General features: G+C 36.4%; 1 long non-coding RNA gene across 32 annotated transcripts; it reads left to right on the top strand.

The window, feature by feature from the left end:
- The first annotated feature begins 47,758 nt into the window (after positions 1-47,758).
- LOC110878031 lies at positions 47,759-56,899 on the top strand. Of its 32 annotated transcripts, none has more exons than XR_004860165.1 (15): positions 47,759-48,214; positions 48,643-48,798; positions 48,902-49,024; positions 49,877-50,004; positions 50,097-50,219; positions 50,309-50,396; positions 51,465-51,666; positions 52,098-52,264; positions 52,354-52,476; positions 53,335-53,456; positions 53,549-53,671; positions 53,761-53,848; positions 54,815-54,895; positions 55,002-55,168; positions 55,583-56,899. It is a non-coding gene; the product is annotated as an uncharacterized LOC110878031 (long non-coding RNA). The 32 variants fall into 32 exon arrangements; XR_004860149.1 differs by having other exon boundaries at positions 47,761-48,214; positions 48,646-48,798; positions 54,752-54,895; XR_004860147.1 differs by having other exon boundaries at positions 47,761-48,214; positions 48,646-48,798; positions 53,329-53,456; positions 54,752-54,895.
- Positions 56,900-72,089: the final 15,190 nt, after the last annotated feature.

Here is a 72,089-nt window from a genome sequence, read left to right as displayed (position 1 = left end):
TTAAAAAAAAAACTCAGAACTGTTAATACAAAGGTCAAACGAGTTGAAAACTCTGTACAGTTGAAACCTCGGAACACAGTTTAAAAACCTCGGACAGAAATCTTTAACAAAGCTCGGACAGAAACCTCATAAACGCTGAACTGAACTGATATGAAACTCTGAATAAATTAACACAGAGGTTAAACCTCATACTATTGAATAAAACTCGGAATAGATAAAAACTCGGAATAGTGATGAAACTTTGTAACTTTGAACGGTCAAACTTTCGACCAATTAAAACTCGGAAACCGATGAAACTCGGATCTTCTTTGATGGAGAAAAACTCGGACAACATACTTTAATAGAGAACAACATCTCTATGTTTAAAAGTCGGAACATCAAAACTCGGAATGGATTTTAAAACTCTGATGATGAGTTTTAAAACTCAGAAACTTTAAAAGAATAAAAAACTCAGACTTTTGGAGGTTCCAAAACTTGACCTTTTGGAGTTTCCAAAACTCTGACCATTTGAAGTTTCTAAAACTCTGACCATCTAAACGTTCTAAAACTCGGACAAAGCTCAGAAACAAGTCTCCGGACTATCTCCCCAGTGTGACTTCACACTGGTTCACCAAAAACCCCGGAAACACATACAAAGAGTTTTAAATTCAGACAATCCTTTTTTGGATCAAAACCCTAGATCTCCAAAAACCCAGCAGTTTTCTCCAACACAGCTCGAATATCTTCATATCTGTACCAAAATCTTCACGTCTTCAAGATGTTTGGCGGAAACAAACATCAAATCAAGAGCAATGGTGATTCGGAAGGTGGTTAGACCATTCCGAATCGGTAACCATGCTCTGATACCACTGTGAAAGCACTGGATCGATGACGAACATCAAACATTGCACTTGATTTCAAGACATGACACAACAAGAACAGGGTAGATGAAGAAGAAGATGCAAGACAAACTCATTCATTTCAATACAATCATCACAGATTACATACCAAATGAGTATACATCATCTTCTACAAGCTGGTTTAGATCACAAAGATCTAAACCTAGCTTTCTCTCACTAACACATAGTCTCCCTCTCTCTCTAGAATACACACAGTGATGGAGAATGGATGGGATCTTGTGAGAGGTGCACAAAGCTTCAAGAGTTGCCCTAATCTACACAATACACACATATATATATAAGCTAGGGACTAAACCCGGACAAAACACATTGTCCGGGATACAAAACAATACAATAATCTGACTCACTAGAAAGTCGTCTGAAATGCCTTCAGCAATTGACAATCTTCATTATCATTGACTTTAACTTGGACTTCTGCTTTGGTTGACACAGAACTGATAAGCGACGGTTACCCGGCAGGAACTGCACTTACATTACAATTATACCATTTGTTCTTTTTCTTCTCAACTAAATTCTCTTCTCAAATGAACTTCCCATATATATATATATATATATATATATATATATATATAGGGGGAGTTGGCTACAAAGTTCGTTTTTCCTACAAAGTGTAAAAAGTCATAAAACACCATCATGTCAACCATTTTTATATGCAAAAGCTCTGAAAAAAATTGTTGAATGTTTTTTAGCATTTTAAGTTGAATTTCTAATGCATTGTTCCCCGATTCCCCACTCTTTTAATGTTCTCCATTGAACTTCAAAACATATATATATATATATATATAGTGGAGAGTTCAAATGAGAAGAAATTTGTTGTAAGAAGAAAAAAGAAGAAGTTTCAACCAATAAGAATGCTTTATTTTACTTCATTTAATATTTGCATTTAATTTTAATATAAGCGTATATTTGTAAACTTATATAGATAGCTAATTTGTAGTTTTCCTCTTTAATAGCTAACTACATTAAATTTATAACTTATTTTCAAAATATATATTTTTTGAAAAAATAAAAAAATAATAATTTAGAGTGTAGGACAAATTAATAGGTGTGTAGGATAAATTACGAGTTGTGTATGATAAATTTAAATATATCTATGATAAATATCCAAATGTGTAGGATAAGTTTTTATGTGTGTAGGAAAAAAAATTAGTGTAGAGAATGATAGTCTTTATGAGTAATTAATTACTTAAAGATAAGATGAAATAAAACTACTTAATATTTTACAATTATACCATTTGTTCTTTTTCTTCTCAACTAAATTCTCTTCTCAAATGAACTTCCCCAATATATATATATAGGGGGAGTTGGCTACAAAGTTCGTTTTTCCTACAGAGTGTAAAAAGTCATAAAACACCGTCATGTCAACCATAAAACACACTCAAAATCCACAAATAAGAAAGTGAAGATTACTAAAACGTCATATTTGTGGGTTTTGTGTTGTCGTTTGGATGATAAGGCTTCGATTAGCGAATGACTAACAGTAGTGTGTTTTATGTTGATTATGATGTTGTGTTTTATATTCATAGTTCTACGATGGTGTGTTTGAAGTTTTTATGGACTTTTAGGGTTTGGATAGTGTGTTTTAGTGATCTTCACTCTGTTATTTGTGGAATTGTGGGTTTTGAGTGTTTTATGGCTGAAATTGTGGTGTTTTATGACTTTGTACACTTTGTAGGAAAAATAGACTTTGTAGCCGAACCCCACCCTATATATATATATATATAGAGAGAGAGAGAGAGAGAGAGAGAGAGAATGGGGGAGCCCGGTTACCGTACAGAGCCCGGTTACCGTACAATACCTTTTATCATGCGGTGCGTACATGCTAACCACAACCACACGATCTGATACAATCTTTTCTTAATTAAACGCGGTGGCATGATCGTAATAAGCAAAAACATCTAATAGAAATTTTGGAGAAAATGACATAATTGTCAATTTACTCCTTCATTTATCATAAGAGATTCGGAAATTGAATACCAAATTGGAGCCAAATTCTAGCCCTAAAATCTCTCATTTATTGATTTCGATTCAACGCACATTCTTCTCGCTTCCAATTCTACACACAATTAAGCTATAAACCTACCATTTCCACATAACCTCATAGGCTACTGCAACATTGTATGTAGACGTTTTAATCATGCATGTTATAATTATGTAATGAAACATGTTAGATAAATCTAGCAATAACGTGTTTTGCTAATCACACATGTTATAGAAAAAATAATCATGCATGTTGTATAAGTCTAGTAAAAATGTGTTTTGCTAATCACGCATATTGTAATTATGTAATGAAGCATATTATATAAATGTAGTAATAATGTGTTGTTAATCACGCATGCTATACTCATGTAATGAAACATATTATAATTATGTAATGAAGTAAGTTATATAATTATGTAATGAATCATGTTATAACTATGTAATAAAGCATGTTCTAATTTTGTAGTGAAGCATGTTATATAAATCCTGACCATTGATTTACACACGTGTATGGCTAGGATTTACACACGTGTATGGCTAGGATTTCATCATCAAATCGTAAAATACACTAGTATATTTCATCATCAAATCCTGGCCATTGATTTACACATGTGTATGGCAAGGATTAGTTTGCTCAGTTCGCAAATACACTAGTGTTCACTCTTGACCCTAATCCTATATATATATATATATATATATATATGGTGGGGTTTTAGAGTGAACACTAGTGTATTTATGAACTGGGTGAACAAATCCTGACCATTGATTTACATCATCAAATCGTAAAATACACTATTGTAATTTCATCATCAAATCATGACCATTGGTTTACACTTGTGTATTGATAATCCAGGGCTAGGAATAGTTCACTAGTGTTCACAATCAAGGGGGTAGTTCACTAATGAACCTAACCCTATATATATATATATATATATATATATATATATATATATATATATATATATATATATATATATATATATATATATATATATGGAGGGTTCATTGAGGAACACTAAAAAAGTGGGGAACCATGTATTTAACACATTAAAAATCAACTTAAATTTTATTTTTTGAAACTTTTGCATATAAATAAATATAGAAGCCTTTTAAAAAAATCAAAAATAATAAAAAATTCATAAAAAGATAATTTTTTATTGGAATAGCTTCTATACGTCTTAATATTCAAAAGTTTTGTAAAAAAAGTTAAAAAATAATTTTTAGCATTTTAAATTGAATTTTTAACATATATATAACATGTTAAATACACTGTAACTCAGTTCCCCACTTCTTTAATATATATACATACATATATATTAAATGAAACTATTCTTTAATATATTTTTCTTTTGTAATTTCTTTAATTCATTTTCATGTTAAAAGCTTCACTAATCAAAAACAAATTATGACAAATACTTTTATATTAATCTAATATCAAGTTTTGAGAAAAACAAAATGTGGATATAACTTTATGAAGTGCATCCCTCTTTATAATGTTTTATTCTTTATCTGCATTTACTATGGGTATTATGCAAATTAATAAATATTTAATAAGTAAATAGTCTCCATCTAGTATTTTACATTACTTAATTTTTATATACCAACTCTACTTTAAAAAAATATATATGATACTTTTTTTTGTTGTCAAGATACTACCGACCAAAATACAATAAATTAATTCAATGTTCTTAATCGTACTCTACTAGGTTAAAATCCGATGTATTATACTGATTGAATATATATATATATATATATATATATATATATATAATGAGGTTCTACAGTGAACAATAGTGTATTTGTGAACCGATTGAACAAATTCTGACAATTGATTACATCATCAAATCGTAAAATACACTAGTGTATTTTCATTATCAAATCCTGGCCATTGATTTACATTTGTATATCTTCTTGTGTATTGATAATTAAGGACTAGAATTAGTTCACTAGTATTCACTATCAAGGGGGTTGTTCACTAATGAACCTAATCCTATATATATATATATATATATATATATATATATATATATAATGTTATATACTTACGTAATAAAAAAACTATGAGTTTTAAGTACTAGTGTATTGTACGAGTTAAATAAAATATAATACAATATGTAATATAAGATTATCAACATCTTTAGAGTTGTGAATTTTGATGTGACATTTATAAATTTTGTTAAGTTAAAATTTTAAAGTTTGAAATTTGAATATAATTGATTTCAAAGTCTGAATTTTGAAAATATTTCAAACAAATGGTATGTTAGAAATCTTTTTAATTTATGATTTGATCTATAAAGCTTTGAATTGTGTATGTTGATAATAAAATGTAATTAGATTTTTATTTATTGATTAAAATTGAATACATATTTAAATAAGAGATTTGGAAAATTTGAATTTCGAAATTCTGAGGAAAAATGGAAAACTTGACATGATTGAACTTTCAATATTATTTATATAAAACAAATTATTTTTTGAACAGCTAATTTCTTTAATCCCCTGTCGTCGTCTGTGGGACTTGAACCCAAGACCTCTCGTCCCAATCTTGGTGTTTAAAATTTGAAAGTTTGGTTTGGGGACTAGCGTCTTGCTAGTGTTATTTAATAAAATTTTATGTCGGACGTTCAAAAAAAATTGAAAGTTTGACATGATTATATATATTAAATAAATTAATTCTTAAAAGACCGAGATGGTTGCATTAAATTGTTAGAATATATTATTTTTATTGAATTATGTGTATAAATTAATTTTTAAAAGACTGAGATGGTTGCATTAAATTGTTGGTAGATATGTTTCTATTCAATTATGTGTTAAATTAAATAACATTAATGATTTGCATTTATTACATTCAAGATACTAAAGAGATAATGAAATTAAATTTAAGGAAGAGAGAGAATTAATTAATTAATGACTAATTTTAAAGATAAATATTAAATTATAATAGAAAGTAATTAGGGTGCACGGTATGGCTTCGGTGAATGGTTCGGGGATGCTATTCACCGATCGGTGAACCATACCCCTAAATCAGTGACCCCCATTTGGTGAATATGGATTGTTTTTTTCGATGAATAGTCACCGAATTGATTGATGAGAAAGGTGAGCCGTTTTTCGACCGTTGCATATATGAGAAAGTGATTGACTCAAACACCCTATAATGATTAACCATACATAGTGATTGAGTGCAAAGTTTTCTAAACTACGATGCTTGCGGGTGTCACCACAACTTCACCGTGAAATCGAAAGGTACTACCCATTGTTCCATCATGTCATCGAGTACCAATTCCCAACACACCACCTTTGTCTGGTTGTGCTTTGTGGCGAACATGAAAGGTGTTTTCAGTTTCCTAGTTTTCCCCGAAATTAGCCACCGACAGTTTAACTTTATAATTATCAACAAATGAGAATATTTATGGGTGTTTTATGTATTATGGTCGAACTTATATTATTTATGGGTGTTTTATGTATTATGGTCGAACTTATATTATTTATGGGTGTTTTATGTATTATGGTCGAACTTATATTATATATGGGTATTTTATTTTAATGTTGGTTTGCATGATGTAGTTTTCTTACGTTGTCTTGGTTTTGCTATATGATCAAAAGGTAAACTAAGTTTAACGTTGCACGTCTTTTATGAACCGTCTACTAACCAAACAGCTGTGCAATAAATCGCCTCTTTCAGTGTCTCCATTAGGAATTTGTTGTTACTGCTATCCATCAACCCTAGCCGTTGATAAACCATTATTCTTTTGGTTTTGGTTTAACTTAAAAGAATCTAATCCATATTAAGAATAAACGATTTTCAATTAATTTTATAATAACTTTTTCTTTATTATGGCAAGTTGCATTCAACCATCAATTTTATAGTATTTTGGTTTTATTATGACAAGTTAATAAGCTAAAGGGTATATTAAAAGTCTAATATAATAAAAACTAGCGAGATTCGCCAACGCTTAGCGACGGGAATTCGATTGGTATTTGTTTGGTTCGTTACGATACCAACACTCGCTATGGTTTACATCGATCGAAACAATAAAACGAATATCAATACTGGTATGTTGTTCAATTGATATCGGTTTAGTTGGTTTGCGTTCTATGTTTATTTTTTCAGCATTGCCATATAAATTTTATTGAAAACAGATATTGTGCCGTATCGTACTAAATTGAATTGAAACTGGTTTCACAACATATGTGTCGGTACCGGTATTTATTTTTATTGTTTTTTCATCATATCGCTACTATTTTGTAATGAACCGAACAATATCGGTACCGGTATGTATTCATTTTTATGGCTACTTGTTTGATAACGGATCTTGTGTTGCTAGCGTTGCGAACCGAAACAAACCAAAATAAACAACATCAATTGTGATACCGTATTTATTTTTATTGTTTTTTCTTTCGATAAACCGAAAACGTATTGCTATCGTATCGTACCGATCAACATGGGTACCGGTACTCATATTCATTTTTAGGGTTTCCGGTTTCGAAAGTTTTTCATTTATACAACTTTGTCTGCGACAATAAATGGATATCAGTACAAGTACGGTGACAATCTGAACCGACCGGTATTTTTCGAACAACATCGGTGTCGGTACCGGTGTCCATTTTGTCGATGTAAAACATGTGCTGATTTCTATAGAGTGCATGTATTGTATGAGTATTGTAACAAACCAAATGTCTATGGTAACATACATTCACAACACACCAGCAAATAACTTGGAATGTTAATATAAGAAATAAACATAGATGCGACTTTAGATTTTTTTTTAGTAATGTTAACGAACACAATTCATTACTAAAAAATCAAATTGTCGATCCAATGTTTGCGGTAACGTATCGTCACAACGCACTCGCAAATAACTTGAAATGCTAAAATAATAAATAAATATAATTATGAATTTTGATTTTTCTATAAAGTTAATGATCCCAAATTATTACTCAAAAACAAATTGAATAACAACAAAATATTGTTAATAACAAAAAGAAAAAAAAACAAATACTTAAAAAACCATCAGTTACCTATTTATTACTAAAAACACTTACAAAAAAGATTAATAATTAATATATAACTAAAAAAAACAAAAATCTAAAAATTATCATTCACTGTTCATCTCACTTTAAATTCATATAGATAAACTAGTAGATGCCCTGCCCGCATTGCGGGGCAATGGCCGAGTAATTCTCAATCAATTAAAAATAGACTACTATAATTTTGCAATGAAAAAAAACGATGATAAAACCGTAATTTTGGGCTCAGGGCAAAACTGTAATTTTTCAGGACTAATGGACTAATGAGCCAGTGTTAGGCAGCTAGAGTTATGCGCCGCCCGCGTTGCGGGGCGCTAAACCGAGTATTTCTTAGGTTAATAACATGTACGCTTTTATGTTGGTTAGTTATACATGCTACCTATAACACGATATCAAAAAAGATACATCAAGTAAACCAATTAAAGAAAAACAGTACCATAGTTATGATAAAAAAAAGTAACTAAAATGATGACAAGCGTGTAATTTAAAGTTGGGGGCAAAACAGTAATTTGTAAGGACCAATTAGCGAGTGCTAGGCAGCTGTTTGACATAAATAAAAACAAAATTAAGTCAAGAAAGTAAAATAAAACACTACCATGGTTTTGCCAAAGAAAAAAAACGATGACAAGATTGCAATTTTTAGCGGAGGTAAAATCGTAATTTTAAAATGGCGGTAAAATAATATTTTGAACTGAGGGCAAAAGCAGTTTTTTAGCTGGGGGCAAAATCATAATTTTAAACTGGGAACCAAATCGTAATTTGGCAGGACTCTAGCTGAGGCAAAACCATATTTTTATTTTGAACTGAGAGCAAAAGTGTATTTTTTAACTGAGGGCAAAATCATAAATTTAAGCAAGGGACAAAAGCAAAATTTTATTTTGAATCGAGGGTGAAATCGTAATTTTACACCTGGAATAAAATTGTAATTTGGCATCACCAATAAATAACTATTATATGAAAAAAGAAAAAAGAAAAACAAAAGTCAAAGTGATCGCCAAAAATAGCCAACCACTTAACAAAACTATTCCCCGATGACGTTATATGAACTTGTAAATGTATATGTTGAAAATATATATTTAAATTATCAAAAATTGTTTGTTTTCACACAGATGGCATCCCCATCTATATGAGGTTTTATTCTTTCTCAACATTAATATTGGAATTTTTGCAATTGAATAAATATTTAATAAATAAATAATCTCCATTTAATATTCTCACCAATTTATTATCTTATTAATACATACCAACTCTACTTTAAATTTTAGAAGCCTTAAAAGTTAAAATCTTTTAAAAAATATCAGAATATTTTTTTATTGTGCAAATACATACCAATAAATTAATTCGTCATTCTCAAATCAGACTCTATCATATATTACACATATTGAATATTGATATTTTATATACTTAGTAATAAAAATAGTTATGTCTTTAAATAAATAACTTGTATATTGCACGAGCTAAATAAAATATAAAACAATAACATATACAATCCTCAAGATCTTTTTAATTATGAATTTTGAGGTGACAATCTAAACTTTGTTAGGTTAAAATTTGAAAGTTTGAATTCCAAAAATGTTTGCTTTCAAAATTTGAATTTCTAAAATATTTCGAACATTTGGTATGTTATTAGGTTAAAATTTGAAAGTTTGAATTCCAAAAATGTTTGCTTTCAAAATTTGAATTTCTAAAATATTTCTAACATTTGGTATGTTAGATATGTTTTAATATGAATTTGAAACTTTTGAATAGTGTATGTTGATATCAAGTGTAATTAAATTAAATTCTTATTTACTGATTAAAATTTAATGCGGATTTAAATATAAAATTTGGAAATTTTGAATTTCGAAATCCTTAATAAAAATAGAAAACTTACATAACTGAAATTTCATTATTATTTAAAGAAAACTAGTTTTGATTTTTTTTAATGATTTTGGGAGTTTGACATGATTATATTTATATTACATAAATTATTTTATATGACAAAATTGGTTGTGGATACCTTAGAAAAGGGGATATATACTTGTTAGGTTAACAAATTGTTGTTTAAGTAAATAGAGGTTAATAGATTGTTAAAATATTTTTTCATTGAATTATTTGTTGCATGAAATAGCATTAATAATCGCTTTTATTACATTCAAGAGAATAGAGAATAAAATTAAATTTAAAGAGGAGAGAGAATAAAGTAATTAATCAATTATGTGTTGAATTAAATATCATTAATGATTTGCATTTATTACATTCAAGATATAAAGAGACAATGAAATTAAATTTAAGAAAGAGAGAATAAATTAGCTAATGACAAATTTTAAAGATAAATATTAACTTATAATAGATGGTAATTAAAACTATAAATAATAGGGAGGGTACCATAAGAAAAACTCATACTAAACTGGTTTAAATCATCCAATTTCCTTCTATTAAAAACACTAACTGGGCATCATGCCAAATAACAAGGTTTTTTTTACTAGGTTCGTTCTTTGATTTCTTAGGTCCGATTCTTGTTGTTTAATTTCTTTCCCAATAGCATTATCATTGGTCATAAATAACAATACTAATATGTTTTTTTTTTTCAAATTTTCAGTGATTTGCCCTAAATCTCCTTTGTTAGTTTGTTCTCAAAGACAATGAGCGATTCAATTATCTCGAGCTCAATCCAATTGTTAAAGAGTTTTCTCTTTTATTCTGGGTAGTTGTGGTTTTTCTAATACTCATGTTAAGGTTGTTGTGCATCTACACCTTAAAGACACGTTTAGTAATATGTCTTTGCAACATCCCAGAATCTTCTTTTTGTGTTTCTTCGAGATCTTCTAGCTGACTCTTTAAGCAAATTGACGAATCTTTTTCTTTTTGATTCTCTGAAAAATTTGATTGGACTCGCCTTTTCTTATTTTGGTTTGCAAGTAGTGGTTAAAAGCTTGCATTGGTAGCCAAGTACCTGTGTGGTGTTGGTGGGTAGTATGTGATGAAATTGGTGACAATTATCGTAAATTTGTAATCTGTGATATATCTTGTATTTCTAGATGTATGTGGAGATTTTATCCCGTCATTCATATCCATTCCAAGTGACCAAATTTTTCTAAACTACGATGCTTGCGGGTGTCCACACAACTTACCCGTGAAACCGAAAGCTACTATCCATTGTTCCATCATGTCATCGAGTACCAATTCCCAACACACCAGCTTTGTACTTGATGACATGATTGAATGGTGGGTAGTAGTGTTCAATTTCACGGCAGAAGCTGTGGGGACAGCCGCAAGCATTTGGAGTGGATGTGAGTGACGACATAAACTCTCCACATCCATCATCCATCTAGAATGAAAAGATATCACTGATTGCCAATATTACCATTGACTTCACTAGTTTCATCCTCATACCACCCTACAACATTACACATGTACTTCGCCGCCAACCCAAACTTTCAACCACAGCTTGCAAACCATAATTTCGAAAAATAAAACTAGCCAAATCAAAAGTTTATGAGGATAAAAAAGAAACAATTCAGAAATTTGCTTAAAGAATCAGATGGAAGATCTTGAAGAAATACAAAGAGACGATTCTTGAATTTTGCAAAGATTTGAGGGTTGATAAACGTGTGTTTAAGGTGTGGATCCACAACCACAAAAAACACGAGTCAAATAAAACCACCAAGAAAAGGGAGGATACTCTTGTACCTCTTAATTAAGCCTGATGATCTTGATTATGGGTGGTAAAGTTTGTTCGTGTTGTCATCCAATTTGAAGCAACCATCAATGTGAGCAAATCTTGTTCTAGTGTTATTTCTCTACTTCTGTTCCTTTCCTCAAGTGGGTAATATTTAGATTTTATAACATCTTTGTTTACTGTTCTTGTTATCACAGATTTAGCTTCTTGATATAGCAGAAGTTTGATCCAAAGTTTGAGGAATTGGATTCGGTAATATGGGATGTATGCAAAACCCTACTGAGTAACTCAGTGTGGCTCCGGAGAAGAGTCGGTCGAACCCCTTTTTTTCACCACATGCATTGTTGCCTCAGAATGTTAGCTCGTGGTGTTGTGTTCCGAACATAGTTCCGTTCTCCTTTAGAGATCTCTTGGATCTCCACAACTCAAGCGGCTTGAAGGAATAGGAAAAAGAAGCTTTCCACGGTATCATTATCATCGGTTGTTGGAGTTTCTGGAAAGAGGAATGGGCTAAACTTTTCGAACAAGCAGGTGAATATTGAAGACATTATTAGTGAAGTCAAATCGGTTGGGTTTTTTTGGTTTAAAAGTAGGTCCAAATACAAGTCTATTTATTGGGCGCATTGATGTAAATTTATAATTATGTTGTCGGTTCGTTTTGTTTGTTTGTTGCCCCTGTTTTGCGGGGTGGGGCTTGGGTGGTGTTTCGCGGGGTGGTGCTTGGGTGGTAAATTCATAAAAAAAATATCTTTAGTTTCCTTCTAAAATGTGAAGTCGACTCAGGGTGAAGTATATATGTGAGAATTCTGGTTGAACTTTCTAATTTTTATTTGTCACTGAACTTTAGGTAGGATAATGCATCTATTTGTGGTTTATATTCAATTAAAGTTAATGTTTTTACCGTTTTAGGAATAAAGTTTTAAAACCTTAATGTGGAGTCGTATTCTGATAGCAATGGACAACCGTTTACTTGTTTTAGACTAAACTTGATTTGCTTTTGTTTAAAAATTCAGTTGAATCTGTAACTTTTGTCAATCTTATCATCTGAGGGTATTAACAGAATTGCTCAAGATCACAAAAATATTGTTTTTAAAGTTAACACTTGGCACCAACCCTTGAATGATTTCAGAATTCTGCATACTCGAAAAGTGTGATCAGGGTTTTTTAGAAACACCTTAGGGGATATTCTAAGGTTCGTGTCGGGGCACTCTGCGGAGGTTTTGGGATTTCAGGTTGGCCCTTGAAACAACAAAGGACCGGAATGGTATTGAGCAAATCGTCCTTCAGAATACACAAAGAGTTTCAGCTAGGGTTAGTTTGTTAAATACAAGAATTACTGTTTAGTTTATTGAATGTTCTATTTCAATTAGTCTTCATCTGGTTAGCTTGCATGGTGATCAAGTAGTTTCATGGAGAAATGAAAGAGGCGAAGAACTTCTGTTTATGAGTAGTGTTGGTGCACTTGTGTCTGTACTTTGTCTGTATTCGGTCTGTATATAAACGATGTCCTAAGTTAGTCTGTAAGTTGACCAAGTCAACTATCCTCCTAGTTTGACTTGGCCAATATGTTGTAATGTAAAGTGTCTGAGTCGAAGGATAAGGGATCGAAGGATGATGTGGATCCTTCGATCCCCACGAAAGATATGCTTCGAATGCTTAGACCTCGAAAGGTGATCTTTCGAGGTCCCTGCTGATCTTTCGAATGACTTGTCTTCGATAGATGATCCTTCGGACCATCTATCGGATCCTTCGACCAGACATCATAGGCTGGGTATATATATATACCCATGCAGTGTAGTGTGAGACAGAGATGCACACAGACAGACAGAAAGAGAGTTGAGAGCATTCTGTCCGAAACACACACACACACACTTTGAGAGTTTGCAAACTGATTGTAAACATTGTGCTTGTAACCGGAAACTTTCTACGCATTAATACAAGTGGTGTTAATCGTTGAGTCTTGTGTGTTCTTGTGTTTGTTCTTGCATCATCCCGGTTTGCTCGCTAGCTTGGATTCCGCACTCGCTAGTGAGTTTGTATAACAAGGTTTAGGTTTGTTCTCGATCCTCCGAGAAAAGGGACCTCCAAGTGGTATCAGAGCTTTGGCTCTTTACCTTGTTTAAAACCGAGTTTTTGTTCAAGTTTTTGGTGTGTTTGGACACTAGGTTTAGCACCCGTTTTAGTGGTTTTTCTCACATCTTAAAACTGAAAAACGAGCTCTAAACCATCGGGAGTGTTCAAGATTGGGTTGGGTAACTTGAAAACTTGTTTTTAAGTGACTTTGATTTTTTTCCGGTCATATTCCGATTATCATTCCGGTGAACTGGTTGAGGATAAGGTTGCCTATTTTTAGTAAACTTTTTGAAAGTCAAAAAGTTTGGTGAAAAGTTGTTGGCAGACCATATCCTTTCTGCCGAAAGTTGGTACACCAACCTGTCGTACTTTTTGTCAGTGTGTCAGACCTCAAAAGATACCTTTCGAGCTCGATAGATCATCCTTCGATCAAGGAGATTCGAAAGATAACCATCCTTCGAACATCTTTCGAAGTCAGTGTGTTATCCTTCGAGTCAAGGAATCTTTTCGATAGATACATCCTTCGAGTTACTGTTCATTACGAAAGATAAGGATCCTTCGTGTTGGGTGAATCTTTCAAGGTTATCTTTCGAGGTTATTGTTCGAGCCATCAACAGTGATCCTTCGAACATTGTTGATTCTTCGAACAAGTGTCATCTTTCGAGACCTGTGATCGAAACATAAGGGGAATCTTTCGAAATCATCTTTCGAAAGATAAGGATCCTTCGTATAGTCAGTCTTTCGAAGTCAATCCTTCGAAGTCTTTATTCGAAACTCAACAAGGATCTTTCGAACCTTGTTGATCATTCGAACAAGTATTGATCTTTCGAACAGGTTGCATCTTTCGATTCATATCTGTTTTTGCTCTTAACAGTTTGTGGTGTGTAGGTTTGGTACTTATATTAGATCAAAATGAGCTGTACAAGTCCATGGGATTGGAGTTTGGACTCACGAACCAATCAAGAGTTAGTCACTGCTGCAGATTGGGCAAAGAGTATGATTCCACAGCCATCAATAAGTGCAAGTCAATGGGCTTTGGTGTCAAAGCAAAATCAAGACATGCAGAATTTTGTGGTGGAAAGAGGAGAAGGATATGCAGCTACTACTAAGATACGCCAGGATCTGTTGAAGAAGAAATTCGAATCATTTCGTTTCTTAGAGAATGAAACACTAAATGATATAACGAATCGTTATTATCATTTAATGTGTGAAATGCGTGCTTTTGGTGTTCCTACATCTCAACAGGAAATGGTGGCACGGTTTGCTGATGCTCTACCTCCAAAGTGGAGTTCATTCATTGAGCAGCTGAAGCATACGGGTACTCTGAATACAGTCAACATCTATGAATTCATTGAGAAGCTGGAACACAAGAATGACCAAGAAATCCGGAAAGCTCAGCGAGCTCTTGTTCCTCAAAACACATAAATGTATTTGCCTGGTTTTGGTCCTTCAGCTGGTTCTAGTTCTGTTCAGCAACCGAAGCTTCAAACTGCTTTTGTGTCCAATACGAGTTCCTTTCCATTTCCTCAGTCAATAGCTGCTCCACAACCTCAATTCGATCCGAGGTCGTACATTCCTGTCCCAACACAGCCACAACCACAACCTCAAGTTTCCACAACAAAACCTCAATTTAATCAAAGCGTCGATTGTGGTACGGCCATACAGTTGGGAAACGGTGATCAAACAAGAACTGCATTTTACGTTGAGATTGTCAAGAATGTCAATGATGGTCAATCTTCGGAAAATGATGACAGTTCAGATGACAGTTCAGGATATAGTGGCAGTTCAGATGAAGAATCTAATCTGAATGAAAGAATTGATTCTGAAGCTGATAATTTGTTGAATGAGGCTGACAAGAAATCTGGCTTGATCGAGAAAGCTGATGCTACATCGAAAGAAATGGAGAAGATTCTCACTGAAGATGGATCTTTCTCTTCTCAAACTGTCTCTATGACTAATGTCACAGCTTCTTCAAGTCAGGTAAAGGTTGAAACTCCTAGCATATGTAGTGAATGTGCTAAAATGAAGCATGAATGTGTTGAATTGAGACGTGAATCTGAAACGGTTCATAGTCACAATCAAAGTTTGGTAATTGAACTGGCCAAGTGCAAAGAGGCAAACATGGCGTTAACTCAAAACGAAAAGGAGTTTAAAACTGTGATTGAAACTCTAAAGAAAAGTGTTTCCGAATTGAACAAAGTTGTGTATCATAAACAAGTTAGTATTAACGACTATATCAACCTTGTTGAGGAAACCAAAAAGCAATTAGCCATTGCCCAATGCGATCATGATGCGATCAAACAAAAATTGGATAGTTATTCTAACTCCCAATTTGTGCTTGATCACATCATCGAGGTTCAACAACCGAAAGGAAATCAGAAGGGGATAGGATATAAGAAATGTCCGCCCCCTTTGATGAACAACTATACCAAAATGCCCGATGAAGAGGAAATGCCTCGGTATGAACCTAGTGTACCTCTTGATGTTGAGGAATTTGCCACTGGGCTAGGATTCAAACCGGACAATTCATCGGAGGGCTCATCTGATAACAAAGGAAAGTCATCATGTGCTTCAAATCAAAGTCCTCCAACCATAGAGGACTATGATTCTTCAGATGATGAATCAGATGTGAGTGACCAGGATGAATCACTTGATGAGACGAAAGGAGTAGAAATTCCAACTGAGAATCATATTCTTTGTGATCCTCCTACTCCTGTCGTGCAACCCGCTGTCAAGCAAGTGATAGATCCTGTCAAAGATGTCAAGAATGACAAAGAAAGTGTGTTTGCTGTTAAAAGCAATGACTTGTTGTATACTTTAATCGGTGATAGTAAAATTTATTCAGACAAAGATTTTCCAATCAAAAACGTCAATCAATCCTTGATTGACAAAGTGTTTGAAGATACTACAAACCAGTTTTTGGGAAAGAAAATTCCGAGAGTTACTGTAACTCAATGTAATTCAATTCCAAAAGCTGAAATCAGAAAACAATTTGGAAAACAGAAATCACCGACAAAGCAACAACCAATTGCTTTTAAGGGTAAACAACAACAACAACGAGCTCCAAAGCCAAAGGCTAAGGTTGAAACAAAAGGAGCTCGTTATCAAAAGAAGAGCAAAGATGTTAAGTTTGTAGCATCAAAGGGTACGGATAAAATTGAGACTTTTGAAAACAAATCAAACATCGATTTTGTACAAAAAGTCAAGATTTTGAAGCGTAACAGCGATAACAATTACACCCAACACACAAACGGGTGTGATGAACGAGCAAGTACCTCAGGTTCTACAGGTTCAGCATCTGCCAGCCGAACAAATTCTCCTAAGTTTGGTGAAAGGAGAACTTGTTTCAAATGTGGGAAGTTTGGGCACATCATTAAAGACTGCACAAATGCGCCCAAACCAAATTTTGTTGAAAGAACCCCCTCTGAACAAGGTCACTCACAACGTCGTCCTGTTTCTCCAAAACGTGATAAACGCACAATTAAAGAACAAGAAACAAAACAACGACGTAAAAATGTAAAGGTGATCGAAAAGGCTTTAAAACCGGAAACGGCGGTTAAACGGAAACCGAGTTTGTCACAACCATTAAAACCAGAAACTGTACATAATACACACTCTGGTAAACGAAAACAAACTTGGAAACCTAAAACAGGTGAAGGTACAAGAGGAGGTGTTGTGCTCGAAAATTATCAAGAGGTTGAAATTACATTTCTTGATTCTCAGGGGCAACCCAAGTCTATGAAGGCTTGGGTCCCCCTCTCCAACTAACCTCTGAGTGAGTGTGCAGGAAGTTCCTGGAGGAACTATCGATAGTCATAGGATTATCGATAGTGGAACGTTCTTGCACAAGATAGGCGACAGAAGAAATTGTTGCCTTTGGTGGAGAGAGGGAAGAAGAAAAGAACACAAAAAGTCTGATGAAAGAATGTGTTTGAATGATGGTGCAAAAATTCGACCAAATGGAGAACGTGACAAAATTTTGGTCATTATGGTTTTTGATCGGGTCCTCAGGAACGAATGAAGTGAAATGTGTGCCGATGCCTTGGCTTGGTTTGGACATCCGCACACCATTTCTGAAAGAGAAAGTCAAAGACCTTCGCTGGTGCAATGTGGAAGACCAGCCGGACCCGGAGGTTTATGATCTTGTTGCTGTCAAGAGATTATTCAGTAGCTACAAAATCGACCTTGAAGTCCACACCGGGTGGATATCCAGTTTGGGAGAATGCTCAGATTCCTTGCAATGCACGAAATAGTTGCAGGATACGGTTTTTAAAATTTCTAATCTCTCCTATACTTGTTGATTTTTAAGCTGCCTTATGAATTATTATCATCTCATACAGCACTCTTTGGCCTGTCACGTTGATCTCAAATATCACCTCACACGTGATTGTTTCTTTGTGAAACTCGTCAATGTTGTCATGGTCCGCACCACTTACCGACATGCCAACTCACTTTTCCAAAACTTGTTAAATCTTTTCTGATAAAACTTATTTTTGGTAAACGGCATTAAGGTCAAGCAAGAGTAAACCAATATCGGAAAATCATTTTTGTAAATATCTTTGTGTGTTTTTAAATTTATCTTAGTTTATTGATTTTAGGGGGAGTAAATCCAAAAATCTGAAAATCCAAAAACATAGAAAAATTTCAAAAACACAAAAACAATAGAAAAACAAAAATGAGTTTCCTGGAGAGCAAAAGAGAAAATGATAGTACATCAGTGGTCTATCTGTTGGTGCACTTGTGTCTGTACTTTGTCTGTATTCGGTCTGATATAAACGATGTCCTGATTTGTATTGTAAGTTGACCAAGTCAACCATCCTCCGGTGTGACTTGGACAACAGTTGAAAGATGTTCTGATCGAAGGATAGCCTCGAAGGATACACCTGATCCTTCGAGGTGATCGAAAGATATGGTTCGACCATGGTTCGACCATTAGACCTCGAAGGATGATCCTTCGAGGTCCATGCTGATCTTTCGTGTAACATGTGGTCGACAGATGATCCTTCGGACCATCTGTCGAATCCTTCGAGCAGACATGCTGAGCTGGGTATATATACCCATGCATGTGTTGAGTGTGAGTTAGTTCTGAAGTTCTGCCATTTTCACACACCCGAGAGATAGAAGCTTAGAGAGCATTCTGCCCAGAACTCACTCACACACTTAGAGAGTTTATAGAACACTTCTGTAAACATTGAGCTTGTAACCGAAACCCTCATTGCATTAATACGACTAGTGTTAATCGGTGAATCTTTGTGTGTTTGTTTCTCTACTTGCTACTAACTCGGTTTGCTTGCTAGCTTGGATTCCGCACTCGCTAGTAGGTTTGTATAACAAGGTTTAGGTTCGTAATCCTCCGCGAAACAGGGACCTACAAGTGGTATCAGAGCTAAGGCTCTTAACCTTGTTTAAAACCGGGTTTTTACAAGTTTTGGTGTGTTGAAACACTTGGTTTTGCACCTGTTTTTACTAAGTTTCTTGCTTTTTCTTTGAGTAAAAACGTGTCTAAACTAACCGGGAGTGTTCAAGTTTGGGTTGGGTAACATAAAATTGGTTTTTAGAAAACTTTGTGTTTTCCGGTGGTATTCCGGTGTGTTTCCGGTGACTGGCTTAAGGATAAGGTTATCCTTTTTGGGCAATCTTTCAAAAGTTGGTGGGAAAGTTGATCTGACATCCCCTTTTGCCGAAAGTTTGACCTTACCAACCTGTCACCTTTTCACCAACCTTTCACATCAAAGTCAGTTGTGTCAGAGCCTCTCGAAAGATATCTTTCGACATCGAAAGATCATCCTTCGATATCTTTCGATCAAGGAGGGCTCGAAAGATTTATATCCTTCGACCCATCCTTCGAAGTCTGAAACATATCCTTCGACAGAGGAATCTTTTCGAAAGACTAGTGTCCGAAAGATTAGGATCCTTCGTATTGGTGAATCTTTCGAGATCTGTTGTTCGAAAGATAAGGATTTGGCTCGAAAGATAAGGATCTTTCAAAGGGAATCTTTCGAGTTCTTGAATCTTTCGAAATCATTGTTCGAGAGTCAACAGTAATCTTTCGAGTACTGTTGATCCTTCGAACAAGGTTATATCTTTCGATTGAGGTTTGTTTATTGTTAACAAGTTTCTGTGATTTCAGATCTTTCGACCAGGATCTTTCGGTTGTGTTATCTTTCGGATCATTCTTACTTAGCATTTATTTTGCTTATCTATCATGAATCCGAGTTGGTGGGGAAGTCCGGCTCCAGACAGTGGAAAATACATGAATACTAGTCAATCTCCATCATGGGCCGAATCTCCGGTATCTACATCCTCACAAACAAATGCCACTCCAGCTGGTCAATGGGCGTTTGTTTCAAATCAAACTCCGAGTATTCAAAGTCTTCTTCTAAGCGAAAGTGAAACCGGAAGTTTGAACAGGCCTCCAAAGTTGATGCATCTTCATGAATATCCAGGATGGGTTGATCGTTTCCATACATACATTCTTGGTCAAAATACAGAGTTGTGGTTGCGGTTCACTACGGAATTCGATCAAACTATCGAGGTTGCTGCTTCTTCGACAGCTACATTTGCCGATCTTCCTGAGGATCAAAAGAAGACGTATGACTTAGAAAAGAAAGCATACGCTATTCTTACTCAAGCACTGAGCAAGGATATTTATCATCAGTTCGTCAGTTTCAAGACTACGAAGAAGCTGTGGGATGCCTTGAAGACAAGAGGAGTAGGTAATGAAGCCACACGTCAACTACGACGAGATCTACTGAAGAAAGAATTCGATGGCTTCACATGTATGGATAAGGAGTCCTTGGGAGATATGACAAGCCGTTTCTATCACCTGCTTACTGAGCTGACAAACTTTGAAGTCACAACGACTCCAACAGAGGTGGTAAAGAAGTTTGCCGATGCATTGCCTCCTCAATGGAATAACTTCCTGGAAATCTTGAAGTACAACGGAACGTTGAGAACTACAAATATCAACGATTTCGTGCAGCTTCTGGAGAACAAGGATCAGGAAGAAACGTTAAAGGCAAAGAGAGTTGCAGTGCCACAGAATCCAGAGATGTATTATGGCACCTCCACTTCTTCATCAGCAAAAGCCGGTTCACATGCTCCACTTCAAACGGCGTTTGTCACAAGCACGGATATGTACGGCAATCCAGTGCAAGTTCCTGTAAAGCCGCCTCCAACCACAGATTTGTATGGAAATCCAATACAACCACCTCCTCCTCCTCCTGTTCAACAACCACAATATGCCTGTTATGGAGGAACATCATCTTCTGCAGGTCAACAATCAAAGCCAAATACAGTACAGCTTGACACTTCAAGTTTCTCTAAAATCAGTGTAGAAGTAGCTAAGGAACACATGGAGCTGCTTAACACTGTAGTGAGCGCGTACTGTGGGTTGATAGAAGGTCAGATTGGAAATATTAATCTGACACAAGAAGATTACAGGCAGATTGATAAGGAAGAGATGGACTTGATGGATATCAAGTGGGCCTTTGCGAGTGCTGTGAGAAGAGCAAAGGATTGGATGGAAAGTACTGGAAGAACCAGCTTGGAAAGTAAGCGAGACACCAAGTATGGGTTCGATAAGCAAGCTGTTAAGTGCTTCAACTGTGGTGAACGGGGCCACTTTAAACGGGAATGTACAAAGCCAGCCCAGCACGGGAATCAAAACCCCTTCAGGAACCAAGGCAACCAGCAGAACAGAAACAATGATCGTACATTGGTGCCTGTCAACAACCAAACCAACCGAGCACTTGTAGTTCAGATGGATGAAGGTTGCGACTGGTCAATCCAGTTTGGTGGTGATGGTCCTAATGGTACAGCTTGCTTTGCTCAAGTTGTGAAGGATGTAGTTAACACCAGTGGTGGAGAATCTTCCGCCAGTGGTGGTGAATCGTCTGAAGATGAAGACTCTTCTGGGTACAGCAGAAGTGTTGATGAAGATTCATCTGGGTCAGGCGATGAGAATATGGGTGAGACATCTGGTGTCTCAGTTGATGCTGATATTGATGAACTTTTGGAGGAAGCTGCAGCAGAAACTCAAAGAAGATCTGTTCTGATGGATCAAGCTGCTTGTACTTCGTCTTCTCTCCATTCAGCCTTTATGGCTAATGTCGACAGTTCTTCAAATCAGGTATGTGTCGATGAACCCATTGCTGTAAACTGTGATAACTGTGATAGCTTGCAGGCTAAATGTGCTGAGTTTGAGGCAAACATGTCTGAGTTGCAAGCCAAACATGATGCTTTACAAGCTAGTTTGTTTGACTTGCAAGACAAACATGATTCCTTGAATGCTGAGTGGTGTGCATTGCAAAGCAAACACGAGGCTTTGCAAGAAAAATATGATGTGACATTCATCCACAATCAGAAGTTGACTGTGGATCTTTCAAAATGCACAGAAGCCAATATGTTTTATGAAAACCATGAAAAGGAATTTAAGTCAATGATTGAGACATTAAAGAAAGACAAAACTGAATTGACTAAAATGGTTTCCAGAAAACAAACGGACATTAATTTGTACATCTCACGTCTTGAGGCAATGCAAAAAGAAATGGTCTGTGTAAAAACGGAAAGTGAGGCAATCCAACTCAAGCTAGACAGCTATTTGAGCTCTAGCTACGTGTTGGATCACATCATTGACGTTCAGAAAGAAAAACGGGATGTCACATGCATAGGATACAAAAAATGTCCACCACCAGTCAGACACAATTATGATGCCATGCCTGATGAGGAGGATAGAGTGTTCTTCGAACCATCTGTTCCTCTTGATGTGAAGGAGTTTGCAGCAGGACTCGGATACCAGAAAGAAGTATCCTCAGATTCGGATGTGTCAGCAGATACATCTGTAACTGCTGAACAGAAACAGGATCCTCCAGTTGAGGTTGAGGATGCTGATTCTTCAGATGATGAATCTGATGATGCTGCTCCAGCAAAGTCTGATGCGGTAGTCAAAAATGAGGACATACCTCTTGAGAATCACATTCTATGTGATCCCCCTGTCACACCCGCTAAGACTGTTGCAACTGAGTCCTCGTCTGAGAAGGAGTCGGAGAGTGTGACCTTGCTGTACACTTTGGTTGGTGATGATAAAATTTACTCAGACAAAGATTTTCCTATTAAGAACGTTAATCAATCCTTAATCGATAAAGTCTTTGAAAATTCGACAAGTAAGTTTTTGGGGAAGAAAGGACCACATGTTACAGTTACACAGTGTCCTCCAATCCCAAAGGCTGAAGTTCGAAAGCAATTTGGCAACAAGAAATTGCCAACAGTGCCAACACAGCAAAATCACACCAAACCCAAAGGTAAAGCACCGGCTCAAGTCCAGAAGAAGCCGAATCAAAAGAAGAAGAAAAATGTTAACTTTGTGAAATCGACGGGAACGGACAAAATTGAAACGTTTGAAAATAAATCTAACTTAGATTTTGTCAAGAAAGCTACTGTTTTGAAAAGGAATGAACAAAACAGCTCAAAGCCTAGTACCTCGAGTTCACAAGGTTCAACATCATCAGCTAAGAGAACACATGATTCTTCGAGGTATGTTGAACGAAGATCATGTTTTGAGTGTGGAACCATTGGGCATATAATTCGAAATTGCCCTTACCTTCATAAGCAAAAAGGGAAGGTTGATGATCCCCGTGACAAGACTGACCGTAAGCCATCTACTTCCACAAAACAAGATCCCCGACTTGTAAAAGAAAGGGAGAAGAAGCAGAAACGCCAACAGGTCAAAAGGATTGAAAAAGCAATTAAAACCGATGTGGTTCAAAAACAATCTGTTTCTGTAAAATCAACAAATTCAAAAACTTCAAACTGTAATGAAGTTAAAATTTTAAAGAATGACACTGATAAAACAAAACAGACATGGAAACCTAAATCGGTTACTGAATCAGGGGGACCATCACAATTTACAAACCATCAAAGACAAGAAGTTATTGTCATTGATGAAAATGGAAGACCCAAGACCACAATGGCTTGGGTCCCCCTCTCCAACTAATCTCTGAGTGAGTGTGCAGGAAGTTCCAGGAGGAACTATTGATAGTCTTAGGATTGTTGATAGTGGAATGTCCTTGCACAAGTCAGGCGACAGAAGAAATTGTTGCCTTTGATGGAGAGAGAGGAATGAAAAGAAAATGTGGCTGAATGAAGTTGCAAAATTCGACCATATGAAGAACGTGCCGAAAACTTGGTCATTCTGGTTTTGATCGGGTCCTCAGGAACGAATAAAATGAAATGTGTGCCGATGCCTTTGCATGGATTGAACATCCGCACACCATTTCTGAAAGAGAAAGTCAAGACCTTCGCTGGTGAAATGTGGAAGACCAGCCGGACCCGGAGGTTTATGAGCTTGTTGCTGTCAAGAGATTTCTCAGTAGCTGCACATTCGACCTTGAAGTTCACACCGGGTGAATATTAAGTTGGGGGAGTGCTTAGATTCCTTGCAATGCACGGAACAGTTGCAGGATACGCCTTTAAATCCTTAATCTCTCCTATACTTGTCGATATTTTAGCTGCTTTGTGAATTGTTATTATCTCGTACAGCACTCTTTGACCTGACACGTTGATCTCGGATATCACCTCACACGTGATTGTTTCAATGTGAAACTCATCAATGTTGTCATGGTTCGCACCGCTTACCGACATGCCAACTCATTTTTCCAAAATTTGTTAAATCTTTTCTGATAAAACTTAATTTTGGTAAACGGCATTAAGGTCAAGCACAAGAGTAAACCAACATCGGAAAATCATTTTTGAAAATATCTTTGTGTGTTTTAAATTTATCTTAGTTTGTTGATTTTAGGGGGAGTATATCCAAAAATCTGAAAATCCAAAAACATCGAAAAATTCAAAAACACAAAAACAATAGAAAAACAAAAATGAGTTTCCTGGCGAGCAAAAGAGAAAATGATAGTACATCAGTGGTCTATCCAAACCTCTTTAAACCTTAAATGCAAAACGATAAGCAGCTCTATATAAGATGTATCGGTAGGCTCACAATCATTTTAAAGTGTGCAGGGTGATATAAATCTTAATCGACTGAAGACCAGGTGGGAACCATTCATTGGCATATGGTCTTAGTACCGAAATTTCGTTTGATAGATTGCCGAGGTTCTGAGATATTCGGTCTTTATGCTGCTTATCATCTGGGTATCATGGTTGTATCTTTTACTGAAAAATAACGGGGACGCAAGTCTAGATCTTCCATGATACTATACATACGTGTACATATTACATACTGCATTCGACCTCAATAAGTGATAAACAATCACATGTCCAAATCAAATAAGTGATAAAATATCACATTTATCCGGGTGTCAAGTTCGTCTCTCTGCTGTACGGAAGTACTGACCTGTTCACGGACTTGCACCTGTGCCCTCATGCATACGAAAATCAAGTTCCTCATCAATAAGTGATTATATCACAAAGGACTTGTTTTCAAATCAAAATAAGTGAGTATCTCACAATTTATACGGTCAAACAGATGATAATCGGTATACTCACCGGTAAGATGAACACTCGTGCATACCTTGATACGGGAATGTGTCGTGATGTGGATGAACACCGGTCGGTAAGTATAAATCATACCTTAACGTATCCCCTCGCCATGATTACATCTGATAAGTTGAGCTTAAGTGGACAACAATACCGATAATTGTTATAGGATGCTTATCTTAATATTAACTAACTGAACAACAAGAGTGTTTTGGCATGACCGTACACTGATATGATTCTCTTACCCTCGAAACTCGCAAAAAGAATGTTTGTATATATTTATTTATTTACTGCTTAACTTTTATTGTTTTTCTTTTAAACAGTTTCGTCGTTTGGTGCATATCAGCATGACATTAGCGGTGATGTCGTTTGATAACACTCAAAGGATTTTAAATTGTTGTCTTTTAATTTCAAAAATACCAAAAAGATTTTAGGCTTGTTTTAATATAAACTTTATAAAAGCCAAAAAGATTTTATTTCTGCTTTATTTTCGATCGTACGATGTTGGAGCTCAAGTCTTCGTTACCTGAAACCTGACTGAAAACCGAACTGACTAAATCTTCATAAACGGTCAAAATTTGCAGATTTTGAAAGTTAGAATTTAAAATTGATAAATTTATTAAACTTTCAAACTGTCGGACGGTGTTTGATTTTGACATGGTCACTCGTGTGTCATTTGTTTATACTATTCCAAGCAGTTGTTCTCATTACGCGTTTAGATTTCTTGCATGTGCAGATTCTAAAGGCTAGGAGAACATGGTCGATGACAAGCCTTGGAATGAAGACACGACGAGAAGGCGCTCAAAAGATGAAGATGATCGAGTTGCTGCTGGCCATCATCAACACCACAAGGATCTCACTTCATAAAGATAAAGTCTTTTCACGAGCATAACTCAAGGGGGAGCTTATGTTAAGGGGGAGTTTGTCAACACACTTCCTACATGATACGGGTAGTTTGTTGATACACTCTCTACTTTCAAGACGTGAAGACTTTGAAGATCCTCCGACATTGAAGACATGATAGGACATCAGAGTCTTGAAGACTTGAAGACCAAAGACCGTCGAAGTTCAAGACGAGTCTACACTTTTAGAAGAACAAGACAAAGATTAGAGATCAAAGACAAAGCTACAGCCAAGGGGGAGTTTGTTGGTGCACTTGTGTCTGTACTTTGTCTGTATTCGGTCTGATATAAACGATGTCCTGATTTGTATTGTAAGTTGACCAAGTCAACCATCCTCCGGTGTGACTTGGACAACAGTTGAAAGATGTTCTGATCGAAGGATAGCCTCGAAGGATACACCTGATCCTTCGAGGTGATCGAAAGATATGGTTCGACCATGGTTCGACCATTAGACCTCGAAGGATGATCCTTCGAGGTCCATGCTGATCTTTCGTGTAACATGTGGTCGACAGATGATCCTTCGGACCATCTGTCGAATCCTTCGAGCAGACATGCTGAGCTGGGTATATATACCCATGCATGTGTTGAGTGTGAGTTAGTTCTGAAGTTCTGCCATTTTCACACACCCGAGAGATAGAAGCTTAGAGAGCATTCTGCCCAGAACTCACTCACACACTTAGAGAGTTTATAGAACACTTCTGTAAACATTGAGCTTGTAACCGAAACCCTCATTGCATTAATACGACTAGTGTTAATCGGTGAATCTTTGTGTGTTTGTTTCTCTTCTTGCTACTAACTCGGTTTGCTTGCTAGCTTGGATTCCGCACTCGCTAGTAGGTTTGTATAACAAGGTTTAGGTTCGTAATCCTCCGCGAAACAGGGACCTACACTATCCAAACCTCTTTAAACCTTAAATGTAAAACGATAAGCAGCTCTATATAAGATGTATCGGTAGGCTCACAATCATTTTAAAGTGTGCAGGGTGATATAAATCTTAATCGACTGAAGACCAGGTGGGAACAATAGAAAAACAAAAATGAGTTTCCTGGAGAGCAAAAGAGAAAATGATAGTACATCAGTGGTCTATCCAAACCTCTTTAAACCTTAAATGTAAAACGATAAGCAGCTCTATATAAGATGTATCGGTAGGCTCACAATCATTTTAAAGTGTGCAGGGTGATATAAATCTTAATCGACTGAAGACCAGGTGGGAACCATTCATTGGCATATGGTCTTAGTACCGAAATTTCGTTTGATAGATTGCCGAGGTTCTGAGATATTCGGTCTTTATGCTGCTTATCATCTGGGTATCATGGTTGTATCTTTTACCGAAAAATAACGGGGACGCAAGTCTAGATCTTCCATGATACTATACATACGTGTACATATTACATACTGCATTCGACCTCAATAAGTGATAAACAATCACATGTCCAAATCAAATAAGTGATAATATATCACATTTTTCCGGGTGTCAAGTTCGTCTCTCTGCTGTACGGAAGTACTGACCTGTTCACGGACTTGCACCTGTGCCTTCATGCATACGAAATTCAAGTTCCTCATCAATAAGTGATTATATCACATAGGGCTTGTTTTCAAATCAAAATAAGTGAGTATCTCACATTTTATACGGTCAAACAGATGATAATCGGTATACTCACCGGTAAGATGAACTCTCGTGCATACCTTGATACGGGAATGTGTCGTGATGTGGATGAACACCGGTCGGTAAGTATAAATCATACCTTAACGTATCCCCTCGCCATGATTACATCTGATAAGTTGAGCTTAAGTGGACAACAATACCGATAATTGTTATAGGATGCTTATCTTAATGATAACTAACTGAACAACAAGAGTGTTTTGGCATGACCGTACACTGATATGATTCTCTTACCCTCGAAACTCGCAAAAAGAATGTCTGTATATATTTATTTACTGCTTAACTTTTATTGTTTTCTTTTAAACAGTTTCGTCGTTTGGTGCATATCAGCACGACATTAGCGGTGATGTCGTTTGATAACACTCAAAGGATTTTAAATTGTTGTCTTTTAATTTCAAAAATACCAAAAAGATTTTAGGCGTGTTTTAACATAAACTTTATAAAAGCCAAAAAGATTTTATTTCTGCCTTATTTTCGATCGTACGATGTTGGAGCTCAAGTCTTCGTTACCTGAAACCTGACTGAAAACCGAACTGACTAAATCTTCATAAACGGTCAAAATTTGCAGATTTTGAAAGTTAAAGACTGAAATTGACAAATTTATTAAACTTTCAAACTGTCGGACGGTGTTTGATTGTGACATGGTCATTCGTGTGTCATTTGCTTATGCTATGTTCCAAGCAGTTGTTCTCATTACGCGTTTAGATTTCTTGCATGTGCAGATTCTAAAGGCTAGGAGAACATGGTCGATGACAAGCTTTGGAATGAAGACACGACGAGAAGGCGCTCAAAAGATGAAGATGATCGAGTTGCCGCTGGCCATCATCAACACCACAAGGATCTCACTTCATAAAGATAAAGTCTTTTCACGAGCATAACTCAAGGGGGAGCTTATGTTAAGGGGGAGTTTGTCAACACACTTCCTACATGATACGGGTAGTTTGTTGATACACTCTCTGCTTTCAAGACGTGAAGACTTTGAAGATCCTCCGACATTGAAGACTTGAAAGGACATCAGAGTTTTGGTAACTCGAAGACCAAAGACCGTCGAAGTTAGAGACGAGTCTACAACTATAGAAGATAAAGACAAAGCTACAGCCAAGGGGGAGTTTGTTGGTGCACTTGTGTCTGTACTTTGTCTGTATTCGGTCTGTATATAAACGATGTCCTAAGTTAGTCTGTAAGTTGACCAAGTCAACTATCCTCCTAGTTTGACTTGGCCAATATGTTGTAATGTAAAGTGTCTGAGTCGAAGGATAAGGGATCGAAGGATGATGTGGATCCTTCGATCCCCACGAAAGATATGCTTCGAATGCTTAGACCTCGAAAGGTGATCTTTCGAGGTCCCTGCTGATCTTTCGAATGACTTGTCTTCGATAGATGATCCTTCGGACCATCTATCAGATCCTTCGACCAGACATCATAGGCTGGGTATATATATACCCATGCAGTGTAGTGTGAGACAGAGATGCACACAGACAGACAGAAAGAGAGTTGAGAGCATTCTGTCCGAAACACACACACACACACTTTGAGAGTTTGCAAACTGATTGTAAACATTGTGCTTGTAACCGGAAACTTTCTACGCATTAATACAAGTGGTGTTAATCGTTGAGTCTTGTGTGTTCTTGTGTTTGTTCTTGCATCATCCCGGTTTGCTCGCTAGCTTGGATTCCGCACTCGCTAGTGAGTTTGTATAACAAGGTTTAGGTTTGTTCTCGATCCTCCGAGAAAAGGGACCTACAAGTAGCCATTTTCTCTTAATCTGTGTATATAATTATAAAATTTAAAGCTTTTAGTTGGATGTTACTTCTTTTTTGTTGAGCATATAGTTAATCAGTTCAAAGATTGGATGTGATTTGTAACTCGTTTATGCGTCATAGATTAGATTTATATACATTGTGGCAAGATTCGGAGTAATGAAACATATTAGATTGCTATAGGATGCGAAATGGGTGGGTCGTACAGGTTGGGTAACGTAGAAAATGATAAATTATAGGCCGGGTTACACACCTATATTGTTTTATTGTGCCGTTTCTTAATAAAGTTACATTAGATTTGATTACAAAAACTATAATTCAAACAATGATCTTTTTTGTTTTGAACGAATCATTTTAGGAGGTGGTAAACACTTGAGCTTATTAGGAGGTTGTAAACACTTGAGCTTACGGGTTAAAACTGGCTCTGGCCATAACAAGCTCTAGTCAAAAGTGTTAAAGTTGTATATAGGTTGGTGTCCAAACTCCAAACAGTTTGAGTTGAGTTGGTTCTCATATGGTTTCTTGTACTTTCTTTTAGGTTTACAAATAATAAATATATTAATTGTGAATATTACAACATCTATAATTAAAATAACATGATTTTTTCTAAAAGAAAGAACACTTTGAGAGGTTTTCAACTTTTAGGCCATTTTTACCATAAATATTGTGAAACTTATGCTTGCATCTTGGTATTTGTCAGTTTTAGTGTATTCATATTTCTTAAACCCCCAGAGGCAATGCAAGGAGGTATTTCTAAGATTCCCATGCATTTGCCTACAATCAACAAGCATAATTTACTTATGATGCTGTTATGCATTTATGTGCATACATGATCCTGATGTAGTTTGGAAACTGTGAGCAACATGAGTTTGCAAGAAGCAAAAATTGGGTGGTTGATGACGACCCACGCCACTTCCATTCCATCCAATGATTCCCATGGGAAATGTTTTGTTGATTCACTACTGAAACCGTCAGAAGATGATATCATGTTTTGGCCACACAGGTTATGCGTTAGGCTTAGGGGCTGTTTGGTTATCTCTTGATGAGGCTCTTAATGGTTCAGACCTCTTACTGGTTCAATACTTAATGGTTCAGACTGTGTGTTTCACGAGAAAATGTCTGAATGGTTCAGACAATTGCCTCTGAATGGTTAAGCATTATACATGGTCTGAATAGTTAAGACCTCTAATCTGAATTGGTCAGACATTTGCTCTGAACGGTTAAGCTTTATGCTAGCTCTTAATGGTTCAGACCTCTTAATGATTCAGCACTTAATGGTTCAGACCTCTTACTGGTTCAGCACTTAACCATTCAGATGTTGCCAAACAGCCCCTTAGTCTTGCTTCGTGGGAACTTTTATCTAATAAGCGTAATGAAAATGCTTTAAATTGTCTTCAAAACATTTCTATGCAAATGGGGATTTTTTCTTCAATTACATTTTTAGGTTCAGAAAAGTAAAGCTAAGAGCAATAATGATCCAGTTATGGATATGCAATTGTTGTAACCTTTTATTGGTTTTAAACCGTTTGACGCGTTTCCTTTATTCCTAATACTTTTGTGTTCAGTAACCTTTAACCCGTTACCTATAAGTTTTGGCCCGTAAATAAAATATGTTTTCAACAGTTTGAGTTTCGGCCAAGAGTCTCCCTTTGGATGGATGGAAACTTGACATTGATATCGTAAATTAGAAATGTCAATTTGAAGACTTTTAGTTTCTCTTTTGCTTATCACTCATATTTTGTTGTTTTTGTTTTTTCATTTTTCTTAATTTTTTTTAATTAACGCTAATGTTTTACTAAAATTATTTTATGATTGATAGTGAAGCGAGTTTAAAGGGCTAGAAACACTGGACCACTTTGACAACCTTAATCATACAACACCTTTGCAACAGTGGGGGAGACCAAAGGTTCTAGTGAAGGAAGCGATGGCAATACAACAGATGTAATAACTTCTGTCATGTTAATTTTTATGTATGTTAGAAATGACGGTTCCGGTCTATTTATGTATGTATGGGTCGATTTGGGTAACATTCAAATAGGTTTAGATTGTTATTGTAGTGATATTCTTTTTGTAATCATAAGTAACACATTAATTATTTGTATAAAAGACTAAGAGTCAAGGAAAGTACTTGCAACCCATCTCATTTCTTGAGCTGTTACCCAACCTGCCCAAGGGTAGTTTGTGGCAGGTCATATTAAATCTTTTCACTTGTTTTTTTTTTCTTCAAGGGGTTCCAAATAATCGGAAAAGGAGATGTGAAGGATCACCTAATGCTTGTAAGCTCAACAATCTATTCGTATATTTTTCTCTGCAATATGTTCTGTTAGAAGTTGATCTATGAAAAAATACACTTATTACAACAATTTAACTTACTATTCTACCGAATCAAATGAAGCTTCCAAGAAAGTGACTGCACTCACTGTAACCCCTTACAATGCCTCTGATTGTGAGCAAAAGAAATATCCCACTGTGATGGCATTAATTTCCTTTATAGATGTCCCACAATATACATAAATCTTTGAAATGTACTCCTTAACTTCTCAATTTTCTTTCACAAGACTTGCCCTTTTTTTGTAGTTATTGATGGGTGTTTGACATGTAGTTAAAACTAGAGGTGGCAAAATTGTGGTTTGGGTGACGGATCAAAACCTATGGGTCAGGTTGGGTCGATACAAAACCTTTATCTGTCCAAACTTATATCTTGAATAATCAGCATGTCAAATACGTTTATGAAAGGTTTTGAGTAAAATAATTTTAGCGGTTTTATACATTAAAAGTACTCTTTTAGAGACATTTGATCCTTTTCGTTTTTGATCCAAGTTATTAGATTTTATTTTTGTGGCGCGTTAGAGATAAGCCATGACCCCACTCAGTTCACCGGTAAACGAGTCAACATTGCAACATCTAGAAAAAAAACATTCCATCAAAATACGTGTAATTAAATTTTACCTTTAACACAAAGATTTTTTCAACATGCAAATAAATTAGTATGAAATTCTGATTATCCAGGCTGAAGCTAACGAACTTGTTTTAAAGTTGAAGCCCTCACTTCTGAAAATTTGAACCTTTTAAGTATGAAATTAACCGGTAACCGATACATGTGAGAGGTTGAAGCTTCAAAATGCCATACTAATGGTAACACATAAAACATAACCAAATAATGATGCATTGATGGGCTGCATTATTATTTCTCAATAAAAGAAGTTCTTTTCATCTTGTTACATTTTTGTTCTACTACAGGAACAACTTAAAACCACACAACAAGAACAAGATACCGAAGACCCAAGATCCGACCCAAAAGGGTTGTCTCTTAGAACCGCTAGCCTCCTCTCTAGGGTCAACTATGGGTCAAGTTCACCTTCTGGTGGAGAAAGTGAAGTGTATGAAAGTAACAATAACAAAAAATCTGGTGCAATGTTTGTTGGTGCACTTGTGTCTGTACTTTGTCTGTATTCGGTCACGATGTAAACGATGTCCTGTTTAGTGTTGTAAGTTGACCAAGTCAACCATCCTCCGGTTTGACTTGGACAACAGTTGGTAAATGTTGAAAGATGTTCTGTCTCGAAGGATAAGGGATCGAAGGATGATGTGGATCCTTCGATCTCATCGAAAGATATGCTTCAAATGATTAGACCTCGAAAGGTGATCTTTCGAGGTCCCTGCTGATCCTTCGAGTGACTTGTCATCCATAGATGATCCTTCGGACCATCTATCGGATCCTTCGGACCAGACATCATGGGCTGGGTATTAATACCCATGCAGTGTGTTGAGTTTTAGTAGACAGACAGACACTAAGACAGATTCACACAGATACTTTCGAGAGAGCTTGAGAGCATTCTGTCCAGAAAACACACACACACTTTGAGAGTTTGCAAGTTAGATTTGTAAACATTGTGCTTGTAACCGAAACCTTCATTTGCATTAATACAAGTTGTGTTAATCGGTGAACCTTAGTGTGTTTGTGTTTATACTTGCTTCATCCCGGTTTGCTTGCTAGCTTGGTTTCCGCACTCGCTAGTGGGTTAGTATAACAAGGTTTAGGTTCGTCATCCTCCACGACAAAGGGACCTACAAGTGGTATCAGAGCTTGGCTCTTTACCTTGTTTAAAACCGGGTTATTCAAGTTCTTGATGTGTGTTTGAACACTTGGTTTAACACCCGTTTTTGTTGGTTTTTCTACACTTTTAAACTGGAAAACGTGTTTTAAACTTACCGGGAGTGTTCATAAGTGGGTTGGGCAACTTGAAAACTTGTTTTAAGTGACTTTGTGTTTTCCGACCATATTTCCGGTCAAGGATTCCGGTGACTGGTTTGGGGATAAGGTTATCCATTTTGGGAAATTTTCTTTTCAAAGTTGGTGGGAAAGGTACAGCCTGCACATCCTTTCTGCCGAAAGTTGACTTACCTACCCATCACCTTTTCACCAACCTGTCATATCAGCGTCAGTTGTGTCAGAAGGTCTCGAAAGATATCTTTCGACATCGAAAGATCATCTTTCGACTATCTTTCGATCAAGAAAGGCTCGAAAGATTATTATCCTTCGACCCATCCTTCGAAGTCTGAAACATATCTTTCGATAAAGGAATCTATTCGAAAGATAAGTGTCCGAAAGATAGGGATTTAACTCGAAAGATAAGGATCTTTCAAAAGGGAATCCTTCGAGTTCTTGAATCTTTCGAAATTATTGTTCGAGATTCAACAGTAATCTTTCGAGTACTGTTGATCCTTCGAACAATAGTTGATCTTTCGATTGTGGTCAGTTTATTGTTAACAAGTTTCTGTGATTTCAGATCTTTCGACCAAGATCCTTCGGCTGTGTGATCTTTCGAATTACTCACTTAGCATTTATTTTGCTCATTAATCATGAATCCGAATTGGTGGAATCCGGCCCCCGACAACGGTAAATATACAAGTTCTGGTGTCACTCCCTCATGGTGGGGTACACCGGCGCCAGACAGTGGAAAATACACGTCTACAAGTCTATCGCCTTCATGGGCCGAGTCTCCGGTATCGACATCTTCTCAGGGAAATCAGTGGGCGTTAGTCTCGAATCAAACTCCTAGTATCCAAAGTATCTTACTGAGCGAAAGCAAAACAGGAAGTTTGAATCGACCTCCGAAGCTGATGCATTTAAATGAGTATCCGGGTTGGGCTGACAGATTCCGTACATATGTTCTGGGTCAAAATACAGAGCTGTGGATACGTTTCACCACAGACTTTGATCAAGCTATCGAGGTCGCTGCTTCAACAACTGCTAGTTTTGCCGATCTTCCAGAGGATCAGAAGAAAATATATGATCTGGAGAAGAAAGCCTACGCCATTCTCACTCAGGCGTTAAGCAAAGACATCTATCATCAGTTTGTCAGCTTCAAGACTACAAAGAAGTTGTGGGACGGTTTGAAAACCAGGGGAGTAGGAAATGAAGCAACACGTCAATTGCGTCATGATCTGCTCAAGAAAGAATTCGACTGTTTCACATGCTTAGATAAGGAGTCTTTGGGAGACATGACAAGTCGGTTTTATCATTTGCTTACTGAGCTGAATAATTTTGGTGTGACGACAACTCAAGCAGAAGTGGTGAAAAAGTTTGCTGATGCTTTGCCTCCCCAATGGAGTAGTTTCTTGGAAATCCTGAAGTATAACGGAGTGTTGAAAACTACAAATATCAACGACTTCGTGCAGCTTCTGGAAAACAAGGATCAGGAGGAAACATTAAAGGCGAAGAGAGTTCCATTGCCACAAAATCCTGAAATGTATTGTGGAACTTCCAATACTTCGTCTGCAAGAACAGGTCCACATGCTCCTTTGCAAACGGCGTTTGTCACTAGCACGGATATGTATGGCAATCCGGTGCAAGTTCCTGTAAAGCCACCTCCTACCACAGACATGTATGGAAATCCAATACAGCCACCTCCTCCTCCTCCTCCTGCTCAAACACAACGTGCATGTTATGGAGGAACATCATCTGCTGGTCAACAATCAAAGACAGGTACCGTACAGCTTGACACATCAAGCTTCTCTAAAATCAGTGTAGAAGTAGCTAAGGAACACATGGAGCTACTTAACACTGTAGTGAGCGCGTACTGTGGGTTGATAGAAGGTCAGATTGGCAACATTAATCTGACACAAGAAGATTATAGGCAGATTGATAAAGAAGAGATGGACTTGATGGATATTAAGTGGGCCTTTGCGAGTGCTGTGAGAAGAGCAAAGGATTGGATGGAAAGTACTGGAAGAACCAGCTTGGAAAGCAAGAGAGACACCAAGTATGGGTTCGATAAACAAGCTGTTAAGTGCTTCAACTGTGGTGAACGGGGTCACTTTAAAAGGGAGTGCACAAAGCCAGCTCAACACGGGAATCAAAACCCCTTCAGAAACCAAGGCAACCAGCAGAACAGAAACAATGAGCGTACATTGGTGCCTGTCAACAACCAAACCAACCGGGCACTTGCAGTTCAGGTGGATGAAGGTTGTGACTGGTCAATCCAGTTGGGTGGTGACGCTCCCGATGGAACAGCATGTTTTGCTCAGGTTGTGAAGGAGCTAGTTCACACCAGTGGTGGAGAATCTTCTACCAGTGGTGGTGAATCGTCTGAAGATGAAGACTCTTCTGGGTACAGCAGGAGTGTTGATGAAGAATCATCCAATTCTGGTGATGATCATGTGGGTGAGACATCTAATGTTTCGGATGATGCTGACTTTGATGAACTTTTGGAGGAAGTTGCAGCAGAAAATCAAAGAAGATCTATTTTGGTGGATCAAGCTGCTTATACTTCGTCTTCTCTCCATTCAGCCTTTATGGCTAATGTCGACGGTTCATCAAGTCAGGTATGTGTCGATGAACCCACTGCTATTAACTGTGATGAATGTGATAGATTGCATGCTAGGTGTGCTGACTTAGAAGGAAACATGTCTGAGTTGCAAGCCAAACATGATGCTTTACAAGCTAGTTTGTTTGACTTGCAAGACAAACATAGTTCCTTGAGTGCTGAGTGGTGTGACTTGCAAAGCAAACATGAGGCTTTGCAAGAGAAATATGATGTGACATTCATCCACAATCAGAAGTTGACTGTGGATCTCTCAAAATGCACAGAAGCCAACATGTTTTATGAAAACCATGAAAAAGAATTTAAATCAGTAATTGAGACTTTAAAGAAAGATAAAACTGAACTGACAAAAATGGTTTCAAGAAAACAAACTGATATTAATTTGTATATATCTCGCCTGGAGATTATGCAAAAAGAGATGGCTTGTGTGAAAACAGAAAGCGATGCGATCCAGCTTAAGCTAGACAGTTATTTGAGCTCTAGCTATGTATTGGATCACATCATTGATGTTCAGAAGGAAAAGAGGGATGTCACATGCATTGGCTACAAGAAATGTCCACCACCAGTTAGACATAATTATGATGCCATGCCTGATGAAGAGGACAGGGTGTTCTTTGAACCATCTGTGCCTCTAGATGTTAAGGAGTTTGCTGCAGGACTCGGATACCAAAAGGAAGTGTCCTCAGATTCAGATGTGTCAGCAGATACATTTGTAAGTGCTGAACAGAATCAAGATCCTCCAGTTGTGATTGAGGATGCTGATTCTTCTGATGATGAATCTGATGATACTGTCCCAGCAAAGTCTGATGCGGTAGCCAAAAATGAGGACATACCTCTCGAGAATCACATTCTATGTGATCCCCCTGTGAAGCCCGCTAAGACTGTTGCAATCGAGTCCTCGTCTGCAAAAGAGTCGAAGAGTGTGAATTTGCTGTACACTCTTGTTGGCGATGACAAAATTTACTCTGACAAAGATTTTCCTATTAAGAATGTTAATCAATCCTTAATCAGTAAAGTCTTTGAGAATTCGACGAGTAAGTTCTTGGGAAAGGCAGGACCTAAAGTTACAGTTACACAGTGTCCTCCTATCCCAAAAGCTGAAATCCGAAAGCAATTTGGCAACAAGAAATTGCCAACAATGCCAAAACAGCAAAATCACACCAAACCCAAAGGTAAAGCACCAGCTCAAGCTGAAAAGAAGCAGAACCAAAAGAAGAAGAAAAAGGTTAACTTTGTGAAATCGACGGGAACGGACAAAATTGAAAAGTTTGAAAATCAATCTAACTTAGATTTTGTCAAGAAAGCTATTGTCGAGAAAAGAAATGAACCAAGCAGTTCAAAACCTAGTACCTCGGGTTCACAAAGTTCAACATCATCGGTTCGACGATCACATGATTCTTCGGGGTTTGTAGAACGAAGATCATGTTTTGAATGTGGAACCATTGGACATATTATTCGTAATTGTCCATATCTTCATAAGCTAAAAGAAAAGGTTGATGATCCCCGTGACAAGACTGACCGTAAGCCATCTGTTTCCACAAAACAAGATCCCCGACTTGTAAAGGAAAGGGAAAAGAAACAGAAACGCCAACAGGTCAAGAAGATTGAAAAAGCAATTAAAACTGATGTGGTTCAAAAACAATCTGTTGCTGTAAAACCAGACAATTCTAAAACTTCAAACAATCAAGAAGTTAAAATTTTAAAGAAAGACACTGGTAAAACAAAACAGACATGGAAACCTAAATCGGTTACTGAATCAGGGGGACCATCACAATTCACCAACCATCAAAGACAAGAAGTTATTGTCATTGATGAAAATGGAAGACCCAAGACCACAATGGCTTGGGTCCCCATCTCCAACTAATTCATTTGAGTTCATGTGCAGGGTGCTTCAGGAGGAACTATCAGTAGTCATTGGATTGTTGATAGTGGGGCATCCAGGCACATGACAGGCGACATGAAGCTTCTCTACGACGTTAAATCTATTAGAGGAGGTTATGTTGCTTTTGCTGGAGATAAAGGTGGATATATAACAGGTGAAGGAATGATATCTAACGGGATTGTCAGCTTTGACAAGATCAACTTTGTGCAACAACTTGATCACAATCTTCTTAGTGTTTCTCAAATCTGTGACAAGCAGTTCTCAGTACACTTTGATGCTAATGGATGTTATGTGCTGAAACCCGGCTTCAAAATTCCAAAAGAATGGATTCTCTTGTCGGCTCCAAGGATAAATGATTTGTACGTCCTTGACATGAGCCAGGCTATTACTACGTCTGCACAAGCAACTTGTTTCGTTTCCAAAGCCACAGAAAAAGACACTATCTCTTGGCACAGACGAATGGGTCACATTCACTTACGCAAAATGAATCATTTGGTATCAAATGAGTTGGTGAATGGTGTTCCTCTCAAAAATTTCCATCTTCAAGACGTCTGTGTTTCGTGCCAGAAAGGAAAGCAAACAAAGAAGAAGCACCCTACAAAGAAGATCAACACAGTGGCAGTTCCTCTTGAACGTTTGCACATGGATTTGTTCGGTCCTGTCAAGCACAAGAGTATTCGGGGTGATCAATACTGCCTCGTGATTACAGATGACTATTCAAGATTTTCCTGGGTGGCGTTCATGGCACACAAGAGTGAAACCTTTGGCATCATCAAAAACTTGATCATTCAGATTGAGAATTTGTATAAGTTGAAGGTTAGGCGGATACGTAGTGACAATGGTACTGAATTTAAAAATCATTCCATGACGGAGTTCTTCACTTCAAAGGGTATTCTTCATGAGTTTAGTGCAGCTTATACTCCTCAACAGAATGGTGTCGCTGAACGTAAGAACCGCACATTGATCGAGACTGCTAGGACAATGTTGGTAGAGTCGCAGCTACCCATTCCATTCTGGACTGAAGCTGTGGCCTCTGCATGTTATACATTGAACCGAGTCCTTACAGTCAAAAGGCACAACAAGACCTGCTTTGAGCTTCTTCAAAAACGGAAACCAGATTTGTCTTATCTAGAACCGTTTGGAGCTCCATGCACAATCATCGGTCCTAATGGAAAGTTTGGGGCAAAAGCAATTGATGGATACTTTCTTGGGTATGCCACCCCTAACTTACGAGTCTGGAATCTAGAGACTAAAAGGGTCGAGGAATGGTCTGAGGTCAGAGTACAACGGCACACTTTGCCAGTCAAAAATCCGGGTCAACCTTGGATGTTTGAGTACGATGACTTCTTCAATTCGATCAATATTGAAGCCGTTGAAGAAAATGCTGCGGCAAGGATGTTTTTCGAGAGTGACAATGCAACAGTTTCACCGGTGGTTCGTCCAATTCTTGTTAATCAAGAACCATCTTCTTCGGTGAACAATAATACTCTCAACAATGAGGATTTTCATGATGCAAATGAATTGAACGAATCTTCAGAGGATGATGAATTTCTAGATGCAGATCAGGAAGCTCCTACAACAGCAGTTCATGGTACTTCAGAGGGTACTCCTCCAGTGGATGCCCATAGAACAGCTGAGGCTACTGCATCATCCTCTTCGTCAATTCCGGGTCTTGATTTGGTTGTTGATCTTAATCTCAACAACCTGGGTATAAATGTTCAAGTTCCAGATAATCCAGAAACAAGGATTCATAATACCCATCCTCAACAAAACATCATTGGAAATGTGCAAAGTGGCGTTCAAACAAGAAACATGTTGCGAAACAACAACAATGCAGGCTTGTATGCAGCTATTCGAGAATCCGGGCAACAAAACGATTGGTCTTTCGCGTATTATGTCTCACAGGAAGAACCAAGAACGTGGAAAGAAGCCTTGAAAGATAACGCTTGGGTTGAAGCAATGCAGGAAGAACTGCAACAATTCCAGAAGCTAGGTGTCTGGAAACTCGTAGAGAAACCTGCTGGATACAAGAAGATTGGTACCCGTTGGGTTTTCAAATGCAAAAAGGATGACCGCGGAGTTGTTATCCGAAACAAAGCACGTTTAGTCGTTCAAGGTTTTCGTCAGATTGAAGGGATCGACTACAACGAAGTCTATGCACCTGTTGCACGTCTCGAAGCAATTCGTATCTTTCTAGCCTATGCGTCCTTCAAAGGATTCAAGGTTTATCAGATGGACGTGAAAAGTGCATTTTTACATGGTGTGGTTGAAGAAGAGGTGTACGTCGAACAGCCTCCAGGTTTTGAAGATCCTATCCATCCCGATCGGGTTTGGTTGCTCAACAAAGCTCTCTATGGTCTTCATCAAGCACCGCGAGCTTGGTATGCAACCTTATCTCACTATCTGCTGGAGAACGGTTTTCGTAGAGGTCTTATCGACTGTACTCTTTTCATCAAAGAACAAGATGGAGATCTTCTTCTGGTACAGGTATACGTTGATGATATTATTTTTGGTTCTACTAATGATGTCTTGTGTAGGGAATTCGAGCGCATTATGCAGGATAAATTCGAGATGAGTGCTATGGGGGAAATGACTTTCTTCTTGGGCCTACAAGTACAACAAACAGAGTCTGGGATATTCATTCATCAGACTAAATATGTTGGTGACATCTTGAGCCGGTTCCAGATGTCTGATGCAACGCCCATTGGTACCCCATTGCCAACAAATCACGGAATTACTCCAGACTTGAAGGGAGAAGCTGTTAGCCCTTCAAACTATCGCGCAATGATCGGATCTCTTATGTACCTCACAGCATCAAGGCCAGACATAATGTACCCAACGTGCCTGCTTGCCAGATATCAAGTTAACCCGAAGGCCTCACATCTTGCAGCTGTAAAAAGGATTTTTCGTTATTTGAAGGCGTACCCTGACACCGGTCTGTGGTACTCTAGGGATAATAACTTTGAATTGGTAGCTTTCAGTGATTCTGATTTTGGCGGATGCAAAATCGACGGCAAATCCACAACGGCTGGATGTCAGTTTTTAGGAAATCGTCTAGTCACATGGCAGTGCAAGAAGCAGACGTGTGTCGCTACATCAACATGCGAAGCTGAATACATTGCTGCCTCAAGTTGTTGCTCCCAAGTTCTTTGGATCCAACAACAAATGCGGGACTACGGTTTTGAATTCCTAACTACTCCTATTTACGTTGATAATTCTGCTGCTTTAGATATCACTAGAAATCCTGTGCAGCATTCGAAGACCAAACACATCGAAATCAAATATCACTTCATACGTGATTGCTTTGAGAAAAGGCTAATCGATGTTGTTAAGGTCCACACCGATGACCAACGTGCCGACTTATTTACCAAAGCTTTTGACAAATCAAGATTTGACTTTTTATTATTGGTAAACGGCATTAAGGTCAAGCAAGAGTAAACCAACATCGGAAAATCATTTTTGTAAATACCTTTGTGTTTTAAATTTGTCTTAGTTTATTGATTTTAGGGGGAGTAAATTCAAAAATCTGAAAATCCAAAAACATCGAAAAATTTCAAAAACACAAAAACAATAGAAAAACAAAAATGAGTTTCCTGGCGAGCAAAAGAGAAAGTGATAGTACATCAGTGGTCTATCCAAACCTCTTTAAACCTTAAATGAAAAACGATAAGCAGCTCTATATAAGATGTATCGGTAGGCTCACAATCATTTTAAAGTGTGCAGGGGGATATAAATCTTAATCGACTAAAGACCAGGTGGGAACCATTCATTGGCATATGGTCTTAGTACCGAAATTTCGTTTGATAGATTGCCGAGGTTCTGAGATATTCGGTCTTTATGCTGCTTATCATCTGGGTATCATGGTTGTATCTTTTACCGAAAAATAACGGGGACGCAAGTCTAGATCTTCCATGATACTATACATACGTGTACATATTACATACTGCATTCGACCTCAATAAGTGATAAACAATCACATGTCCATATCAAATAAGTGATAAAATATCACATTTATCCGGGTGTCAAGTTCGTCTCTCTGCTGTACGGAAGTACTGACCTGTTCACGGACTTGCACCTGTGCCCTCATGCATATGAAAATCAAGTTCCTCATCAATAAGTGATTATATCACATAGGACTTGTTTTCAAATCAAAATAAGTGAGTATCTCACAATTTATACGGTCAAACAGATGATAATCGGTATACTCACCGGTAAGATGAACTCTCGTGCATACCTTGATACGGGAATGTGTCGTGATGTGGATGAACACCGGTCGGTAAGTATAAATCATACCTTAACGTATCCCCTCGCCATGATTACATCTGATAAGTTGAGCTTAAGTGGACAACAATACCGATAATTGTTATAGGATGCTTATCTTAATGTTAACTAACTGAACAACAAGAGTGTTTTGGCATGACCGTACACTGATATGATTCTCTTACCCTCGAAACTCACAAAAAGAATGTCTGTAAATATTTATTTACTGCTTAACTTTTATTGTTTTCTTTTAAACAGTTTCGTCGTTTGGTGCATATCAGCACGACATTAGCGGTGATGTCGTTTGATAACACTCAAAGGATTTTAAATTGTTGTCTTTTAAATTCAAAAGCCAAAAAGATTTTATTTCTACTTTATTTTCGATCGTACGATGTTGGAGCTCGAGTCTTCGTTTCCTGAAACCTGAACGAAAACCGAATTGACTAAATCTTCATAAACGGTCGAAATTTGCAAGTTTTTGAAAGTTAAAACTAAAATTGACAAATTTATTAAACTTTCAAACTGTCGGACGGTGTTTGATTATGACATGGTCGTTCGTGTGTCATTTGGTTATACTAACTATTCCAAGTAGTTGTTCTCATTACGCGTTTAGATTTCTTGCATGTGCAGATTCTAAAGGCTAGGAGAACATGGTCGATGACACGCTCTGGATTGAAGACACGACGAGAAGGCACTCAAAAGATGAAGATGATCGAGTTGCCGCTGGCCATCATCAACACCACAAGGATCTCACTTCATAAAGATCAAGTCATTCACGAGCATAGCTCAAGGGGGAGCTTATGTTAAGGGGGAGTTTCTCAACACACTTCCTACATGATACGGGTAGTTTGTTGATACACTCTCTGCTTTCAAGGCGTGAAGGCTTTGAAGATCCTCCGACTTTGAAGACTTGAAAGGACATCAGAGTTTTAAGAACTCGAAGACCAAAGACCATCGAAGTTCGAGACGAGTCTACAACTATAGAAGATAAAGACAAAGCTACAGCCAAGGGGGAGTTTGTTGGTGCACTTGTGTCTGTACTTTGTCTGTATTCGGTCACGATGTAAACGATGTCCTGTTTAGTGTTGTAAGTTGACCAAGTCAACCATCCTCCGGTTTGACTTGGACAACAGTTGGTAAATGTTGAAAGATGTTCTGTCTCGAAGGATAAGGGATCGAAGGATGATGTGGATCCTTCGATCTCATCGAAAGATATGCTTCAAATGATTAGACCTCGAAAGGTGATCTTTCGAGGTCCCTGCTGATCCTCGAGTGACTTGTCATCGATAGATGATCCTTCGGACCATCTATCGGATCCTTCGGACCAGACATCATGGGCTGGGTATTAATACCCATGCAGTGTGTTGAGTTTTAGTAGACAGACAGACACTAAGACAGATTCACACAGATACTTTCGAGAGAGCTTGAGAGCATTCTGTCCAGAAAACACACACACACTTTGAGAGTTTGCAAGTTAGATTTGTAAACATTGTGCTTGTAACCGAAACCTTCATTTGCATTAATACAAGTTGTGTTAATCGGTGAACCTTAGTGTGTTTGTGTTTATACTTGCTTCATCCCGGTTTGCTTGCTAGCTTGGTTTCCGCACTCGCTAGTGGGTTAGTATAACAAGGTTTAGGTTCGTCATCCTCCACGACAAAGGGACCTACAATGTTGCATCAACTCTTGGACGCTAGCCCGAAGGCTGATGTTGCTACTGCTACTTCAGTCTGCAGGTTGATTATTATAAAGATAAATTATGTGATTTTGGCGTCAAACTACCCGACCCGCAATGGGTATCTATTTTCTTACCTTAATTTTTAAAGCTAATTATGTGATTTTGGCGTCATTTTGAAGCTGGAATTACTGCTAACATTAGTATATAGTGAATATGATTGTGACATGGGTGATGATAAGATAAACAAACTGTGATTTTTAGACTTTTGCCTGGTTGTACTTTGTGGCGAACATGAAAGGTGTTTTCATTTCCTAGTTTTCCCCGAAATTAGCCACCGACAGTTTAACTTTATAATTATCAACAAATGAGAATATTTATGGGTGTTTTATGTATTATGGTGGAACTTATATTATATATGGTTTGTGTAATATTAGAGACATATAACATATTGAATGGTTGGTTGGTAACTTCAAATTTTATTTTAATGTTGGTTTGCATGATGTAGTTTTCTTACGTTGTCTTGGTTTTGCTATATGATCAAAAGGTAAACTATGTTTAACGTTCGCGTCTTTTACGAACCGTCTACCAACCAAACAGCTGAGAAATAAATCTCCTCTTTCAGTGACTCCATTAGGAATTTGTTGTTACTGCTATCCATCAACCCTAGCCGTTGATAAACCATTATTCTTTTGGTTTTGGTTTAGCTTAAAAGAATTTAATCCATATTAAGAATAAACGATTTTCAATTAATTTTATAATAACTTTTTCTTTATTATGGCAAGTTGCATTCAACCATCAATTTTATAGTATTTTGGTTTTATTAGAGTTGCATACAACTTTAGGTTAAGACGTAACGTTTATGAAAAGAATGCATGCGTGGAGTTAATATCAATTTTTCAATGTTAAGAAAAGCAATATTTAATATTTATAAGTTTAGAATGTTTTTTTTTTCTAATGTAGTAGTTGCATATTGAGACTTATTGATTAATTGTCTGGAATTCAATCTATACCCTATGGTGCATAATAATAGGGATCCCATTGAGCGGGTGGGGGACTTATCAAGATTCAAGTTGATCGAGTGAGACTAAAGAATTGTATACATGTGTTGGGACAGCTTACAAGGAGAATTGTGTTCACCTCATAGTTGGCGACTCAGAGTACTATGACAAAAGTAGATTGGGGAGAAAACATCTTACCACTTTCTAGCAGAGGCAACTTTAGTCAGGTTTTCCAAAATCGCTAGTTACACAAATACCATATAAATATGCAATGAACATGATCCTACCATATTTGCAAAAAGTACATACTTTAATTAGTTTGTATTACATCAAAGATTAATATTGAGTTTTAATAATTTCATTAGTAAGAAAAGAATGTGATCACATACATTTACTTACTATGAATGCATGAAATCATTTCTCATTTAAAAATAACCTATTTAACTTTAGATGGCAACCTTCATTTTCATTTGTTTCCATCTACTTGTTAACTAATTATCATCACAACTAATAATGTACTATAAATTTTGACTCATAATTACTTATACACAACTTATATTTAAATGAACTACATAAATAAATATTAAGAAGTTACACCAAGAATATCATTGACCGGCAAAACAACTAAAATCTATAACAGAGCTAGAACTTCTATAACAGAGAGCTATAGAAGAAAAAAAATACATAATAGAGTTAAAAAAACACATCAAAATTACACAAGTTATATCAATCACACAAATCTAATGCCTGAAGATTTGATCCTAATCCAAAGGAAAGTGGCTGCCTTGATTTCTTTCAAAATAATCTCCGGTTTTGAGGGGATACCATTAAAATGTTTCTCATTTTTGGATTTCCATATTCACCACATAGTCGCCACGGAAATAGTGCAAATCATCGACAATCTATTGCATTTGCACATTTAATATTTAACTACTATGTTAGACATACGGACCATATATGTTTATGTTTAATGACCATATAAATGATTGAGCGCCAAAGTGTGTTTCGTGTGGATAAGCCTTTTGCATCATGTAATTTTCGAACGTTGTCTTAGTTTTGCATGATGTAACTGTAACGATACCGACTACGAAGAGATTAACACCGACCGACCATTATGACACCCTATGCAAATCCCACATCGGCGGAGGCCAGGAGAGATTCTTGGTTCATAAGACATTCCCCGCCTCTTAAATTACCAACGCGTTTTTGGCTTAGTTGGTTGTGGAGCACATGAAAACTCCATAGTTAAGCATGCTCAGGTGGGAGTAGTAATAGTATGGGTGACTTCCTGGGAAGTCTTCACCGGGGCGACCAAAAACAAAGTTGTGAGCTCCAGGATGGGCAACCCATCAGGGGCAAACTGGACAATATTGGTGGTGAGAAGGGCAGGATGATACATTAATTTTCGAATGTAGTCTTGATTTTGCATTATATTATATATGATTTGTGTAATAATTGTGACATATAACATATTAGATGGTTGATTAGTGACTTCAAATTTTATTTTAATGTTGGTTTGCATGATGTAATATTCGAACATTGCCATGGTTTTGCTACATGATCATAAGGTAGACTATGTTTAATGGTTACATGTTTTATAAACCGTCCACTAGCCAAACGTCTGCAAAATAAATCGCCTCAACAAGTGACTCCATTAGGAAGTTGTTGTCACTGTTATCCATCACCCCTAGCAGCTATAAACTGTTATTCTTTTGGTTTTGGGTTAGCTTAAAAAAATTAATCCATACTAAGAATAAACTATATTTGATTAATTTTATAATATTTTTTACTTTATTATGAAAAGTTACATTCAAGCATCAATTTTATAGTATTTTTGGTTTTATTATGACAAGTTATGTTCGATCATCAGAGTTGCATACAACTTTAGGTTAAGACGTGACGTTTATGAAAATAATGCATGTATAGAGTTAATATCAATTTTCCAATGTTAAGAAAAGGAATATTTAATATCTATAAGTTTAGAATCTTTTTTTTCTAATGGAGTAGTTGCATATCGAGATTTTATGATTAATTATCTGAAATTCAATCTATACCCTATGATGCATAATAATAGGGATCCCATTGAGCGGGTTGGGGACTTATCGAGATTCAAGATGATATGAGTAAGACCAAAGTATTGCATATAGGTGTTGGGATGTTCTGCTTACAAGGAGAATTGCCTTCATCTCATAGTCGGCGACTCAGTGTGCCAATAACGAAAGTAGCTTAGGGAGATGACATCTTGCCACTTTCTAGCATAGGCTACTTTAGTGAGGTTTTTCAAAATCGGTAGTTACTCTAAAATCATATAAATATGTAATGAAACATGATCCAACCATATTAGCAAAAAGGAACCATGGGGTGTTAAGAGCGATCAATATGTTAATGATTTGTATCACATCAAAGATAATACAAAGATAATACTGAGTTACAATAATTTCATTTATTTGAAAGAATGATTTTCTATTGGATTAGTTTCAACACATTTTTATATGCAAAAGCTCTGAAAAAAATTGTTGAATGTTTTTTAGAATTTTAATTTGAATTTTTAATGCATTGTTCTCCGATTCCCCACTCTTTTAATGTTCTCCATTGAACTTCACAACATATATCTATATCTATATCTATATCTATACTACTTTAATAAGGATATAGGAAGGACAGAATGGTAATTGAACAATGTGTTGAAAACACCCTCAATGCACAATGTACAACACTTGAAGCACCAAGAAACACAACATAATTTACCCTTCAACTGATTCATCTTCAGCCATCCATTTCTTTCACCTTTTCACACGGATTGTGATCTGAACGGTTGATATTCAGCTCACATGGATCGCCCTTTCTACTCCCTTCTCTCTCACAACTCACATCTCACAAACTTTATCAGACTCTTTCTCTCTCTTTCTCCCAGATGATGAAAGATGTCTGGAGTGCTGATGGTTTGAGATGAAATCAGATGATGAACAACCTGTGATGAAGAACAAACATCAATGAAATCGAAAACACACAGGGTTGAACACGGATTTGAAGAAACCCTAACTGAAGGTTTTGTCCGGTCATCTGTTGTGGTTTCTTTCGGCTTTCTTCCACATCAACGATTAGCAAACACAAAGGTAATCAAACCCTAAAATGTCTAAATGGACTGGTTGTTTTCGTTCTCAGCTTTCTACCCTTTTGTTGTTCATCTAACTTGAAGGAGAAGTCCTGTTGAGTTAACATGTAATTTCATTAGGGTTTTACACGATGTGGTTCACCAGCTTAACGAGAATTTTGAATTATTTCCTTCTTTGATTTTTAGGTTTTTTTTTTGCTGTGACATATTAGACAGGTATTGGGATCCTCAATCGATAAGATTAACAATTCGTGCGTTGCTGTGACATATTAACAATTTCATTAGGGTTTTACACGATGGGTTGATTGACCTAATGTGTTATTTGTTTAATTACACCAATTTGTAAGCGCTTATCGCATAAACAGCATTATGTGCAACTCAAGTGTTGATTTATTATTGCTAATTGTGATTAGTGTACTGTTCTTTTAGCAGGTTTAATGGTGGCATGTTTGTGCTGGTTCAACAAAGCCAGAAAGCGGAGGCGACGGCTAGGGTTTCGATTAGTGATCTCGGTCTGATGTTCTTCACGATAGAGATGCACTCGAGATGGTAAAGATGGAATTCCAGCATTGCTTGGGGTTACAGGTGTGCTTGATTTGGTGGGGTTGAAGTTGAACGTTTACTTGAATCCTTTATGTATTTTTCGTTTTTACTAATTGCGACTAATTTTTGTCTTATGGTATTGCAGGGATCCGCGTTTGAGTTTAGTTCTGGCTGGAATCCGAGTCGATCGTTTCACAACTACAATGGCGTCTTCTAGGGTTTCATCAAAAGTCCAAATCAAGAAAATCCGTTGGGTCCATCACTAAAGGTAAACTCTCTAACCTCAACTGACTATGTTCTTTTGAGTATTGTAGAATGACCATGTTTCGCTCCTTCAAATTAAGCACTTCGGTTAATAAAGGGGTCTGTTTGATGTTTAAAGGGGTCTGTTTGATGTTTAAAGTCAATTTTGAAGTGGGGTAGCTTCTTTCTTGTTTGTTTTCCCTGGATTTTGTTATTATATTTGTTTGTTGTTTTGGTAAATTTAAACTATAGGTCATGTAAGCTCTCTTTATTTGGTATTGTGTGAAATTTTGATCGAAGATGGTTGTAAACTGTTATTTTTCTTTTAATCTTTTGTAGTTGTTTTGTGTAAATGTGATTTTTTATTTTGAATTTGTTGACATATCATAGTGTGAAGTTATTTTAGTTTGACTATGTTGAATGGGATCAACGTCCCAAAGTACTCAGCGAAAACTACATCAGATTTGTTAAATCAACATACTTGGTGTCGTCGCTGACCCTAATTTTGAAACGGTTTCATGGGTTTTTGTTTGTAAAGGTAGAGATCTTTAGTATTGCACCATTTACCATGATTCTGACTAATTTGAGCTTTGATTTGAAGCCCTTTATTTACGAGTTTGCATTTTGATTTTGGATCTATTTGCTTGTTTTTCTTGAATTTGTCATGACTGAAAGGTAAACCCTAAGTTAGTGATTTTAAAAGTTGAAGTTTGCTGGTTTAATTTGTGGGTTGGTGTTAAGCTTGGCAGACCAATGCTGAGTTTGACACTAATCAATGAGCAGGTCACATGCTGCTTGCTGTCCTATGATTGTCACTTTCATTATTTTGATACATTATTTTTCGATGTGTTTTGACTGAAGTAACCACCGTTGATAGCTGCAGATATTTTCAGATCTGAAGTATGATAGGCCAAACGAATTGACGGATCGGCAACTTTCTAATGAGATGGAAGCGATTGCGGCTGCTTATCATATTTTTAGAAATGCTGCTCAGCCTGGTTTCACGTAAGAACGTTTATATCGGCAAGTTCTTTAAGTATGCTTCATTTGTTGGTGATTAACTCATTTTTAATTAATGTTATATGTTTACAATGTAGGTACATTGAAGATATGGATTTAAGGAGATTTATGAAAATTAGGCAGGCTGGCACGTTTGGGTGACAAGCATAAACCCATTTAAGTAGAAAAATTTGGAAGTATTTTGTTACCGGTCGGGTTAGGTCAGAACACTTCTGGACCTTTTTTTTCAACAATAAGTACGAATAAACTATTTATGTTAATATGCTTAAAAAACTATCCCATGTTTCAGGAACGAAGAAGCGCATGGGACTCGAGGGTTGTACCTCATGGCAGTCAAAGTAACAAGTAAAACAAGAAGGAAGCGAGTCATAAGCGTAGTATGTTGATGCATTTAAACTTTTTTATATCTTTTTTTAAGTATAATATTAATTTTTTAATAAAAAAATGGTTGCTGGATATAGGAAAGCAGTCATTGGATCTGGGTTGTTCAAGATTTGTTGTGAATGTTGATAAAATTGATAGCTTTTTTTAGATCTAGGTTATTAAGAGGTTGATTTTAAAGATTTGCTTGATTTTGTTGAGTGTGATAGTTTGATGGGTTTTTTTGATTTATAATGTGTAGGTAGAGGTGCACAAAATAACCGGTTATTAACTTAAACTGTAACTGGTTAATAGTTGATCGAGGAGTAACTGATTAGTGGATGTTTTTTACCGTAGGTCAGTAATTGGTTAGGGATCTTTTAGAACTAACAGGTTATTATTAACTGGTTTTAAACTGATGTGCTGGTTAATCGCGAATATTTTTTTTGAAAATAACCGGTTATTAACTGAATAGGTTGAAGTGAATAACCAAAGAGTTAAAGTAATATCCGGTTAAAGCAATATCGAGCAAGCAAAAATGTGAAAACAACCAGCGGTTAGGTTAACTGAACCAAAAAAAAAGAGCAGGTGCGCGGTACCCCTGACCGCGGAGGGGATCCCCCTCCCAGTTCACCACCCGACAAGGATCTCTGGCGGCAAATACCCTCCCAATACTTGGGGTTCGAGAGAGGTGGGGTTGCCACGTCTCGAACCCGAGACCCCAACGATCCAAGTGTTGGAATATGGGTGTCGGTGGCCAACTGAGCTACCCCAGTTGGTTAGGTTAACTGAACCAGTTATCTATACTACTTTAATAAGGATATAGGAAGGACAGAATGGTAATTGAACAATGTGTTGAAAACACCCTCAATGCACAATGTACAACACTTGAAGCACCAAGAAACACAACATAATTTACCCTTCAACTGATTCATCTTCAGCCATCCATTTCTTTCACCTTTTCACACGGATTGTGATCTGAACGGTTGATATTCAGCTCACATGGATCGCCCTTTCTACTCCCTTCTCTCTCACAACTCACATCTCACAAACTTTATCAGACTCTTTCTCTCTCTTTCTCCCAGATGATGAAAGATGTCTGGAGTGCTGATGGTTTGAGATGAAATCAGATGATGAACAACCTGTGATGAAGAACAAACATCAATGAAATCGAAAACACACAGGGTTGAACACGGATTTGAAGAAACCCTAACTGAAGGTTTTGTCCGGTCATCTGTTGTGGTTTCTTTCGGCTTTCTTCCACATCAACGATTAGCAAACACAAAGGTAATCAAACCCTAAAATGTCTAAATGGACTGGTTGTTTTCGTTCTCAGCTTTCTACCCTTTTGTTGTTCATCTAACTTGAAGGAGAAGTCCTGTTGAGTTAACATGTAATTTCATTAGGGTTTTACACGATGTGGTTCACCAGCTTAACGAGAATTTTGAATTATTTCCTTCTTTGATTTTTAGGTTTTTTTTTTGCTGTGACATATTAGACAGGTATTGGGATCCTCAATCGATAAGATTAACAATTCGTGCGTTGCTGTGACATATTAACAATTTCATTAGGGTTTTACACGATGGGTTGATTGACCTAATGTGTTATTTGTTTAATTACACCAATTTGTAAGCGCTTATCGCATAAACAGCATTATGTGCAACTCAAGTGTTGATTTATTATTGCTAATTGTGATTAGTGTACTGTTCTTTTAGCAGGTTTAATGGTGGCATGTTTGTGCTGGTTCAACAAAGCCAGAAAGCGGAGGCGACGGCTAGGGTTTCGATTAGTGATCTCGGTCTGATGTTCTTCACGATAGAGATGCACTCGAGATGGTAAAGATGGAATTCCAGCATTGCTTGGGGTTACAGGTGTGCTTGATTTGGTGGGGTTGAAGTTGAACGTTTACTTGAATCCTTTATGTATTTTTCGTTTTTACTAATTGCGACTAATTTTTGTCTTATGGTATTGCAGGGATCCGCGTTTGAGTTTAGTTCTGGCTGGAATCCGAGTCGATCGTTTCACAACTACAATGGCGTCTTCTAGGGTTTCATCAAAAGTCCAAATCAAGAAAATCCGTTGGGTCCATCACTAAAGGTAAACTCTCTAACCTCAACTGACTATGTTCTTTTGAGTATTGTAGAATGACCATGTTTCGCTCCTTCAAATTAAGCACTTCGGTTAATAAAGGGGTCTGTTTGATGTTTAAAGGGGTCTGTTTGATGTTTAAAGTCAATTTTGAAGTGGGGTAGCTTCTTTCTTGTTTGTTTTCCCTGGATTTTGTTATTATATTTGTTTGTTGTTTTGGTAAATTTAAACTATAGGTCATGTAAGCTCTCTTTATTTGGTATTGTGTGAAATTTTGATCGAAGATGGTTGTAAACTGTTATTTTTCTTTTAATCTTTTGTAGTTGTTTTGTGTAAATGTGATTTTTTATTTTGAATTTGTTGACATATCATAGTGTGAAGTTATTTTAGTTTGACTATGTTGAATGGGATCAACGTCCCAAAGTACTCAGCGAAAACTACATCAGATTTGTTAAATCAACATACTTGGTGTCGTCGCTGACCCTAATTTTGAAACGGTTTCATGGGTTTTTGTTTGTAAAGGTAGAGATCTTTAGTATTGCACCATTTACCATGATTCTGACTAATTTGAGCTTTGATTTGAAGCCCTTTATTTACGAGTTTGCATTTTGATTTTGGATCTATTTGCTTGTTTTTCTTGAATTTGTCATGACTGAAAGGTAAACCCTAAGTTAGTGATTTTAAAAGTTGAAGTTTGCTGGTTTAATTTGTGGGTTGGTGTTAAGCTTGGCAGACCAATGCTGAGTTTGACACTAATCAATGAGCAGGTCACATGCTGCTTGCTGTCCTATGATTGTCACTTTCATTATTTTGATACATTATTTTTCGATGTGTTTTGACTGAAGTAACCACCGTTGATAGCTGCAGATATTTTCAGATCTGAAGTATGATAGGCCAAACGAATTGACGGATCGGCAACTTTCTAATGAGATGGAAGCGATTGCGGCTGCTTATCATATTTTTAGAAATGCTGCTCAGCCTGGTTTCACGTAAGAACGTTTATATCGGCAAGTTCTTTAAGTATGCTTCATTTGTTGGTGATTAACTCATTTTTAATTAATGTTATATGTTTACAATGTAGGTACATTGAAGATATGGATTTAAGGAGATTTATGAAAATTAGGCAGGCTGGCACGTTTGGGTGACAAGCATAAACCCATTTAAGTAGAAAAATTTGGAAGTATTTTGTTACCGGTCGGGTTAGGTCAGAACACTTCTGGACCTTTTTTTTCAACAATAAGTACGAATAAACTATTTATGTTAATATGCTTAAAAAACTATCCCATGTTTCAGGAACGAAGAAGCGCATGGGACTCGAGGGTTGTACCTCATGGCAGTCAAAGTAACAAGTAAAACAAGAAGGAAGCGAGTCATAAGCGTAGTATGTTGATGCATTTAAACTTTTTTATATCTTTTTTTAAGTATAATATTAATTTTTTAATAAAAAAATGGTTGCTGGATATAGGAAAGCAGTCATTGGATCTGGGTTGTTCAAGATTTGTTGTGAATGTTGATAAAATTGATAGCTTTTTTTAGATCTAGGTTATTAAGAGGTTGATTTTAAAGATTTGCTTGATTTTGTTGAGTGTGATAGTTTGATGGGTTTTTTTGATTTATAATGTGTAGGTAGAGGTGCACAAAATAACCGGTTATTAACTTAAACTGTAACTGGTTAATAGTTGATCGAGGAGTAACTGATTAGTGGATGTTTTTTACCGTAGGTCAGTAATTGGTTAGGGATCTTTTAGAACTAACAGGTTATTATTAACTGGTTTTAAACTGATGTGCTGGTTAATCGCGAATATTTTTTTTGAAAATAACCGGTTATTAACTGAATAGGTTGAAGTGAATAACCAAAGAGTTAAAGTAATATCCGGTTAAAGCAATATCGAGCAAGCAAAAATGTGAAAACAACCAGCGGTTAGGTTAACTGAACCAAAAAAAAAGAGCAGGTGCGCGGTACCCCTGACCGCGGAGGGGATCCCCCTCCCAGTTCACCACCCGACAAGGATCTCTGGCGGCAAATACCCTCCCAATACTTGGGGTTCGAGAGAGGTGGGGTTGCCACGTCTCGAACCCGAGACCCCAACGATCCAAGTGTTGGAATATGGGTGTCGGTGGCCAACTGAGCTACCCCAGTTGGTTAGGTTAACTGAACCAGTTAAAGAAAATAATGGGTTTGTGCACCGGTCGATTTGATGAGGGTTTATTTTGAGATGATTATTAATGTGATACTTTTGGAAATTGTTGAGCTTATTTGGGACAAATTCTATGGTGGTTGTAGCTGGGGATTGGCTGCAGGGACCTTATGTGTACTACCTTTACACGATGTACGGTTTCGGTATAGGTGAAATTGGGCAGCTGTTTATTGCTGGATTTGGATCTTCCATGCTGTTTGGGACAATTGTTGGATCATTAGCTGATAACAGTAATTTTGCATTTCCCTTCAAAAAATTTTACTAAAGTTTTTTTCAAGTTTATGTAATTGTTAATGTTATGTGGAATTTGACTTGATAATATTGGTTTAAATTCAGTGGTCGAAAAAGAGCTTCGGTTACAGTGCATAACTTACATTTTGAGTTGCATCATGAAGCATTCACCTGACTACAGAATTTTGATGGTGGGACGAATCTTGGGAGGGATTGCCACTTCGCTTCTGATTTCGGCTTTCGAGTGATGGCTTGTTGCTGAACACAACAAGGTGAGTGACGTTTGGATGTGTGTTTTGAAATTGATTATGTAATAATTGAATAATCCGAATATATTAATCAGCTGTGACAAAATCGACAGTAAAAGATCGTGTTTAGAAAAAAAAATTGCAGATACAATCATTGAAATAACAAATAAAATTACCAAAATATGCAGATTTTTGAAGAAAAAAACGAAAAAACTTTGTGAAATTTGTTCAAAACAGATGGATTTATAAAAGTGATTGTTTCAGAAAACAAGTTGAATCTGTTTATCAAAACTTTAATTTCAGGTAAAATATTTTGATAATTGGTTTCATAATAACTAAAAACGTATTACCATGATATCAGTTGATAATAAAAGATTTATGGTATGAGGTGGTTATTAAAAAAATGGAGATTATTAACATGTTTTTTCTCCTTTAAAGGTTGAGGCTGAGGTTTCACGACTTGAAGCGTTGAAGTCGAGCAAAATGAAGGAACTCGTCTTCAAGAAACGATTAGAGTTAGAGGACATTTGTAGAAAGACTCACTTCCAGAAGCTGCTGATAGTTCAATGGAGATAGCTATGGAAGCTATTGAAGCTGGTAGATGTGGATTTGAACCTTGTGAAGAGCTTTCTTGGTTCGTTTTCTTCTCAAGAGGGACTACCGTGACCTGCTTCGAATCTGCTTGGTCTCATGGGCCTTCAACTCCCACAAGACGACAATAAGGACAAATGATTAGATGTTTGGATGAAATACTTGATCTTGTGAGAGGATAGCCTTTTGATTGACCCTCCTGCAAGTTTTGATCGCTTTACTTTTTGACGGATATGAAATAGCATATTGTGTTTCTCACATCATTGAAGTTTGAGGTTGTTATTTGATTCGATTTCAGAAAATCGGGTTCGAAGGAGTTGAATTTGAACCCTTGACACACTGTTTGGTGTGGTTTGATACTTTGACTTTATCCTTATTATTTATTTTTGGTTGCTAAATACGAGATGTGTATTGAAGTTGTAGTATAAAAAGTTGTAGAGAATGCGTTTAAGATTAAGATCTTTAGGAGAATGGGGTTGCTAAATGAATGAACAAAACTTTGAGTGAAAGGGCAAAGACTGCGATAGTTCTTATACGGCTACCAAAGACGTTTTGGGAATATCCTGTTAAATCTGGTGTTTGGGCCGATTCTTTGAGCCGTGGGCTAATTGATCTTAATATATCTGGACATAAGTGTGCCACTACTACCAAAATTTGAATTACTTTTGTTATTTGACCCATACATAATCGACCCATTTTATGATATTCGTGCAGCCAAGAAGGTAGACCTGACTGATGTGGGCATTGTTGGCAGTTTGTCTGTAGGGGTCGAAGAGAAGGATAAGGGACTTCCAAATTCTTTGTACATGGGTCGAGCTATGGGCACTGGATCTGGGCTCGGTTAGTCCACTGGTTTCATTACTTCGGCAACAACAGATATGGATGATTTCTTTTCTAGCCTTGGCGGGCCATAAAATCAATATGGTTCGTTCCAAAAGTGAAACCTTCTTTTATTGGTTTCACAAAGTTTATACAGTTACATGTAAAATATTTTGTTCAAGTGTGAGATCGTTTGGTGTGTCGATGACCTTGTAGCAATTTATGAGATTTTTTTGAGTGTTTGCCACTGGTGATGCTTTATGCATATAGCGTCGGTGCTGCAAACAATTTTACTCCTGGATTTGTACCTTACTTCCTGGCAATATAGTGTGTATGGATTTATCTCAAATATCCCACTAGGTCCAGGTTTTTGTATCATGTTTCTGTAGCATAATTGATTAATGTGATAAATGACACTGTGTATTGCGGAAATATGATAAAGAAGGTATAACTGACAAGTTAGTTGGGTTCGGTCACACGCTAAAATTGGTTTGGGTTAAAATGAGTGTCTTGTGGACGCAATCAGGGTGAGAAGGAAACTGAGATAACCGATTGAAGTTAACTGAACAAAATCCATAACTTGTTATTCGGTATTAACTTTTGGTATTCCTTAAATTGGTTTTAGTTGGCATGCAAAGACTGACGAGAATGCCTCAGTGTTACTGTATGTCTCGGGATGTATAAGGATTTAGAGTTGCACCAAAGGAGCTTGAATTGCATTCATGGTGTCCTCTTCGTTTAGACGCTTTAATGTATTAACATGTGTTTTGTATGTGTAAAGATAAGTTTAGCCAACCCAAATATTATATATAACTTTTTTTAAGTTCGAGGTAAAACCCAAGCCTCAAAATACTTAGGCTTGGGCCGGCCTTAGGTTTGTATTATCACATAGTTCATCGTGGCATAATATCATATCATATGCATTATTTCATCAGTTTTCTAAATACAAGTGTTTAGTTAGTATATTGAATTTGTTCCAGTTGCTCTTTGTGTTATTGTATCATGGTTGTGCTTTTGTTGGCTTGGCGCAGTTCGGTTTTACGTCCTTTTAAAACTCTTTAAATCCCCATGACCAGTTTTGAAGTACCTTAACCGAAAATTTGGATTTTAGTTATGATCCAACTGAACTGAACCTTCTCATGCACACATTTAGAATTACTAACAAGTGTTGTGTTTTCCGTTGCATTGCGAATTTGGTTTTGGTTATTGCTCAAAACCGAACCGCCCCGTACATAGCCCTAAATTTACCAACCTAAGTGATATGTTTCCCGCCGCATCGCGCGGGTAAACGACTAGTATGTATATATATATATATGCAGAGAGAGAGAGAGAGAGAGAGAGTTCAAATGAGAAGAAATTTGTTGTAAGAAGAAAAAAGAAGAAGTTTCAACCAATAAGAATGCTTCATTTTACTTCATTTAATATTTGCATTTAATTTTAATATAAGCGTATGTTTGTAAACTTATATAGATAATTAATTTGTAGTTTTCCTCTTTAATAGCTAACTACATTAACTTTGTAACTTATTTTCAAAATATATATTTTTTGAAAATATAAAAAAATAATAATTTAGAGTGTAGGACAAATTAGTAGGTGTGTAGGATAAATTACGAGTTGTCTATGAAAAATTTAAATATATGTATGATAAATATCCAAATGTGTAAGATAAGTTTTTATGTGTGTAGGAAAAAAAATTAGTGTAGAGAATGATAGTCTTTATGAGTAATTAATTACTTAAAGATAAGATGAAATAAAAACTACTTAATATTTTACAATTATACCCTTTGTTCTTTTTCTTCTCAACTAAATTCTCTTCTCAAATGAACTTCCCATATATATATATATATAGGGGGGAGTTGGCTACAAAGTTCGTTTTTCCTACAAAGTGTAAAAAGTCATAAAACACCATCATGTCAACCATAAAACACACTAAAAATCCACAAATAACAAAGTGAAGATTACTAAAACGTCATATTTGTGGGTTTTGTGTTGTGTTTTGGATGATAATGCTTTGATTAGCGAATGACTAACATTAGTGTGTTTTATGTTGATTATGATGTTGTGTTTTATATTCATAGTTCTACGATGGTGTGTTTGAAGTTTTATGGACTTTTAGGGTTTGGATAGTGTATTTTAGTGATCTTCACTCTGTTATTTGTGGGTTTTAAGTGTGTTTTATGGCTAAAATTGTGGTGTTTTATGACTTTGTACACTTTGTAGGAAAAATGGACTTTGTAGCCGAACCCCACCATATATATATATATATAGGGAGCCGCTAGAATGAAAACCACCTCGAGTTGTAAGAACCGCGAGAACTACACCCCACGGAGCGCCGTTCGCCATGATTTTTTTTACAAGTAGATGTGTATATTATAAACACAGCCGTAAAAAAATCATGGCGAACGGCGCTCCGTGGGGTGTAGTTTTTTACACCACAAGTTTGGTAAAAAAAAAAGAAAAAAGAAAAAAAATTAAAAAACACCAAACTTGTGGTGTAAAAAACTACACCTCACGGAGCGCCGTTCGCCATGATTTTTTACGGCTGTGTTTATAATACACACATCTATTTGTAAAAAAAATCATGGCGAACGGCGCTCCGTGGGGTGTAGTTCTCGCGGTTCTTACAACTCGGGATGGTTTTCATTCTAGCAGCCCCCTATATATATATAGGGTATGGTTCATGCGAGAACCACCTTTATTGCGAGAACCGCGAGAACCAATGTGAACACAACCTAAAATAGCTAAAAAAACCTAACCCCCACCTCCCCCCCCCCCCCCAAAAAAAAAAAAAAAACCTAACCCCCCCACCCCCCAAAAAAAGAAACCTAAACCCCCATCCCCCACCCCTAAAAAAATCAAAAAAACATACAATTTTTTTTTTAATATTTTTAAGTTAAAATTGCTACTTTTAGTAGCAAAAAAAAATTATTAAATTTTTTTTTGCTACTAAAAGTAGCGATTTTTTATAAAAAATATTAAAAAAAAATTTTGTGTGTTTTTTAGCTATTTTTAGGTATTTTTGGTTGTGTTCACATTGGTTCTCGCGGTTCTCGCAATAAAGGGTGGTTTCTAACGGATCCTTGCCCTATATATATATATATATATATATATAGAGAGAGAGAGAGAGAGAGGGGGGGGGAGAGAGAGAGAGAAGGGGGGAGCCCGGTTACCGTACAATACCTTTTATCATGCGGTGCGTACGTGCTAACCACAACCACACGATCTGATACAATCTTTTCTTAATTAAACGCGGTGGCACGATCGTAATAAGCAAAAACTTCTAATAGAAATTTTGGACAAAATGATATAATTGTCAATTTACTCCTTCATTTATCATAAGAGATTCGCAAATTGAATACCAAATTGGAGCCAAATTCTAGCCCTAAAATCTCTCATTTATTGATTTCGATTCAACGCACATTCTTCTCGCTTCCAATTCTACACACAATTAAGCTATAAACCTGCCATTTCCACATAACCTCATAGGCTACTGCAACATTGTATGTAGACATTTTAATCATGCATGTTATAATTATGTAATGAAACATGTTAGATAAATCTAGTAATAATGTGTTTTGCTAATCATACATGTTATAGAAAAAATAATCATGCATGTTGTATAAGTCTAGTAAAAATGTGTTTTGCTAATCATGCATATTGTAATTATGTAATGAAGCATATTATATAAATCTAGTAATAATGTGTTGTTAATCACGCATGCTATACTCATGTAATGAAACATGTTATAAATATGTAATGAAGTATGTTATATAATTATGTAATGAATCATGTTATAACTATGTAATAAAGCATGTTCTAATTTTGTAATGAAGCATGTTATATAAATCTAGTAATAATGTATCTTGCTAACCACGCATATTATAGAAAAAATATTCATGCATGTTGGAAAACACAAAACATGTAAATACGCATGCTGGACGGATCCCCTATTTGGACATTGTTGGATTTCGGATTTCAAACTTCTTCAATCGAATCATGATTGTCTTCCATTTCAACATCTTCTGTATTTCGTCCGGCACCCCTCTGTGGATCCATTGCAATCGAGTTTAATTGAAACCTTAATCGCCAATATTAACCGCGCCGGATAGTTTTAAAAATTCTGGAATATTCGAATCATAAATACCAGAATCGTGGTGTAACGAACTTGTAATATGGTGTTGAAGGGAATTGTCTGATGTACCCTTGGGAATGAAAAAAAAGAATGACACATGTTATGATCTTGTCGCCACCTACGCATCTTACGATTAAGGATAATGTATTTTAAACTTTCTCTCTCTCCCTCTCTCACTATATATATATACATACATACATATATATATATATATAGAAACGGGATCAGGAGAGAACGTTGAAAAGTGTGAGAACGGTGAAAACGGATCCTGGCCCAACACCTGGCAGGGGGCGCTAATTGTTATGCGGGGGTACGATTGTCCTTTTATACGTTCCCTCCTTATTCGCGTTATAAATCTCTTTCAAATTAAAACTCCAAAGATTTCTTGTTAGCTGTTACCTCCTTTGCAAGCTTTCTCAGATCTATGGCGTCTAACGCGGATTCTGTTCGACAAAGTAAAATTCGTTGGCATTTTCTATTTTTGTTCCAGCAAATTATGCAACAGATATGGCGTTTTGTTCTTTTATGCTTGTTTCATTGTTTTTTTTTATAATGTGTTGTATGATTTTCAATGGAGTTATTACATTATGCAATTTAATCGTGTTTTAATTGGTATTTAAACAATTACTAAGAACTGATCAATGGCGTTATTACATTATGCAATTTAATCGCGTTTTAATTGGTATTTAAACAATTACTAAGAACTGATAATTGGAGTTTTCAATATTAATTTTAATTGTTGTTTACGATCTAGTATATTTCTTATGTTTTTACGATCATTGGCGTTTTACATCTATTTGATTAGTTTTGAATGTTATTTAGTAGTATTTGTAAACATCAGTTATTACTATTTGTTAATTTGTGTAAACATCAGTTTTGTTAATTATGACGTTTTCATTATGATGTTATATTTTATTAATTATTCATCTCATGGCGTTTTCATCATGTCGTTTTTAAATTATGTGTTTATTATGTCTTGTTTATTATTCAATTAATGGCTTTTTAATCTATAATGTTATTACGAGACATTTTCTATTTTTAATGGTGTTTTTCTAATTTTTCTGTTCCTCACTGTGTTTTCTCAGACGAAGTTGCTTCCTCGAGTCAAAGGCTTTGCCCCAAAACTGGATTACCATTTATCATTCCTGACGTCAGTGAAGAAATAAAGCCCACAATGGACATGGTATTCTCAAGCCTCGAGGATTGTTATTCAATGTATTTTTCATTCTTATAGAACACACACAGATAGTCTTCGAGAGCCATTGTAGAGTAGTTTGGCGTTTTGTATATTTCATTCCTGTAGAACACAGACAGATCTCAGTTTGGCGTTTTACATCATTTTTATACATCATTTTTTTCCATTCTTTTTCCGACCTATTTGTTCATAACATGCTACTTCGAAGTTACGTAACAAACAATATAAAATTGGTCAAGCAAATCAAACGCCAAAAAAAAACGCCACTAAATAAAACTACCAAAAACCTCTAATTTTGGTCATGTTAAACTCAATAATGTTTTGCTGAACGAGATGGACAACATTGTTAATCCTCAGTCAAGAAAGATGTCTAACAATGTTGTCCATCCCGTTTAGCTAAACTTTATTGAGAACAAAACTGAATCTCCATGAAATGGCGTTTTTTGAATTTTTGTGGTTTTTGTATGTTTTGGCGTTTATATTGAAGAAATAGTGTATATCAAAGAAACACGGATTGGAATCTTTGATATTTGGGTTTTTTTGGCGTTTCTAAGATGAATGGTATAGAGGAAAATACGGCGTTTGGGGCTTTGGTGTGAATTTTAGTAGGTCTGAGAGGTTGTTTATATAGGAAGTTTTTGGCGCGTATTTTAGGCACGATTTTTATTATAGTAAATGCTAGTAATTAAGTTCCGTCGTTTTAGTACTGTTTGTTCAGCTTTATCAGTTAAAAACAAAGTTTGGCGTTCTATATCTAATGGCGTTTAGATTAGGATGAAGTGTGCTATGTGTGTTAAGGCGGGATTTTAATAGCGCTTTATTCGTGAGTTTGGCATTTTGTGTAGAGAAGTAAAAAGACCATTTTACCCTTAATGAAACGCGCCACACTAATAAAAGTGATGTTATTTACGGAAACGCCACCGCGTCAGTGATTTGCCCTAAATATCCTTTGTTGGATGTTACTTCTTTTTGTTGAGCATATAGTTAATCAGTTCAAAGATTGGATGTGATTTATAACTCGTTTATGCTTCATAGATTAGATTTATAACATCGTGGCTAGATTTGGAATAATGAAAACATATTAGATTGCAATAGGATGCGAAATGGGTGGGTCGTACAGGTTGGGTAACGTAGAAAATGATAAATTATAGGCCGGGTTACACACCTATATTGTTTTATTGTGCCGTTTCTTAATAAAGTTACATTAAATTTGATTACAAAAACTATCATTCAAATAATGATCTTTTTTTTGTTTTGAACGAATCATTTTAGGAGGTGGTAAACACTTAGCTTATTAGGAGGTTGTAAACACTAGAGCTTGCTGGTTAAAACTGGCTCTGGCCATAACAAGCTCTAGTCAAAAGTGTTAAAGTTGTTTACAGGTTGGTGTCCAAACTCCAAACAGTTTGAGTTGAGTTGGTTCTCATATGGTATCTTGTACTTTCTTTTAGGTTTACAAATAATAAATAACATGCTTTTTTTCTAAAAGAAAGAACACTTTGAGAGGTTTTCAACTTTTAGGCCATTTTTACCATAAGTATTGTGAAACTTATGCTTACATCTTGGTATTTGTCAGTTTTAGTGGATTCATATTTCTTAAACCCCCAGAGGCAATGCGAGGAGGTATTTCTAGGATTCCCATGCATTTGCCTACAATCAACAAGCATAATTTACTTATGATGCTGTTATGCATTTATGTGCATACATCTTGATGTAGTTTGGAAACTGTGATTCACTCGAGCAACATGAGTTTGCAAGAAGCAAAAATTGTGTGGTTGATGACGACCCACGCCACTTCCATCCAATGATTCCCATCGGAAATGTTTTGTTGATTCACTACTGAAACCGTCAGAAGATGATATCATGTTTTGGCCACACAGGTTATGCGTTAGGCTTAGGGAGTACTGATTGGTTATCTCTTAATGAGGCTCTTAATAGTTTAGATCTCTTACTGGTTCAACAATTAATGGTTCAGTCTGTTTGTTTCACGAGCAGATGTCTGAATGGGTCAGACAAATGCCTCTGAATAGTTAAGCATTACACTGGGTCTGAATGGTTAAGACCTCTAATCTGAATTGGTCAGACATTTGCTCTGAACGGTTAAGCTTTATATACTAGCTCTTAATGGTTTAGACCTCTTACTGATTCAACACTTAAAGGTTCAGATCTCTTACTGGTTCAGCACTTAACCATTCAGATGTTGCCAAACAACCCCTTAGTCTTGCTTCGTGGGAACTTTTATCTAATAAGCGTAATGAAAATGCTTTAAATTGTCTTCAAAACATTTCTACGCAAATGGGGATTTTTTCTTCAATTACTTTTTTAGATTCAGAAAAGTAAAGCTAAGAACAATAATGATCCAGTTATTGTTATAAATGATAATCAGAGATAATCAAAAAAGGGACTTCATTTTATTGATTTATCTTGCATACTTTCAAAGATACATAGATAACGTATAAATAGACATTCGCCTTAGATAATAAAGGAAATACAATAAAGATGATTCACAATTATTGGTTGCCTGATTTACGGATGCCAAGAATAGGGAGGATTCTTGTTAACCCATAATTTGCTCTCCAAGATATCCTCCTTTCTAACACTCCCCCTCAAGTTGAATTGTGGGATTGCCACGATTCAACTTGGATTGGTTTTGATTTTGGGTTTTGATTATGTTTGGTTTTTGGTTTGGCTACCGTCTCCTTGACATGGTATTTTGGCTTGATTTGAGTTACCGCCTTTAGACATGGTAACTTTTGGCTTGATTTGAGCTACCGCCTTTCGACATGGCAGCCTGTTTTGGGTTTTGGTTTCCCCTCAAGTTGAAAAAAATCAACTTGGCCATTTGGGTTTTGGCATTTGTTTTGATTTGGGTTTTGGTTTTTTTTTTTTTTTTTTTTTTTTTTTTTTTGATTTTTTTTGAGCGGATTTTTTTGAGCTCTAATCTTTTGGAGCTTTGATTTTTTGAGCTATATCTTTTTGAGCTTTGATTTTTTTTGAGCGGAGTTGATACTTGTTTTTTTTTTTGTTTTTTTTTAATATTTTCTTTTATTTAAAAAGGAGCCAGATAATTATACCCATCATCCGGAAACCCTAACTCCAATATCTCTCTCCTCACATCATCAGGCAACGAGGATCCACCCGCCGTCATCTGCTTCTCAAACCCCCGATCCTGACCGCCGAATTCATCATCGCTGTAATCTTCAGGAGCATCATCGAATATTCCGTTGTTATCATCGTCGAAAAAGGGTTTATCTGAGTTTCCGTCAAGCCTGACGAACACTCGGTCGCCGGAGGGGTCTTCGGAGTAATTTGGGTCGGAGGAGTCGCGTGAGATTAACTGGAAAGTTGCGGCTTTCTTCTTGTCGATGAACTTCTTCTTCTTCTTCCCCATTGTTAATGAATTTGATCGACTTGCAGGTGTGTTGTGTAACGACTGGAAATAGATTTTTCAGGGTTTTAGGGCAATATATTGGGCCGATGTGAAACTATGAAGAAGGGACAACAAAGAAACAAAGAAATCACAGATTTGAAAGGTTTGGTCGAACGGTTTTGGTTTTTGGTTGGAGATTTGATATTCCAAAGTTTTTTTTTTTGGTCTTGCTGGTTTGAGATTGATGAACAGAGTATCCACGGATCAGAAACTCTGCTCTGATACCATGTTGTAAATGATAATCAGAGATAATCAAAAAAGGGACTTCATTTTATTGATTTATCTTGCATACTTTCAAAGATACATAGATAACGTATAAATAGACATTCGCCTTAGATAATAAAGGAAATACAATAAAGATGATTCACAATTATTGGTTGCCTGATTTACGGATGCCAAGAATAGGGAGGATTCTTGTTGACCCATAATTTGCTCTCCAAGATATCCTCCTTTCTAACAGTTATGGATATTGCAATTGTTGTAACCTTTTATTGATTTTAAACCGTTTGACGCGTTTCCTTTATTCCTAATACTTTTGTGTTCAATAACCTTTAACCCGTTACCTATAAGTTTTGGCCCGTAAATAAAATCTGCTTTCAACAGTTTGAGTTTCAGCCAAGAGTCTCCCTTTGGATGGATGGAAACTTGACATTGATATCGTAAATTAGAAATGTCAATGGGAAGACTTTTAGTTCTTTTGCTTATCACTCATATTTTGTTGTTTTTGTTTTTTCATTAAAAGTACTCTTTTAGATACATTTGATCCTTTTCCTTTATGATCAAAGTTATTAGATTTTATTTTTTGGCGCGTTAGAGATAAGCCATGACCCCACTCAGTTCACCGGTAAAGAGTCAACATTGCAACATCTAGAAAAAAACATTCCATCAAAATACGTGTAATTAAATTTTACCTTTAACACAAAGATTTTTTCAACATGCAAATAAATTAGTATGAAATTCTGATTATCCAGGCTGAAGCTAACGAACTTGCTTTTAAAGTTGAAGCCCTCAAATTTGAAGCTTAAGTATGAGATTAACCGGTAACCGATACATGTGAGAGGTTGAAGCTTCAAAATGCCATACTAATGGTAACACATAAAACATAACCAAATGATGATGCGTTGATGGGCTGTATTATTATTTCTCAATAAAAAAAAGTTCTTTTCATCTTGTTACATTTTGTTCTACGACAGGAACAACTTAAAACCACACAACAAGAACTGAAATCATAATCTCTTCACATCCTATATAAGTATTAGGGTTTATTATGTAATTAGTTAATAGTTAGATAGATAGTTTAGATTTATTATTAAGTGGCGGTTATGAAGTTGAAGGACAAAAGTTGACAAGATGGAAGTTTGAAACTTCCCTCAATAACCGAATAGGTGTGTCTCTACACACACACCCATTCCCAATCGACACCAAGGAAAGGAGCAAGGGACGCGACTGTTGATCATGCGGACGAGAATCAACGCACCTCTTCAAGATCCAATCTCAACCACACATCCAAGAGACATGACTTTTCACGAAGAGACGCGTCTATTCACTCGTACCCGTAGGAAACTATAAATAGAATAGATTGAATCATTTGTAACTTACACACTCTCTTATTCAATTCACTTGTAAATACATTCAAGATTTGTATTCATTCAATAAAGGTTAGTTTATTCGTTCGTTGTGATATTCATTGTTCGTTAAGAAGATTCTGGGCAACAGTGGTATCAGAGCCTAGGGCTCAAATTCGTTTCGGGAAGACGATCATCAGGCGGGTGGTTGAATTCCCTAGCAATTCTGATCACGCAGGAGGCGTCGATTAGGTTGTTTTTTGTTAAGTTTTAACATCAATCGCATCAAGCGGGTACGATTGTTGTTCGTTCATAATCGGTCATCAGGAGGGTGTTCGATTTTGATCCGATCATCACTGAGGGTGTTTGGATTATGAGTTTTTTTTGTTAATTCAAATCACGGCAAGAGGCTACGATTCGGGTTAAGAAGACGGAAGCAAATCTGAGAAGTTTGTATTCCGGTTTAAGGTTTGAAGAAGCAATCGCAAATCTGAGAAGTTTGGGTTGTTAAAGACACAAAATCTGAGAAGTTTTGTGATATCAAAGCATCAAGAGGGTGTTCGTTTGAGAAGTTTAGTCGCAAATCAAGCGGGTTTGGGGCTGATTTTTTGGTTTGTATTTAGAGAGTCGCGAATCAAGAAGGAAGAAGAAAAAAAACGCAGCCAAGAGGGTTGTTAAGAAAAGTCAGAAAACGTGCGGTGAATCACGATAAGAGAAGTCGGTCGGTTCGCAAATTCCAGGTTCTACGTTCTATTTTTTCTGGAATTTATATAAGATTTAGAAATTGGTTTGATTCCGTTAGAAAGTTAGTGTGAATTTTTTTTTGGAATCATAGACTTCGGTTTTAGGAGAAAACCAAAGTATAGAAAGTGAAAATTGTTGGAAAAGAAATTATGGCGGATTCAGGAGGAGCCTCTCCGTCAAACGCGGTAGTAATTAGAGAGGGTAGTTCGTTCTCCCAGTTTCAGTGTCCTATTTTAAAGTCTACAAATTATACGGTATGGGCAATCCGTATAAAAACCATTTTGAGGGCAAACGGATTATGGGAAATGATAGAACCAAAAGAAAATACGCAAGCGGATGAAAAGAAGGATATGATGGCGACCGCTTATTTATTTCAAGCACTACCGGAAGATATGATAATACAAGTTGCAAGTTGCAAGAGTGCAAAAGAAATTTGGGATGCATTAAAGACTAGACACGTCGGTGCAGATCGAGTGCAAAAGGCACGTCTTCAAACGCTCAAAACAGAGTTTGAGATGTTAAAGATGAAGGAGGAAGACACTATCGATTCGTTCACTGCAAGACTAAATAGCATTGTCACGAGGGCAAGTGGTCTTGGATCAACTTTTGATCAACCAACTTTAGTACGGAAACTTCTGAGTTCTGTACCAAAAAGGTTCGTTCAAATTGTTGCAACCATTGAACAATTCGCTGATTTAGAAACAACGACGCTAGACGAGACAATTGGAAGATTGAAAGCCTATGAAGAAAGGACCGGTTTGGTGGATGAAAACCCGGTATATAATCAAGAGAGACTTATGTATACGCGACGCGACAAGAACTATGGTCGTGGAAGGCGTTTTGGGAAGAATGGACAAGGAAGGTTCAACTCATCGCAAGACAAGTGGCGAAATGGAAAGTTCAAACAAGAAGATGTTGATGAAGATTCATCACATGATGCTTACAAGAGTAGAAGCAACCAAAGGAAGTTTGGGAAGGATTTAAGCAAGATAAAATGCTACAATTGCCAAAAGTTTGGTCATTATGCCTCAGATTGTCCTGAATCAAATCAAAGAGAAGAAGAAACAAATCTGGTGCAGGAAGACGATGAACCAACTCTCCTAACGGCAAATAAAAGAAGACTGCAACGATCTACTACAACATACTCATGATAAAAATGGAAAAGTGCAGGATGGCAAGCAAGACATGGAGAAAGATCAAGGTGCAACTTAAGGATGTTCGAGATTAAGGGGGTGAATGAAATCATAATCTCTTCACATCCTATATAAGTATTAGGGTTTATTATGTAATTAGTTAATAGTTAGATAGATAGTTTAGATTTATTATTAAGTGGCGGTTATGAAGTTGAAGGACAAAAGTTGACAAGATGGAAGTTTGAAACTTCCCTCAATAACCGAATAGGTGTGTCTCTACACACACACCCATTCCCAATCGACACCAAGGAAAGGAGCAAGGGACGCGACTGTTGATCATGCGGACGAGAATCAACGCACCTCTTCAAGATCCAATCTCAACCACACATCCAAGAGACATGACTTTTCACGAAGAGACGCGTCTATTCACTCGTACCCGTAGGAAACTATAAATAGAATAGATTGAATCATTTGTAACTTACACACTCTCTTATTCAATTCACTTGTAAATACATTCAAGATTTGTATTCATTCAATAAAGGTTAGTTTATTCGTTCGTTGTGATATTCATTGTTCGTTAAGAAGATTCTGGGCAACAAGAACAAGATACCGAAGACCCAAGATCCGACCCAAAATGGTTGTCTCTTAGAACCGCTAGCCTCCTCTCTAGGGTCAACTATGGGTCAAGTTCACCTTCTGGTGGAGAAAGTGAAGTGTATGAAAGTAACAATAACAAAAAATCTGATGCAAAGTTGCATCAACTCTTGGACGCTAGCCCGAAGGCTGATGTTGCTACTGCTACTGCAGTCTGCAGGTTGATTATTATAAAGATAAATTATGTGATTTTGGCGTCAAACAATACGACCCGCAATAGGTATCTGTTTTCTTACCTTAACTTTTAAAGCTAATTATGTGATTTTGGCGTCATTTTGAAGCTGGAATTACTGCTAACATTAGTATATAGTGAATATGATTGTGACATGGGTGATGATAAGATAAACAAACTGTGATTTTTAGACTTTTGTCTGGTTGTGCTTTGTGGCGAACATGAGAGGTGTTTTCAGTTTCCTAGTTTTCCCCGAAATTAGCCACCGACAGTTTAACTTTATAATTATCAACAAATGAGAATATTTATGGGTGTTTTATGTATTATGGTCGAACTTATATTATATATGGTTTGTGTAATATTAGAGACATATAACATATTGAATGGTTGGTGACTTCAAATTTTATTTTAATGTTGGCTTGCATGATGTAGTTTTCTTACGTTGTCTTGGTTTTGCTATATGATCAAAAGGTAAACTATGTTTAACGTTCACGTCTTTTATGAACCGTCTACCAACCAAACAGCTGTGCAATAAATCGCCTCTTTCAGTGTCTCCATTAGGAATTTGTTGTTACTGCTATCCATCAACCCTAGCCGTTGATAAACCATTATTCTTTTGGTTTTAGTTTAGCTTAAAAGAATCTAATCCATATTAAGAATAAACGATTTTCAATTAATTTTATAATAACTTTTGCTTTATTATGGCAAGTTGCATTCAACCATCAATTTTATAGTATTTTGGTTTTATTATGACAAGTTAATAAGCTAAAGGGTATATTAAAAGTCTAATATAATAAAAACTAGCGAGATTCCCCCACGCTTAGCAAAGGGAATTTGATTGGTATTTGTTTGGTTCGTTACGATACCAACACTCGCTATGGTTTACATCGATCGAAACAATAAAACGAATATCAATACTGGTATCAATGTTGTTCAATTGATATCGGTTTAGTTGGTTTGCGTTCTATGTTTATTTTTTCAGCATTGCCATATAAATTTTATTGAAAACGGATATTGTGCCGTATCGTACTAAATTGAATCGAAACTGGTTTCACAACATATGTGTCGGTACCGGTATTTATTTTTGTTGTTTTTTCATCATATCGCTACTATTTTGTAATGAACCGAACAATATCGGTACCGGTATGTATTCATTTTTATGGTTACTTGTTTGATAACGGATCTTGTGTTGCTAGCGTTGCGAACCGAAACAAACCAAAATAAACAACATCAATTGTGATACCGTATTTATTTTTATTGTTTTTTCTTTCGATAAACCGAAAACGTATTGCTACCGTATCATACCGATCAACATGGGTACCGGTACTCATATTCATTTTTAGGGTTTCCGGTTTCGAAAGTTTTTCATTTATACAACTTTGTATGCGACAATAAATGGATATCACTGTGACAACCTGAACCGACCGGTATTGTTCGAACAACATCGGTGTCGGTACCAGTGTCCATTTTGTCGATGTAAAACATGTGCTGATTTCTATAGAGTGCATGTATCGTATGAGTACTGTAACAAACCAAATGTCTATGGTAACATACATTCACAACACACCAGCAAATAACTTGGAATGTTAATATAAGAAATAAACATAGATGCGACTTTAGATTTTTTTAATAATGTTAACGAACACAATTTATTACTAAAAAATCAAATTGCCGATCCAATGTTTGCGGTAACGTATCGTCACAACGCACTCGCAAATAACCTGAAATGTTAAAATAATAAATAAATATAATTATGAATTTTGATTTTTCTATAAAGTTAATGAACCCAAATTATTACTCAAAAACAAATTGAATAACAACAAAATATTGTTAATAACAAAAAGAAAAAAAAAACAAATACTTAAAAAACCATCAGTTACCTATTTATTACTAAAAACACTTACAAAAAAGATTAATAATTAATATATAACTAAAAAAAACAAAAATCTAAAAATTATCATTCACTGTTCATCATCACTTTAAATTGTAAGGCCTCCTAATCCAAGATCTCACTCAGCTAAAGCCACCAACAGGTGTGCGGAATCCACCTGATGATTAACCACTGCAGATGAAACAATAGTATGCAAGGATTTATGAGGGAAATCAAGAATACACTGAGTATTCTTGATGATGAAGATGAATGACGTCACTCACACAAAGCAGCCGCCAGACAAAACACACACAATGATTAGGGTTAGGTGCACAGAATTTCACACAGAATCGCTGCCTTGTCTATTTCACATAAAGGTATATATACAAGGCAAAGCCCGGACTTTCAAGACAAACTAGAAAGCCCGGACAAAACATACTACATAAAGCTCAGACCTTTTGACCTAGACAAAACTCAGACAAAAGGTCTACACAAACAAACTCTGACCTTAGTCCTATACAAAACTCAGACAAAGCCATCCTAAAACTTGGACAAAATGTCCAAGGATAAACTTGGGACTAACTTTCAACAAGTGTACAATAAAGACCCTATAACTTGGGAGAAATGCACTTATCACCTA

The sequence above is a fragment of the Helianthus annuus genome, chromosome 6, assembly GCF_002127325.2.
Source record: "Helianthus annuus cultivar XRQ/B chromosome 6, HanXRQr2.0-SUNRISE, whole genome shotgun sequence".
In the NCBI taxonomy this organism is placed as follows: Eukaryota; Viridiplantae; Streptophyta; class Magnoliopsida; order Asterales; family Asteraceae; genus Helianthus; species Helianthus annuus.
This window is presented reverse-complemented; position numbering and strand designations above follow the sequence as displayed.